We start from the raw sequence: 61,587 nt of genomic DNA, 5'->3' as shown, positions 1-61,587 counted from the left end.
GAAAAACGGGCCTACCTAAGCTCTCTAATGTCAGGGCGTGACAGTACCCCCCCCCCCCAAAGGTGCCGGACTCAGGCCGCAAAACTGAACCTATAGGGGAGGGTCTGGGTGGGCATCTTATCCACGGTGGCGGCTCAGTGCGGGACGCAGACCCACGCTCCACCTCTGGTCACCCCACTTGGTTGCACCTCTGGTGCGGGACCTCGTCGCCGACGCCGGACTGGGAGCCCTCATTGCGGGCCGCCGAACTGGGGACCCTCGGTGCGGGCCCCCGGGACTGGGGACCCTCGCTACGGGCCGCGGACTGGCACCCTCGCTGCGGGCCCCGGACTGGGCACCCTCGTTGCGGGCCCCGGATTGGGCACCCTCGTTGCGGGCCCCGGACTGGGGACCTCGCTGCGGGCCCCGGACTGGGCACCCCCCTTAGGATGCCTGTTCCCACCTGTGTTTGTTGGTGGTTGTTTCTGGTTTAGTGTTTGTTTTCACCTTTCTGGACTGTTCGTTTGTCGTGTTTGTTGTTTTTGTTTAGTGTTGCGGATTTAATTAAAGAATATGAACACTTACCACGCTGCACTTGGTCCTCTTCTTCTTCCTCCAGACGACAAGCATTACAGAACCACCACCAGAAAAGGAGCTAGAGGCAAGCGCGCCCTCTAGTCCGGAGCATCCAGCGACGCCCTCTAGTCCGGAGCCTCCAGCGACGCCCTTTAGTCCGGAGCCTCCAGCGACGCCCTATAGTCCGGAGCCTCCAGAGTCGCCCTCTAGTCCCGGAGCCTCCAGCGACGCCCTCTAGTCCCGGAGCCCCCCAGAGTCTCCCTCCTGTCCGGAGCAGCCGGAGTCTCCCTCCTGTCCGGAGCAGCCGGAGTCACCCTCCTGTCCGGAGCTGCCGGAGCTGCCAGTCAGTCAGGAGCTGCCGGAGCCGCCCGTCAGTCAGGAGCTGCCGGAGCCGCCCGTCAGTCAGGAGCTGCCGGAGCCGCCCGTCAGTCAGGAGCTGCAGGAGCCGCCCGTCACTCCGGCACTGCCGGAGCCGCCCTTCACTCCGGTGTTTCCCGAGTSTCCCTCCTGTCCGGCGCTGCCGAAGTCTCCCATCTATTCGGGGCCCGCTGCAAGGGTCCCCAGTTCGCGGTCGGCGGTAAGGGTCCCCGCTCCAGAGGCGCCACCTAAGTGGGCCAAGACTAAGGTGGAGCGGGGTCCACGTCCCGCACCAGAGCCGCCACCGCGGTGAAATGCCCACGCAGACCCTCCCCTATAGGTTCAGGTTTTGCGGCCGGAGTCCGCACCTTTTGGGGGGGGTACTGTCACGTCCTAACCTTAGAGACCCTTTTTATGTCTCTGTTTTGGTTGGTCAGGGCGTGAGTTTGGGTGGGTATTCTATGTCTGGTGTTCTATGTTGTCCTTGTGTTGTATTTCTGTGTGTTTGGCCTGATATGGTTCTCAATCAGAGGCAGCTGTCTATCATTGTCTCTGATTGAGAATCATATTTAGGTAGCCTGTTCCCACCTGTGTTTGTGGGTGGTTGTTTCCGGTTTAGTGTTTGTTTTCACCTTTCTGGACTGTTCGTTTGTCGTGTTTGTTGTTTTTGTTTAGTGTTGCGGATTTAATTAAAGAATATGAACACTTACCACGCTGCAACTTGGTCCTCTTCTTCTCCTCCAGACGACAAGCGTTACAGCGTGACAACAGTGGAATTCTTACCTCGTTAGCTCTTTTCCAATAATGCAGTGATAGTAATAATAATATAGATAATAGTAGAAAAGAGAAAAAAACTAATAATAATACAAAAAACACACAAGAAGTACCATATAGGATGAAGAAAGCAAGTATATACAGGTCAGTGCCAGTTCCTTACTCAATGTCCATTTAATAATCTTATGGCCAGGGGATAGAAGCTGTTTAGGAGACGGTTGGTCTGATCCTTGATGCACCGGTATAGTCTGTCAGTGGGAGCATGGAGAACAGTCCGTGTCTCAGGTGGCTGGAGTCTTTGTCCAATTTTGGGGCCTTTATCTCAGACGCCGCCTGGCATGTACACTTGAAGTGGGAAGTTTACATACACTTAGGTTGGAGTCATTAAAACTTGTTTTTCAACCACTCCACAAATTTCTTGTTAATAACAAACTATAGTTTTGGCAAGTCGGTTAGGACATCTACTTTGTGCATGACACAAGTAATTTTTCCAACAATTGTTTACAGACAGATTATTTCACTTATAATTCACTGTATCACAATTCCAGTTGGTCAGAAGTTTACATACACTAAGTTGACTGTGCCTTTAACCAGCTTGGAAAATTCCAGAAAATTATGTCATGGCTTTAGAAGCTTCTGATAGGCTAATTGACATCATAATTGAGTCAATTGGAGGTGTACCTGTGGATGTATTTCAAGGCCAACCTTCAAATTCAGTGCCTCTTTGCTTGACATCATGGGAAAATGAAAAGAAATCAGCCAAGACTTCAGAAAAAAAATGTTTAGACCTCCACAAGTCTGGTTCATCCTTGGGAGCAATTTCCAAATGCCTGAAGGTACCACGTTCATCTGTACAAACAGTAGAACGCAAGTATAAACACCATGGGACCACGCAGCCGCCATACCGCTCAGGAAGGAGACGCGGTCTGTCACCTAGAGATGAACGCACTTTTGGTGCGAAAAGTGCAAATCAATCCCAGAACAACAGCAAAGGACCTTGTGAAGATGCTGAGGGAATATCCACAGTAGAACGAGTCCTATATCGACATAACCTGAAAGGCCGCTCAGCAAGGAAGAAGCCACTGCTCCAAAATCGCCATAAAAAGAAATGAGAGAAATGTCCTCTGGTCTGAGGAAACAAAAATGTAACTGTTTGGCCATAATGACCATCGCTATGTTTGGAGGAAAAAGGGGGAGGCTTCCAAGCCGAAGAACACCATCCCAACCGTGAAGCACGGGGTGGCAGCATCATGTTGTGGGGGTGCTTTGCTGCAGAAGGGACTGGTGCACTTCACAAAATAGATGGCATCATGAGGGAGGAAAATTATGTGGATATATTGAAACAACATCTCAAGACATCAGTCAGGAAGTTAAAGCTTGGTCGCAAATGGGTCTTCCAAATGGACAATGACCCCAAGCATACTTCCAAAGTTGTGGCAAAATGACTTAAGGACAACAAAGTCAAGGTATTGGAGTGGCCATCACAATGCCCTGACCTCAATCCTATAGAACATTTGTGGACAGAACTGAAAAAGCGTGTGCGAGCAAGGAGGCCTACAAAACTGACTCAGCTACACCAGCTCTGTCAGGAGGAATGGGCTAAAATTCACCCAACTTATTGTGGGAAGCTTGTGGAAGGCTACCCAATATGTGTAGCCTTCCCAATACCCAAGTTAAAAAATTTAAAGGCAATGATAGGAATACTAATTGAGTGTATGTAAACGTCTGACCCACTGGGAATGTGATGAAAGAAGTATAAAAGCTGAAGAAAATATCATTCTCTCAACTATTATTCTGACATTTCACGTTCTTAAAATAAAGTGGTGATCGTAACTGACCTAAGACATGGAATATTTACTAGGATTAAAAACTGAGTTGAAATGTATTTGGCTAAGGTGTATGTAAACTTCCAACTTCAACTGTATGTCCTGGATGGATGGGAGCTTGCACCGAGTGATGTGCTGGGCCGTCCGCACCACCCTCTGTAGGGCCTTCCGGTCGAGGGCGGTGCAGTTGCCATACCAGGCGATGGTACAACCAGTCAGGGTGCTCTCGATGGTACATCTGAGGGGCCATGCCAAATCGTTTCAGCCTTCTGAGGGAGAAGAGATGCTGCCCTGCCTTGTCCATGACTGTGCTGGTGTGAGAGGACCATGTTAAAGTCCTCAGTGATGTGAACACCGAGGAACTTGACGCTCTTGACCCTCTCCACTGCGTGCGTGGCCACAGAGTCGTGGGAAAACAGGGAGTACGGGGGGTTGAGGGTCAGCATGGCAGAGTTGTTGCCTACACTCACCACCTGAAGTCCAGGAAGTCCAGTATGTCCAGGATCCAGTTGCAGAGTGTTCAGTCCCAGCGTCCAGCGCTTGGTGACGAGCTTGGAGGGCACTATGGTATAGATAGCTGAGAAGTAGTTGATGAACAGCATTCTCATGTACTGTAAGTATTCTTCTTGTCCAGGTGGGAGAGAGCAGACTGGAGTGCAAATGAGATTGCTTCGTCTGTAGATCTGTTGTGGTGGTATGCAAATTGGAGTGGGCCTAGGGTGTCGAATATGGTGTAATTGCAGACTGCAATTTGGGGGATTTCTTGATGTGGGTGTTCCCTGACAGCCATTGGTCAGATCTGAGGTTATGAGACGGATGGTTTCTCAATCAATCAATCAATCAAATGTATTTATAAAGCCCCTTTTACATCAGCCGATGTCACAAAGTGCTATACAGAAACCCAGTCTAAAACCACAAACAGCAAGCAATGCAGATGTAGAAGCACGGTGGCTAGGAAAAACTCCATAGAAAGGCAGGAACCTAGGAAGAAACCTAGAGAGGAACCAGGCTCTGAGGGGTGGCCAGGCCTCTTCTGGTTGTGCCGGGTGGAGACTAGAACAGTACATGGCCAAGATGTTCAAGCGTTCATAGATGACCAGCAGGGTCAAATAATAATAAACACAGTGGTTGTAGAGGGTGCAACAGGTCAGCACCTCAGGAGTAAATGTCAGTTGGCTTTTCATAGCTGATCATTCAGAGTTAGAGACAGCAGGTGCGGCAGAGAGATAGAGAGTCGAAAACAGCAGGTCCGGGACAAGGTAGCATGTCCGGTGAACAGGTCAGGGTTCCATAGACGCAGGCAGAACATTTGAAACTGGAGCAGCAGCAGGTGGACTGGGGTGGACTGGAGACAGCAAGGAGTCATCAGGCCAGGTAGTCCTGAGGCATGGTCCTAGGGCTCAGGTCCTCCGAGAGAAGAGAGAAAAGAAGGAAAGAGAGAGAGAGAGTTATAGAAAGCATACTTAAATTCACACAGGACACCGGATAAGACAGGAGAAGTACTCCAGATATAACAGACTGACCCTAGCCCCCCGACACATAAACTATTGCGCATAAATACTGGAGGCTGAGACAGGAGGGGTCGGGAGACACTGTGGCCCCGTCCGACGATACCCCCGGACAGGGCCAACCAGGCAGGATGTAACCCCACCCACTTTGCCAAAGCACAGCCCCCACACCACTAGAGGGATATCTTCAAACCACCAACTTACTACCCTGAGACAAGGCTGAGTATAGCCCACGGAGATGTCCCCCACGGCACAAACCCGAGGGGGGCGCCAACCCGGACAAGAAGATCACGTCAGTGACTCAGCCCACTCAAGTGACGCACCCCTACTTGGGACGGCATGGAAGAGCACCAGTAAGCCAGTGACTAAGCCCCCATAATAGGATCAGAAGCAGAGAATCCCAGTGGATAAAGGGGAGCCGGCCAGGCAGAGACAGCAAGGGTGGTTCATCTCTCAAGTGCCTTTCCGTTCACCTTCACACCCCTGGGCCAGACTAGACTCAATCATAGGACCTACTGAAGAGATGAGTCTTCAATAAAGACTTAAAGGTTGAGACCGAGTCGGCGTCTCTCACATGGATAGGCAGACCATTCCATAAAAATTGAGCTCTATAGGAGAAAGCCCTGCTGTTTGCTTAGAAATTCTAGGGACAATAAGGAGGCCTGCATCTTGTGACCGTAGCGTACATGTAGGTATGTACGGCAGTACCAAATTGGAAAGATAGGTAGGAGCAAGCCCATGTAATGCTTTGTAGGTTAGCAGTAAAACCTTGAAATCAGCCATAGCCTTAACAGGAAGCCAGTGTAGAAAGGCTAGCACTGGAGTAATATGATCACATTCTTTGGTTCTAGTCAAGATTCTAGCAGCCGTGTTTAGCACTAACTGAAGATGATTTATTGCTTTATCCGGGTAGCCAGAAAGTAGAGCATTGCAGTAGTCTAATCTAGACGTGACGGAAGCATGGATTCATTATTCGGCATCATTTTTGGACAGAAAATGTCTGATTTTTGCAATATTACGTGGATGGAAAAAAGCTGTCCTTGAAAGAGTCTTGATATGTTCGTCAAAAGAGAGATCAGGGTCCAGAGTAACGCTGAGGTCCTTCACAGTTTTATTTGAGACAACTGTACTGTACAACCATCAAGATTAATTGTCAGATCCAAAAGAAGATCTCTTTGAAGATTTCCAGTTTGGTGCAATGTCGTTTCCGTTCCAATTTTCTGGAAGCTTGCTTCAAGGCTTGGGTATTTTCTGTATACCAGGGAGCTAGTTTCTTACGACAAATGTTTTTGGTTTTTAGGGGTGCGACTGCATCTAGGGAATTACGCAAGGTTAAATTGAGTTCCTCAGTTAGGGGGTTAACTGAGTTTTGTACTTCGACGTCCTTGGGTAGGTGGAGGGAGTCTGGAAGGGCATCTAGGAATCTTTGGGTTGTCCGAGAATTTATAGCACGGCTTTTGATGATCCTTGGTTGGGGTCTGAGCAAATTACTTGTTGCGATTGCAAACGTAATAAAATGGTGGTCCGATACGGCCAAGGAGGCCTGTAAACAGTAGCTAGAAAAAGTGATTGAGTAGGCTGCATAGAGTTCATAACTAGAAGCTCAGAAGACGAAAACGTAATTTATTTTTGTAAATTGAAATTTGCTATCGTACATGTTAGCATCACCTCCGCCTTTGCGGGATGCACGGGGGATATGGTCTCTAGTGTAACCAGGAGGTGAGGCCTCATTTAACACAGTAAATTCATCAGGCTTAAGCCATGTTTCAGGAAGGCCAGTCACATCAAGATTAGGATCAGTGATTAGTTAATTGACTATAACTGCCTTGGAAGTGAGGGATATAACATTAATTAAGTAGCCCTATTTTGAGATGTGAGATATCACAATCTCTTTCAATAATGACAGGAATGGAGGAGGTCTTTATTCCAGTGAGATTGCTAGAGCGAACACCGTCATGTTTAGTTTTACCCAACCTAGATCGAGGCACAGCTGACTACACTGACTGTGCTAGTGGCAGACTCCACTAAGCTGGCAGGGTGGCTAACAGCCTGCTGCCTGGCCTGCACCCTATCTCATTGTGGAGCTAGAGGAGTTAGAGCCCTGTCTATGTTCATAGATAAGATGAGAGCACCCCTCCAGCTAGGATGGAGTCCGTCACTCCTCAGCAGGCCAGGCTTGGTCCATTTTGTGGGTGAGTCCCAGAAAGAGGGCCAATTATCTACAAATTCTATATTTTAGGAGGGGCAGAGAACAGTTTTAAACCAGCGATAGAGTTGTGAGACTGCTGTCGAGCTCATCACTCCCCCTAACTGGGAGGGGGCCAGAGACAATTACTCAATGCCGACACATCTATCTAGCTGATTTACACCCTGAAGCTATGTTGCGCTTGGTGACCTCTGACTGTTTCYTCCTAACATCGTTGGTGCCGACGTGGATAACAATATCCCTATACTCTCTACACTCGCCATTTTTAGCCTTAGCTAGCACCATCTTCAGATTAGCCTTAACGACGGTAGCCCTGCCCCCTGGTAAACAGTGTATGATCGCTGGATGATTCTTTTTAAGTCTAATACTGCGGGTAATGGAGTCGCTAATGACCAGGATTTTCAATTTGTCAGAGCTAATGGTGGGAGACTTCGACATCTCAGACCCTGTAACGGGTGGAGGAGAGACCAGAGAAGGCTCGGCCTCTGACTCCGACTCGTTGCTTAAAACTTCTTCTTAATAGGGGGCGGGCGCCCTTTTCACTTCTGGATAAAATCGTGCCCAATTTAAACGGCTCGTACTCTGTCCTAGATCATATGATATGCATATTATTATTACTATTGGATAGAAAACACTCTGAAGTTTCTTAAACTGTTTGCATTATATCTGTGAGTAAAACAGAACTCATTTGGCAGGCAAACTTCCAAACAGGAAGTGAAAATTCTGAAATGGGTCTCTGTGAAAGGCATTGCCTATTCAATTGTCTTTTATTTATGGATCTGTATGCACTTCATARGCCTTCCACTAGATGTCAACAGGCAGTAGAACGTGGAATGAAGTCTCTAGCTTTTTCTGGGACCGGATGGGACTCGTTGGAGTGAGAGGTCAGCCATATTGGTAGTACCTGGCTACGCACTTGGATTTGTCATATCGTTTTCTGCAATGCGTTAGGTAGACACGAAGAAATGCTCCGTCTGGGACMTTATTGGATTGATTTCTGAAAAACATCCTAAAGATGGATTATCAACTGAGTTTGACCAGTTTATTCYACTATTATTATGACTTTTTGAATTTTTCGTTCACGCGTAAAATCTTTATGGACACGTGAGCTCCACTATGCTAGCCAAAGTTGCTAATTCGACAGAAGAAATGGACATTCTAAAACAAAACAACGATTTATTGTGGAACTAGGATTCCTGGCACTGCATTCTGATGAAAGATCATCAAAGGTAAGGGAATATGTATGATGTTATTTCGTATTTTTGTGGACTCTTTGCACTCCAACATGGCGGAGAATGGCTGAGCGCTGTCTCAGATTATTGCATGCTGTGCTTTGTACTAAAGTTATTTTTTTTAAATCTAACACAGCGGTTGCATTAAGAACCAGTGTATCTTTAATTATATATGCAACTTGTATTTTTCAGCAAAGTTTATGATTACATGGCTGTCTAAAATTTCTCCGGACATTTTGGTGCTATTTGTGACCATGGCTGCGTTGTAAAACCCAGATTTGTAGCTATAAATATGCACATTTTCGAACAAAACATAAATGTATTGTATAACATGATGTCATAAGACTGTCATCTGATGAAGTTGTTCAAAGGTTAGTGATTAATTTTATCTCTATTTGTGGGTTTTGTGAAAGCTATCTTTACGGTGAAAAAATGGCGTTGTGTTTTGGGCTATTGTGGTGAGCTAACATAAATATATGTTGTGTTTTCGCTGTAAAACATTTTAAAAATCGGACATGTTGGCTGGATTCACAATATGTTTATCTTTCATTTGCTGTATTGGACTTGTGATTTCATGAAATTATATTATATGATATTCCCTGTGGCGCTAGGCTAGGCTATGCTAGTCAGCGTTTCTGATGAGGAGGATCCCGGATCCGGGAGGGGGGGTCGGTAGAGGTTAATGGGGAAAACCGGTTGAAAGTTTCTGTCAGCTGAATGAGCGACACCGGTTGAGTATTCCTACATCATTTCCTTCCAGAAACCATGAGAAAATTGTCCGCCTGCTGGGACTGTGCGAGTGGATTTTTACTGCTATCTGTACTTACTGGTGGCACAGACTCTGTTTCATTCTTTCCTACACTTAAATTGCCCTTGCCTAACGATTGCGATTGCGTCTGAAGCTGGGCTTGCAGTACGGCTATCCTCACCATAAAGCGATCGTTCTCCTGTAGATTATGCGTACAGCGACTGCAATTAGAAGGCATAATGTTAATGTTACTTCTTAGCTTCGGCTGGTGGAGGTCGTGTAGAACCATGTCCAGATAAAGTGTCCGGGGTGAAAAAGTTGAATGAAAAAAGTTGAGTGAGGGAAAGAATGTAAATATAAAGCGCAGATGATTTGTTTACGTTGCAGGTTAGGATAACTAACGTGGTAGATGAGGTGAATTAGCAGGTTAGGAGACTGAGATTAAGGTTAGGAAAAAGGTTAGGGTTAGGCTTTGCTACAATGCTACAGTTGGGTTAGGGTTAGCATCAATGGGTGTAACTTGATCAAGAAACGCCCAATATCAGAAAACGCCCCTAATTGAGGTCTGCAATTACACCCCTCTCAGGGTGTCTGGGATGTATTTAAATGCTTTATTTAACCTTTATTTTAACAGGGAAGACATATTGAGACCTATGTCTCTTTTACAAATGTGCCTTGTATATACAACCTAAATAAATATACACATTATACCCAAACTATATATATATACAGTACCAGTCAAAAGTTTGGACACACCTACTCATTCAAGGGTTTTTCTTATTTTTTTTTTACTATTTTCTACATTGTAGAATAATAGTGAAGACATCAAAAGTATGAAATAACATATGGAATCATGTAATAACCAAAAAGGTTTTGAACAAATCAAAATACCATTTATATTTGAGATTATATTTGACACCCTTTGACTTGATGACAGCTTTGAACACTCTTGGTATTCTCTCAACCAGCTTCATGAGGTAGTGACCTGGAATGCCTTTCAATTAACAGGTGTGCCTTGTTAAAAGTTAATTTGTGGAATTTCTTTCCTACTTAATGCATTTGAGCCAATGAGTTGTGTTGTGACAAGGTAGGGGTGGTATACAGAAGATAGCCCTATTTGGTAAAATACCAAGTCCATATTATGGCAAGAACAGCTCAAATAAGCAAAGAGAAACGACAGTCCAACATTACTTTAAGACATGAAGGTCAGTCAATGCGGAAAATGTCAAGAACTTCTTCAAGTGCAGTCGCAAAAAATCCTCAAGCGCTATGATGAAACTGGTTCTCATGAAGACCGCCACAGGAAAGAAAGACCCAGAGTTACCTCTGCTGCAGAGAATAAGTTCATTAGAGTTAAGTCCACCTCAGATTGCAGCCCAAATAAATGCTTCACAGATTTCAAGTAACAGACACATCTCAACAGCAACTGTTCAGAGGAGACTGCGTGAATCAGGATTTTATTTTTGAGTTACTGCAAATCTGTCCTTTGGTTCAAATTTGAGATTTTGGTTCCAACCGCAGTGTCTTTGTGAGACGCAGAGTAGGTGAACGGATGATCTCTGCATGTGTGGTTCCCACCGTGATGCATGGATGAGGAGGTGTGGGGGTGCTTTGCTGGTGACACGGTCAGTGATTTATTTAGAATTCAAGGCACACTTAACCAGTATGGCTACCACAGCATTCTGCAGCGATACGCCATCGCATTTGGTTTGTGCTTTGTGGGATATTATTTTGTTTTTCAACATGATAATGACCCAACACACCTCCAGGCTGTGTAAGGGCTATTTGACCAAGAAGGAGAGTGATAGAGTGCTGCATCAGATGACCTGGCCTCCACAATCACCTGACCTCAACCTATTTGAGATGTTTTGGGAGGAGTTGGACCACAGAGTGAAACAAAAGCAGCCAACAAGTGCTCAGTATATGTGGGAACTCCTTCAAGACTGTTGGAAAACCATTCCAGGTAAATCTAGTTGAGAGAATGCCAAGCATGTGCAAAGCTGTCATCAAGGCAAAGGGTGGCTACTTTGAAGAATCTAAAATATAAAATATATTTTGATTTATTAAACACTTTTTTGGTTACTACATGATTATATGTGTTATTTCACAGTTGTGATGTCTTCACTATCATTCTACATTGTAGAAAATAGTCAAAATAAAGAAAAACCTTTGAATGAGTAGGCGTGTCCAAACTTTTGACTGGTGCTGTATATACATACACACACACACAAACACAGTCATCTGAAAACATCACAAGTCACCCAGAAAAACAGTTTACATTCCTCCACAAATAAGTCCCCAATCAATACTCTAAATTGCCCAAACGGCACCAGAACTTTAAGATGAAATGTATTTTGAATTTTCTTCCAGCATTACGGTACATTCAAACTAAAAGCAGATTTACCTAGCTCGGTGGAGATTCTAGGAAACAGAAGAGTTAACCAATCCTGTGAACGGGTTAGGCAACTCAGGTGTCTACTTCAACAGCAAAGTTAGATAAGACAGAAGTTTATGAAGTAGGCCTTGTAAACAAAAAGGGAGCAATGTAGAGATCGACAGGTCTTTAGCGAAGTCCAGCCAACCTTCTGACACAGGATGCAGTGATGAGTATCAAAACTGTGAACTGTAACAAAACAAAGGTCACTATGGTAGATAGCATCCGAAGGTTTAAGAGTAGTAGCAGCTGCTCTATAATAAATAATATCACCATAATCAAGAACAGATGAAAAGGTTGACTGAATAATCTGCTTCCTACTGCTTAGAGAAATGCACAATCTGTTTCTGTAGAAAAAGGCAACTTTAAATCTAAGCTTCTTAACCAGTTCATCTATATGTTTTTTAAACGTCAAATCCATATCAATCCAAATGCCTAAGTATTTATATGTGGGAACTTGTTTGATTGGAGAACCATCTAATGAGTGAACATGTAGTTCATCTGAAACATTCTTGTGAGAGTTTAAAAACAACATATATTTCATTTTGCCTGTATTAATTGCAAGTTTTAAATCAGCAAGGGATTGCTGCATAGCTATAAAATCTATAGTTTTGACACAGCCAGATCAACAGTCGGGGCAATAGCTTACATAATACTATCATCCGCATATAGATTAAATTTAACATTTTTAACAGATTGACCAATAGTATTTATGTAAGTAGTGAAGAGAACAGGTCCCAAAATCGACCCCTGTGGTACACCTTTATGTACTTCATGATGGCCTGGATGGCCTGATGAAGTTGATGTGTTGCAATGACCAGCCTTTCAAAGCACTTCGTGATTATATATGTGAGTGCTACAGGTTGGTAGGGGAACCATTTTAGGATCTCTGAAGTACCCTAAACGGGATTTTTTTTTTAAAGATCCATACAAAAATCCAAAACCTGAAATGGCTCAGCCCTCCAGGAGGGGAATTGAATAGCCCTGCTATATGGCTTTAAGCCTTATTTGTATATTTCCCAGGGTGCCTTTTGAGTGAATTTTAGAGTTACCAGTACTACCCATGAATGTGTTTGCTATTGACAGAGATGTTGTTTGTTTTCGTTTTGTGTTCAGTCCTGTGGCTTTTATTCGGTGAGATTTTAAGTGAGTTTTATGTTGCCATTGAAATTGTGTTCTTTAAGACAATAGATACTTCATAAGGCCTTCTTTTGATGGCCTAGTTTTTAGTGATGGGGAGACTAATCTTCCTTAATCGTTGAGGCTTTCTAGCCAATTGTGTCGAAAATAGGTTGATTACTCAAGGCTTTGATCAACACAGTGTAAACTAGTGGCACCTGCCGGTCAAAAGAATGTAGAACAGACAAATTATTTTTGATGAGGTCAGGATTGCCTTTTTGTCTTCTAGTGAAACCATTGCCAAACCAATCAGGTGGTTGTTTGACAAAACAAAGCTTTGGAAGTCATTGATCACGTGCTTCTGATTAAAATGTTACAGGCATCGTTGCACTGCTTTGAAGTTAACTGCTCCGGTATGAAATTTAACATCACTACTAGTTTTACCCAAATACAGTGGCCTCAAATGCATAGTTTACAGGCCACATCAGGCTTGCAAGTCACATTATGCCTGTTTGCAAAGTGATATGTAATTCTTACTGGAATCCAGCCAGAGTAGGGATATTCAACATTTGATATTTTAATTCACCTGCAACCGGCATTCAGAATGACTGATAGGGTTATGAAGACAAAGATATAAGATTACCTAATGCATGTAATCTGGAACAACCATTTCAGTAAAGGGTGCAATAAATCCAAGTAACAGATTGGAATAGTTTATAAAAATGTATGTTATTTATATTTGAGTAGCATAAGATGAATTAGTCAATCAATGTACATGCAAATACATAGATACTGAAACAAACAATTCAAAAAATCAACCCTTAATAGAGCATGTTGGGAAATATGATAATGATTGGCGTGGTTTTGGTTCAACTCTGGTTAATAACATTAACACTAGGGTTATTTTACACCACTGAGTGTTAATTTAACTCGTTACAGTGTTAATTTAACCCCTGAGTCAACACTAGAAATATAACACTGAAAAATAAACAAAGCAGCAGACATGCAAAATGAAATCATAGATAGAATAACTTTATTTTTCCTGGGAGGGAACTTCTTGTTTGGAGTGGTTTAAAAATAACGTAGTAGGTTACACATTAGACCTACTAGACTACAATAATAGTCTCATCAAACACTTTAGTGACTATGTTGAACAAATGGGTAGATTTAATKAAATGCTTCATAACGTAGAGATTAGAATGAACCCGAAATAACATATTTAGAACAAACAGGTTACATGTGGTTACAATGTGATTTCATTAAATTAAGTACTAAAAATGTACTATAAATTCCATGAACAGAACAGTATATGGTAATGAGGAAGAGAGAACTGGTTTCTGTCCAGCAGATGTCAGTGTAGGATAGGCTCATCAGTTGAAAGTGTAGGTTGGAGATGAGTCTGTTCTGACTGTTCCACAGAGGAATTAGATTCCGTTCTGTGAAAGACAAAGGTTACATTAAGGTTACAACCTTTACGTGTGAAACTAAACACATATTTAAACGTCAACCATCGAATTCAAGTAAATATCTAGGCTACATATCTTCTCCAACATGGTTTCATCATATCAAGGCCTCAGCCAGACAGTTTATTAATTAAAATATTCTGACGAGTACACTCTTTCTATTTTCAAATTGATTCACTTAAATGGAATTGAAAGTTGGTTCCTGTTCTTTTTCTATATTGTTTTACATCAAATAGACAGATACCTCCTAAATAGACAAAATCCTCCTCTCACACACATCAAATGCATTTTCTATAACTTCAAGGTGACTTTAAGAAAGCACCCGTCCAAAGCTATGGAACACCCCTATCAACACAGAACAGATTAACTTAAAGACAGAACACGTAGCCTATCCAACACACACACACATTTGGCGTACCACACCCCCCCGCAGTTCGGGGGGTCCACAAGCTTTGCCCCCCACCCTAAAAGATAGTATATGAACACGTCGTAAGCCATAGAAAAATGTGTAGAATTGCAGGAAATGTGCTCTTTTCCTCAAATTTGCTTTTTTTCCTGTGCGTGCAGTGCAGTACGTCACTACACACCACACACGAACACATACACACTTTTCCAATTCAGCATTTAAAAAACTCAGAAAGAACAAGGTAAGGGTGATGGTGCCATGCTGTCTCCACACATTTGAGGCAATATTCACAGTATTGTGTGGGCCCAAACATAGATTGTTTGCACTATCGGAGGCTATACGCTGTATATAGCAGTGGTCTGCTGCCATCTTGATGATACTTGACATAACACATTTTATGAGAACCAAAGCAGATCTCATGCTGTACCATGAGGTGTAAGAAACAAAAACCTTACAATCCAACCTCCATAATCACACTGTTGCACAAATCTGCTACTTACACAGTATTGCTCTGCATGTGGTTACTGTACTCCACGGTAGGTGGATTGTTCTCTTCATCCTCAGGTAACTGGGGGCAGAAATCATCATCACCATCATCATAGAAACATTTTTATTTGAACTTCCAATATCATGTAAAAGAAGAGGTAAACATAGTTTCCACTGCCATTTCCTTCCTCAGCCTCTTCAAACCAAAGACTATTTAGACATAACAATAAGCAACCCTTATTGGACTGGAGACAAGTTAATAGCTAAATACTGGTATTGACCATTCCATGTAGGACGTGACAGTATGAGGGAAACCCTATTGTTTAGGTGACAGGGGTGACTAAAACATACACTTRCKTTTAACAATGACATACATCAATTAAAACAAAAGGTGTACAATTATTTTGATTTAAATTCTCCCAACTAAAAAAAGCTAAGGAATTACCTTCAGAAAGATAGTTCCAAAATGACTTTGCAGTCTTCATGATATTAATGCATTTAGTCTGGTTTAGTACAGTATCACATCCCAGTAGATCTCATCAAAGCAGATGCCATCAAGACCATTCCCTCAGATCGGAAACTAGTCGGTTCTGTAACAGTTAGTTTTGGTTGTGAATCTTTAGTTTGGGCATGCCTGTTTGTAGTTTCCTATTTGTGTACAGTATACAGTATTTGTTTCCTTCACCATATGAATGTAATAATCCGCTTGGGCTCGCGGACCCAAAGGAGTCAAGACAGAGCTGGCCCTGGACCTAAAATAAGGTTGCTGTCTCCCTGGGCACATGAACATTCAACAACTGGTTGCCTACGCTTACTTCTCACATTTATTCACAAATTCATTCAGGTTACAGAACCATTAGGCAAGCCTAGAACCCCTAGACTTAGAATGTAAAGTGTTAACAGTAGGCGGTCTAGTCAGTTKCGTAACAGTACAAATATCCATATTTGTGGTATATAACTTACATTGTTTAAAACAAATCACAGTTTTTTAAACATAAGAATCATTCAAATACACAACTGAGTGACATAGACTTGTCTTCACATTCTCAATGTAAAAGTTCTCATTGTTTTCAACAAAGCAGCAGACATGCAAAATGAAATCATAGATAGAATAACTTTATTTTTCCTGGGAGGGAACTTCTTGTTTGGAGTGGTTTAAAAATAACATAGTAGGCTACACATTAGACCTACTAGACTACAATAATAGTCTCATGAAACACTTCTAGTGATGAAGTTGTTCAAATGGGTAGATTTAATTAAATGCTTTATAACGTACATATTAGAATGAACCAGAAATAAAATGTGATTTCATTAAACAAAGATAACAAGTGTCAGTGTTTCTTAGGAAGATATTGTTGTGATTCCATCTAAAGTAGTACAAATTAACTATAAACTCCATGAACAGAACAGCATAAAGAGTGGTGAAGAGGAGAGGCCTGTTTTCTGTCCAGCAGGAGTCAGTGTAGGATAGGACCATTAGTTGAAAGTGTAGGGGGGAGATGACATCAGGCTCTAGCGTCAGTTCTGACTGTTCCACAGAGAAATTTGATTCCGTTCTGTGAAAGACAAAGGTTAGATTAAAGTTACAACTTTTATGTGTGAAACTGATACACACTGATACCTGAAACCCCTAAACACACATTTAAACGTCAACCATCGAATTCAAGTAAATATACAGGCTGCACATCTTCTCCAACGTGGTTTCATCATGTCAAGGCCTCAGCCAGACAGTTTATTCATAACTTCCCAGTACACTCTTTCTATTTTTAAAATTGCTTCACTTAAATGGAATAAAAAGTTGGTTCCTGTTCTTTTTCTATATTGTTAAACATCAAAAAGACAAATACCTCCTAAATTGACAAAATCCTCCTCTCACAAATGGCAAATGCTTTTTACCTCCCAGACACTGTCATGAAAATCCCCTATTCTAAAAGCAGTATCATAGTCATTTTCAACTTCAAGGTCACTGTCAGAAAGCACCCATCCAGAACTATGGAACACCCCTATCAACACAGGACAGATGAACTTTCCAATTCAACTTTCCAACACACGTGCCTTTCCAATTCAGCATCTCAAAAACTCTGAAAGAACAAGGTAAGAGGTGATGGTGCCATGCTATTTCCACTTATTTGAGGCAATATTCACAGTATTGTGTGGACCCAAACATGGATTGTTTGCACTAGCGGTGGGCATGCGCTGCAGTGGTTTGCTGCCATCAGAATATTTTACATCTTATGAGGACAAAGGCATTTCTTATGCTACACCAGGCCCCCCAAGACCTGATCATAACACTGGCCCTGCTTAAGCCTCATAAGACGTGTTATGTAAAATATCCTCATATGGCAGCAGACCACTGTGCTATACGCAGTGTATGCCTACCATACCTTCTTACGCTTCCAAATAAAATATTGAAATATTGATAATTTATTTGACCAAGACAGAGCGAAATAGCCCCCCTCTGTCTCAGTATGTGTAGACCATATATCTGATTCTGTCTGGGAAAAAAATAGTATAGCATGTTATAATATTTCTGTTCAGACATCATTAGATACATGGGCTACATCTAGTAAGACAGAGGGGCGCTGTTTCACTCGCTAGTTTCAGCAGAGAGGAAGAGACAAACGAGAGGGCTCACTCTCTCCAAAAATCAAATTTTTAGGGSGGAGACATGAGCATCTTGTCATGATATACAGATCCCTGGTTTCAGCCCCTCGCGAATTGGAAAGGAACGTTGGCGGGTGCACGGTGCTCTGTTCGGATGCTGCCATCCCCAAAAGTAAATTGATGTTTTTCCAAAATTATATAATTACTAAATAAAATCATGCAAAATACTTCACCAGAGAGCATGACTTAGCCACAAAGAATCATTCGCTTATTTTTCTGTTTTTTTAATAGCTGTGGATTGTTTTAAAACTCAAGTGAGTAGACCTATGCCTATTTGGTAAGTCTGCAATTTGGGCAGCCTGCATGGCAATAGGCCTAGCTGATTATTGAGTTGCGGCTGCTAGTGAAATGCATCTAAAATATGTGCGATAAATTTGTCTTGAATATCATTTAAAATGTTGAGAAGAAGGGGAGGGGTGTGTGGCGAAGGTATGGGGTGTCTCTCTCCAGTCTCATGGCAGAATTAGATGTTCATCTATGATTCTCCAATGTCAAATTTCGAAGTTACTACAAAAGTCAAATTTTGAAGTGTTTAAGGTTAAGTTGAAGTATTAACTCCAAAAATCTTAAGGTTAGGTATTAACTCTGAATGGGTAAAGTAAGGTTTAAGGTTTGAGAAAATAATTCAAACATGCAACTTTTTGTGTCAGCGGCAGATACTTATGTCCATCCACCATCCCCATCAACAATGCCCTAGCAAAACCAAAACCTACTTGATGGAAAAAGTGCCCACTGTGGCCCCTAGTGGCCAGTTTCCACATCATCTCCCGACATCCTCAGACATGGATGGCCGTCTAATACTGACTTGTATCACGGGTGACCTGGCTGGGCACTCAGCTCTCCAGAAAGCACTCAGATGTCTCTCTCCAATTCTTGCACATTCAATGTTTCATTGTGTGAATTGTTTGCCCAGGCTTTTATTTTTTTATTTGATAAATTCCCCATTATATGGCCTATGTCACCAGTATGCCTAATAAATGTATCGTTAATCCTCGTCATTTGGCTACATTAATTTCTGTTAATTCATGTATTAATTAGTCATTTAACATTCTCGGAGTGGAAAAATTGTTTGCAGAGTTCACAACCGTCTACACTTGTGAGAAACAAGCTTGGGTTCATTTCATAACCATCATTCAAATCAAATTAAATCAAATTGTATTCGTCACATGCGCGGATTACAACAAAGAAAAATACCAACAAAAAATAAAAATAATAAAAGTAACAAATAATTAAAGAGCAGCAGTAAAATAACAATAGCGAGGCAATATACAGGGGATACCGGTACAGACTCAATGTGTGGGGGCACCGGTTAGTCGAGGTAATTGAAGTAATATGTGCATGTAGGTAAAGCTATTAAGGTGATTATGCATAGGTAATAACAGAGAGTAGCAGCAGCGTAAAAGGGGGTGGGGGCAATCCAAATAGTCCGGGTAGCCATTTGATTAGATGTTCAGGAGTCTTATGGCTTGGGGGTCGAAGCTGTTTAGATGCCTCTTTGACCTAGACTTGGAGCTCCGGTACTGCATGCCTTGCGGTAGCAGAGAACAGTCTATGACTAGGGTGACTGGACTGGTCCTCAATTTTTAAGGCATTCCTCTGACACCGCCTGGTATAGAGGTTCTGGATGGCAGGAAGCTTGGCCCCAGTGATGTACTGGGCCGCACACACTACCCTCTAGTGCCTTGCGGTCGGAGGCCGAGCAGTTGCCATACCAGGCAGTGATGCAACCAGTCAGGATGCTCTCAATGGTGCAGCTGTAGAACTTTTTGAGGATCTGAGGACACATGCCAAATCTTTTCAGTCTCCTGAGGGGGAATAGGCATTGTCGTTTCCTCTTCACGACTGTCTTGGTATGTTTGGACCATGATAGTTTGTTGGTGATGTGGATACCAAGGAACTTGAAGCTCTCAGTCTGCTCCACTACAGCCCTGTCCATGAGAATGGGGGCGTGCTCGGTCATCCTTTTCCTGTAGTCCACAGTCATCTCCTTTGTCTTGATCACGTTGAGGGAGAGGTTGTTGTCCTGGCTACACACGGTCAGGTCTATGACCTCCTCCCTATAGGCTGTCTCGTCATTGTCGGTGATCAGGCCTACCACTGTTGTGTCATCGGCAAACGTGAGGATACTGAAAAATGGCGCCGATAGAGATGGCAGTTTCGCTTCTAGTACTTAGGAAACAGTGCAGTATTTTGTTTTTTAATATATTTTTTCTTACATTGTTAGCCCAGAAAACCTTAAGTGTTATTACGTACAGCCGGGAAGGACTATTCGATATCAGAGACGTCAACTTACCAGCACAACCAGCACAATGACCAGGAATACGACTTTCCCGAAGCGGATCCTTTGTCTGAACAATTCAGGGCATTTGAACTGATTCCAGAGGCTGACCCAAAAACAACTCCGCTGYAGGAGAGGGTGCCGGAGTGGTCTTCTAGTGAGGCTTCGGATGCGCGCATACCACCCACCGCTTCCGAGTATATTACTCGCTAATGTCCAGTCCCTTGTTAACAAAGTCTATGAAATCAGGGCAAGAGATTCTTTCCAAAGAGATATCCAGGATTGTAACATACTCTTTCACGGAAACATGGTTAGCTTGGGATATGCTGTCGGAGTCAGTACAGCCAATGGGATTTTCAGTGCATTGCGCCGACAGGAATAAACATCTCTCCGTTAAGAAGAAGGGCGGAAGTGTGTGTTTCATGATTAGCGACTCATGGTGTAATTATAACAACATACAGGAACTTAAGTCTTTTTGTTCACCTGAACTAGAATTCCTCACAATCCAATGCCGATCGTATTATCTCCCAAGAGAACTCTCCTTGGTTATCGTCACAGCCGTGTATATCCCCCCGCAAGCGGATACCAAGACGGCCATTTAAGGAACTTCACTAGACTTTATGCAAACTGGAAACCATATATCCTGAGGCTGCATTTATTGTAGCTGGGGATTTTAACAAAGCTAATTTGAGAACAAGGCTACCTAAGTTCTATCAGCATATCAATTGCAGTACACGAGCGAGTAACACGCTCGACCATTGCTACTCTGACTTCCGTGATGCATACAAGGCCCTTCCCCGCCCTCCTTTTGGAAAATCTGACCATGACTCCATCTTGTAGGCAGAAACTAAAACAGGAAGCACCCGTGCTTAGGTCTATCCAGCACTGGTCTGACCAATCGGATTCCACACTTCAAGATTGCTTCGATCGTGTGGAATGGGATATGTTCCGGGTAGCCTCAGAGAGCAACATTGACGTATACGCTTACTCGGTGAGCGAGTTTACAAGGAAGTGTATAGGAGATGTTGTACCTACTGTGACTATTGAAACCTTCCCAAACCAGAAACTGTGGATTGATGGCAGCATTCGCGCAAAACTGAAAGCACGTACCACCGCATTTAGTCATTGCAAGGCAACTGGGAATATGGCCGAATACAAACAGTGTAGTTATTCCCTCCGTAAGGCAATCAAACAAGCAAAGTATCAGTGTAGAGACAAAATGAAGTCGCAATTCAACGGTTCAAACACGAGACATATGTGGCAGGATCTACAGAAAATCACGGATTACAAAAAGAAAACCAGCCCTGTCGCGGACTTCGAAGTCTTGCTTCCAGACAAATTAAACAACTTCTTTGCGTGCTTTGAGGACAATACAGTACCACCAACGCGGCTTGGTACCAAAGACTGTGGGCTCGCCTTCTCCATGGACAGCGTGAGTAAAACATTTAAACGTGTTAACCCTCGCAAGGCTGCCGGCCCAGATGGTATCCCTAGCCGCATCCTCAGAGCATGTGCAGACCAGCTGGCTGCTGTGTTTACGGCCATCCTGTTCCCAAGAAAGCCAAGGTGACTGAAGTAAATTACTAGCGCCCCGTAGCACTCACTTCTGTCATCATGAAGTGCTTTGAGAGACTAGCTGAGGATCATACCACCTACACCCTACCTGTCACCCTAGACCCACTTCAATTTGCTTACTGCCCCAATAGGTTCACAGACAATGCAATCGCCATCACACTGCACACTGCCCTATCCCATCTGGACAAAAGGAATACTTATGTAAGAATGCTGTTCATTGACTACAGCTCAGCATTCAACACCATAGTACCCTCCACCCCCAGGTGGTGAAGGTAAGAAACAACATCTCCACTCCGCTGATCCTTAACACTGAGGCCCCAGTGTGTGTGTTCTCAGCCCCCTCCTGTACTCCCTGTTCACCCATGACTGCATGGCCATGCACGCCTCCAACTCAATCATCAAGTTTACAGATGACACAACAGTAGTGGGCTTGATTACCAACAACGACGAGACAGCCTACAGGGAGGAGGTGAGGGCCCTCAGAGTGTGGTGTCAGGAAAAGAACCTCTCACTCAACGTCAACAAAACAAAGGAGATGATCGTGGACTTCAGGAAACAGCAGAGGGAGCCGCCCCCTATCCACGTCGACGGGACAGTAGCGGAGAAGGTGGAAAGTTTTAAGTTCCTCAGCATACACATCACGGACAAACTGAAATGGTCCACCCACACAGAGACAATGTGGTGAAGAAGGTGCAACAGCGCCTCTTCAGGGAGGAGGTGAGGGCTTGTCACCGAAAACCCTCACTAACTTTTACAGGTGCATAATCGAGAGCATCCTGTCGGGCTGTATCAACGCCTGGTACGGCAACTGCACAACTCCGCTCTCCAGAGGGTGGTGCGTTCTGCACAACGCATCACCAGGGGAACACTACCTGCCTTCCAGGACATCTACAACACCTGATGTCACAGGAAGGCAAAAAATAAAGGACAATAACCACCCGAGCCACTACCTATTCACCCCGCTTCCATCTAGAAGGCGAGGTCAGTACAGGTGCATCAAAGCTGGGACAGAGAGATTGAAAAACAGCTTCTATCTCAAGGCCATCAGATTGTTAAACAGCCATCACTAGCACAGAGAGGCGGCTGCCTACCTACAGACTTGATATCATTGGCCACTTTAATAAATGGAACACTAGTCACTTTAATAATGCCATCTCGCATTACTTATTTAATTTGTATATACTGTATACTGTATCCTACACTATCTATTCTATACTATCTATTGCATCTTAGCCGCTCTGTCACTGCTCATCCATATATTTTATATTTATATATTCTTATCCCATTTCTTTACTAGATTGTGTGTATTAGGTTTTGTTGTGGAATTTGTGAGATATTAGGTTTTGTTGTGGAATTGTTAGATATTACCTGTTACATACTGCAGCACTGTCGGATCTAGAAGCATAACATAAGCATAAGATATTACAGTTTTTAATTTCCCGTTGGTATGATATACGTGCTTGTAGTTTGTTGTCTTTTGTTTGGATTGCTCCATGTGAGCAATAAGCATGTGTATGTTCCATTAGCACAAAAAGCTTATTTCTCTCAAATGTAGTGCACAAATTTGTTTACGTCCCTGTTAGTGAGCATTTCTCCTCTGCCAAGATAATCCATTCACCTAACAGGTGTGACATATCAAGAAGCTGATTAAACAGCATGATCATTACACAGGTGCACCTTTTGGTGGGGACAAAAAACGGCCACTCTAAAATGTGCAGTTTTGTCAAACAACACATTGCCACAGATTTGAGGAAGCGTGCAATTGGCATGCTGACTGCAGGAATGTCCACCAGAGCTGTTGCCAGACCATTGAATGTTAATTTCTCTACCATAAGTCATCGTTTTAGAGAATTTGGCAGTACGTCCAACTGGCTTCAAAACCGCAGAGCACTTGTATGGCGTCGTGTGGGCAAGCGGTTTGCTGATGTCAACGTTGTGAACAGAGTGCCCCATGGGGCCGGTGGTGTTATGGTATGGGCAGACATAAGCTACGGACAACTAACACAATTGCATCGGCGTGTACGGCAGCGTGTTCCAATTCCCAGCAATATCCAACAACTTCACACAGCCATTGAAGAGGAGTGGGACAAGATTCCACAGGCCACAATCAACAGCCTGATCAACTCTATGCAAAGGAAATGCGTTGCACTGCATGAGGCAAATGGTGGTCACAACAGATACTGACTGGTTTTCTGATCCACGTCCCTACGTCCCTTTTTAAAGGTATCTGTGCTGCATATCTGTATTCCTAGTCATGTGAAATCCATATATTCGCGCCTGATGCATTTGTTTAAATTGACTGATTTCCTTATATGAACTGTAAATCAGTAAAATATTTGAAATTGTTGCATGTTGCATTTATATTTTTGTTTAGTATAGTGTAACACTGTTAGACCATTCGCGGGCGGGCTTAGGACCATGTGGACGCCTTAGAGCAGGCTTGAAGGCTGTTGCTTGGCTGGCTGGCTTTAGGACTCTGGAGAGAGGATTGAACAGCTGTAGTGAACAGTGTGACTTCTCTCTCATGGCCGTGATCCATAATACAATGATAATTCAAATAGCCATGCTAGCTTCGCCCTCATTTGTGTGCTAGCAAACATGCTAGGTAGTGCTAGAATCAACAGCCAATCCAGTAGTGGCTGGAAACTATACTGAGCTTTGATTGGTCAAAATATATCGCAAAGTATTTGCATAAAGTTAAACTTTCCCCGACTTAAATCCCACCCTGTTCACACTCCCTTGCCCATGCATGCTCGCATTGCCCAGCGGTCCATCTGACCACTTTTTTTCCCTCCGTTGAAAATGAATGGGGCTTCCGTTGTTTCATCACACCCATCGTGGATAGTGGATCCAAGCTGTCAGTTGAATGAAGTGCAGAGTTGGAAGGTTTAGGTTTAAAAAATATATATAATTATAAAGTAATTATCAGCAAAGTCAGTGCTAGTAGAAAAAGACAAGTAAAGTTTTTTTGTGAATTATTGTTTTATTTAAATAGATTAGGGCAGACAAAAATTACCATTTGAAATAGTTATTCAATACATCATAGTTTAAGCCAATTTGCTGATTTCCCATTGCCACCCATGAACGGTTCTTGGTGTCCCCTTGGCCCCCCCTATGAAACACCCCAGCAACAGGACCTAAAAAAAACATAAACAAACAAACAAAACATGGCATACGGTATACCTGTCAAAAAGGACAGAATCTCCAAAAATTCTGATAACTGCAATAATTATTCGAGCACCAGCATCACCGGAGGTGTGGGCTGTATAAAGACATTGTGTACAGTCACATACAGTAGCCTATTTTACAGTTAATATGAATGATTAAGGGTCTGCTTGTGATTTGACATATGCCTGACTGGTGATAAAACATGCCACCATCATTTTTATCTAGCTATTTTATTATTTTCCAATGTGATTTCATTAAAGATAACAAGTATCAGTGTTTCTATAAATTCCATGAACAGAACAGTATAAAGAGTGGTGAAGAGGAGAGGACTGGTTTCTGTCCAGCAGGAGTCAGTGTAGGATAGGACCATTAGTTGAAAGTGTAGGGGGGAGATGACATCAGGCTCTAGCGTCAGTTCTGTCTCCGTTCCAAAGATATATTAGATTCTGTTCTGTAAATGACAAGGTTACATTAAGGTTACAACCTTTGTGTGAAACTGATACAGCCCCTAAACACATATTTAAACATCAACCATCAAATGAAAGTAAATATATAGGCTGCACATCTTCTCCAACGTGGTTTCATCATATCAAGGCCTCAGCCAAACAGTTTATTCATAAATTCCCAGTACACTTTTTCTATTTTTAAAATTGCTTGACTGAAATGGAATAAAAAGTTGTTTCCTGTTATTTTCTATATTGTTTTACATCAAATAGACAGATACCTTCTAAATCCCTTATTCTAAAAGCAGTATCATTGTCATTTTCAGGCCAAGCCCAACAGCTACTGTGTAACTTCAAGGTCACTTTCAGAAAGCACCCGTGCAGAGCTATGGAACACCCCTATCTGGGTAGGCCACTGGGCACACCCACAGCATTTCAAAGGAGGCGATGGTGCCATGCTGTCTCCACTTATTTGAGGCAATATTCACAGTATTGTGTGGGCCCAAACATAGATTGTTTGCACTATCGGAGGCTATACGCTGTATATAGCAGTGGTCTGCTGCCATCTTGATAGATACTTGAACAACACATCTTATGAAACCAAAGCAGTTCTCATACTGTACCATGAGGTGTAAGAAAAAAAACCTACAATCCAACCTCCATAATCACACAGTTGCACAATCTGCTACTTACACGGCCCTGTCCGCATTGGTTACTGTACTCCACGGTAGGTGGATTGTTCTCTTCATCCTCAGGTAACTGGGGGCAGAAAATCATCATCATCATCTCATCATATAACATTTTTTTTTTTTTAGAACTTCCAATTCATGTAAAGAAGAGGTAAACATAGTTTCCACTGGCCATTTCCTTCCTCAGCTCTTTCAAAACCAAAGCCATTTAGATATAACAATAAGCAACCTTATTGGACTGGAGACAAGCAAATACTGTATTGGCCTTCCATGTAGGACGTGACAGTATGAAGGAATCACTGTTTTTTAGGTACAGGGTGACTAAAACATACACTTTCTTTAACAATGACATAAATCAGTTAAAATAAAAGGTGTACAATATTACTGAAAAACTAAGAAATCCACTTCAGAAAAATAGCTCCAACATGGCTTCACGGTTCTTCGTGCTATTTAGACTAATGGTTTAGTTCAGTATCTCACCTCCCAGTAGATCTCATCATCAAAGCAGCTGTTATCAGGAGCACCCCCAGATCGGTAACCTCAGGATACAGCCTGTGGTAAACACAACATCCTCATCTCACCAACATTGAGTACACGACTGAGTACATGAGAAATTATTCAGATACACACCCCAGCCAAACAATACTACAATACCACAGTAACCATAGCAGCTATCTTGTAACATGTTCTCATGCAAACACACACACACACACACCGCACACGCACACGCACAACGCACAACGCACACGCACAGCGCCACACACGGCACACGCAACACGCACACACGACACACCACAAACACAACCTAATCGGGACACCACTCTCACCAACAATGATTCCTCCTCCGATTCCAAAGCAGAGGGCAACACAGAGCCCTGCTGCCTGGTGTCCTCCCTGCTGGGTCGGCTTCATATCTTTCCATTCCCCCTTAAAGTCAAACGTGTTTCTCAACCTATTTAAAAAACAACATTGTTACTCTATATCAGTAAGTCTAAGGAAAATATCACATTTAGAAGCGGCAACAACTGAGCAGACATTCTTTTCATTGTCGCAGTATTCTTGTTGCCCATCTTCTGTGCCACTACTGCATGTGCATAATAATTACATCAGATGAGTTCATCACCTTAAAGCTGCCAATTAGGCCTAAAACTGGGGCAGACTGAAATAATAACAGGCCATTCGTTGGGCATACAGTTGTAACCTGTGAACTCACCCCTCCTCGCCATAGACGCCTTCACTGGCGGCTGCAGCAGTGATGGCGCCCACGATGCCCCCTATGACCCCAGGCATGGCGTGGAGGTTGTGGATGCCACACGTGTCATGGATCTTCAGATATTTCTCCATGAATGGCTGAGGGGACAAAGACACATAGCTAGCTATATGACCACTAATCAAATAGGAGTAGCCTAGTCATAAGCCACTAACTAGTCCCAATTATACTAGCGAATAGCCACTATACTCCTTCACTGCATTCAGTAAGCACATTTAGTGAAATGTTGCAGACAGAAAACTCATGAATAAAACTGATGTGACTCCATATTCTACGTTACCGTGATATAAATGTAGCCCAGGGTGGAGACGATGCCACAGCAGAACCCTACAATCAGAGACCCATAAGGCATTAGCATGAACTCCGCTGCCGTTCCCACGGCAACGCCCCCGGCCAGTGTGGCGTTCTGGATGTGAACCTGGAACACAGAAACAAAAGAGTTGGCCAATAGCTTGAGTAGAGATGCAGTACATGATAAAAAGTTAGTAGGTATGATCATAGGAGTTGGCAGGACAGCACAAACAGATCTGGGACTGATCTGACACACRATGTGGGTCCATTACATTACCATGTCCAGCTTGCCGGTCTTCTGGGAGAGACTGGAGATGGCTATGGCGGTGAGGACAGTGGCGGCCAGGGACAGGTAGGTGTTGATGGCTGCTCGATGCTGCCCATCACCGTGGTCCGAGATGGCCGAGTTAAAACTAGGCCAGAACATCCACAGGAACAGGGTTCCTATGGGGCAGGAATGGATCAATTTTGATACAGTTTCACCAATACGAGTATGGCAAATGTGAAAAGTGTCAACCATTATAGTTCAGCCTCACCGATCATGGCAAAGACGTCTGAATTATAGACAGAGCCAATCCGATGCTTGCTCTGGTCCAGGTTGGGCCGGTACAGCATCCACGAGATGGACAGACCATAATAAGCCCCGAATGTGTGGATCACCATGGAGCCACCAGCATCCCTGGCCTATAACGTAGAATGATATCCAGTAAACCAGCCACCTTATTCGTATGTACTCTGAACAAAAATATAAATGCAACATGTAAAGTGTTGGTCCCAGAAAATGTTGGTCCTAGAAAATGTTAATGCGCACAAAAAGCTTATTTCTCTCAAATTTTGTCCACAAATTTGTTTGCATCCCTGTTAGTGAGCATTTGTTCTACCTTACAGGTGTGGCATATCTAAAAGTTGATTCAACAGCATGATCATTACACAGGTGTAGCATTCCTTTAGTCAGCATGACTGCAGGAATGTCCACCAGTGCTGTTGCCAGAATATTGAATACAATTGAATATACATTTCTCTACCATAAGCAGCCTCCAGCATTGTTTTAGAGAATTTTGCAGTACGTCCAACCGACCTCACAACCGCAGACCACGTGTATGGCACCATGTTGGAAAGCGGTTTGCTGATGTCAGGGTTGTGAACAGAGTTCCCCATGGTGACGGTGGGGTTATGGTATGGGCAGGCATAAGCTATGGACAACGAACACAATTGCATTTTATCGATGGCAATTTGAATGCACAGAGACACCGTGACGTCCTGAGGACAATTGTCATGCCATTCATCCGCCGCAATCACCTGATGTTTCAGCATGATAATGCACAGATCTGTACACAATTCCTGGAAGCTTTAAAGGTCCCAGTTCTTCCATGGCCTGCATACTCACCAGACATGTCACCCATTGAGCATGTTTGGGATGCTCTGGATCGACGTGTATGACAGTGTGTTCCAGTTCCCGCCAATATCCAGCAACTTCGCACAGCCATTAAAAGAGTGGGACAACATTCCACAGGCCACAATCAATAGCCTGATGAACTCTTTGCAAAGGAGATACATCACGCTGCATGATGCAAATGGTAGTCACACCAGATACTGACTGGTTTTCTGATCCACGCCCCTACTTTAATAAAAAAAGTTATCACCAACAAATGCATATCTGTATTCACAGTCATGTGAAATCCATAGATTAGGGCCTAAATAATATATTTWATTTAATTGATTTCCTTTTATGAACTGCTCACCTAAAATCTTTGAAATTGTTGCYTGTTGCATTTATAGTTTTGTTCAGTATAGATATCTGCATCTATTCCATTAAGTTTTATTGTAAAGGTAAATGCATTCAATCAATCAAACAAGCACGTACCATGACACAGCATCACTGTGTGCCATTCTTGAGAACCATGTATGCAGGTTTTATGCAGGACTTAATATTAAAGCCTTTATTATTTACTAAAGACTTACATGTATGAGGCTGAGGATGATATACTCCTCCACAGCATACAGAGTGACTCCAAACAGCGTCATCACCATCAACTGGACTGGGCTCACCTTGCCTAGCACCGCCCCGTACGCTATCAGGCAGCTGGCTACACAGAAGTCTGCATTGATCATGCTGAGAAGGACAGAACCAGGGTAAGATTAGAATGTTTACTGGGTCAGTGTCAGCCTGGTTCCAGATATGTTTGTGCTGTATTTTGTAATTTGGTCACTGACTACATTTACATGTGCACAGTGTTCCCGGAAAGTAGCTCATATCCCACTTAACGGCTTATTTGGGATAAACTGTTTACATGCACCTTTGATATCCTGCTCACGAGTATCCCTGTCTCCAGAAATAAACATAATATTCCTAATTGAAGTTCATATGGGTTAAATGGAATAGTAACTTAAATGTGGACACTGACTGTGGGCCTATAACCTCTCACATGTAAAATAATATAATATTAACTCCTGCAGAATTATGCATTTCTTGCAGTGAAATTATACAACAAATATACATTACCAGTGTTAATTATCTTGATTAATAATGCATTCATTCTGTCGATGTATGAAATTATTCTCGTGAACATTTTATTTAGTCTTCTGGGGCAACAAGTTATGATAGAAGAGAAGCTGCATGTATCTAACTATAGTTAACAAACAAATGGCCTACCAAATGCCAGAAATTATAATATGGCCTACCAAATGTTGGAAATTATAAGCAGAAACATATATAAATTTGAGGTGAAAGTAGCATTAACCGGTTGGCTATATGGTCCAGTAAGGAGTATCAGCAAAATACATTATTATGGAATTATTATGGTGGATGGAACTGTGCAGGTATAGCATACTTTTTTATGTGATTGGTTTGACAATCAGATGAAAACATCATAACACAACAACCATGACATGCTAAACTGAGCTTGCGCAGACCACGAAAAACAACAGTAAAGGGAATAAAGTGTTGACATTCCACAGTATCCCGTCTAAGATCAGCATATCCCAGGCATCTTATCCGGGTTTCTCATAACCGGGATACAAGCTTTTCATGGTTATTGTAAACGGGATATGATGTTAATATGCATCAACTCAAAAACAGAATACTAAAGTATCCCAAATAATAACGGGATATTGGTGAGTCTATGTTTTAAAAGTGTAGCATGACCATGTCATTGTCCCTTTAAAATGGTCACAGAAAATAATGACAATGACTTCATCCTCAAAGGCCAATAGTTTAAAAATAATTTAAGAACCTTGTTATTAAATTGCCAGTCCAACATTATGATACAGTATATTGACTTGGTCGATTTGTATCCTTCAGTAGTTTGTTACAAATTAAACCACACACAGAGCTGCACCCCCTCTACGCACAGTATTTCTATGATCTCACATAACCCCCCTAAACACACACACACACACACACACACACACACACACACACACACACACACACACACACACACACACACACACACACACACACACACACACACACACACACACACACACACACACACACGTTTGCTTATACGCACACACGTCACACAGACATGCACCCACACATGGAGTATTATCTGTTGATACAATACTTCAACAGTATCATATATGCGTGATTACATGTAGTACTGTGTTTTTGTTTGCCCTCACATTATTGTGTCCACAGACAGTATATCTCACAAGCCAGGAGGATCAACAGTAACAGGTGATACATAAGGGATTTTCAAATGCAGACCGGTTCCTCCACTTCTCTGGCATCACGATAGGTTCTCTCTGGCACTCCCACCATGCACGCATACAGGATTCATTTCCATCCACACATGTTATTCTATAGATTGATTTCAATGATGTAGGCATATGTTTTGCATGACTGACTCATTCACATAGGACTCATTCATAAGGTTATACATAATATGTAAAGTATCTGTCCAATTATAGTCAGTGAATGGTCAGCCAGAAGGGCTTTGTTGGATGGGTTGAGTTTGTTTATGTTAGAAGCTTTTTTATATAAATCCATACAATATTCACTTTCGTCTTTCCAGGTGACCACTGTGGTGACATCACTTTCACCTATCAAATATGACACCAGCATTCACTAATCTCATTAGTCACAAAAGACAGAAGATCCAAAGATACAAGTTTAACGCTGTTAGACCAAAACCGATGGACTCTAACCTCTCCACGCCGATCTTGATCTTGCCGTCCATTGGGTCCAGAGAGTGGAACCATCCCTGCATCAGAAGTGCCCACTGAAGGCCGAAGCCGGCGATGAGGAAGTTGAAGCCAACGGCACCGAAGCTGTAGCGCTTCAGGAAGGTCATGAGGAATCCGAAGCCCACAAAGATCATCACATGGACATCCTGGAAACCTGGGGGAAAAAGAGGGCGAGGCGTGGTGGGTGGGGGAGAGGTAGGGAAGGGTATAAGGTGCAGATCAACACTTAGGGAAATGAGAGGGTCAATTGTAATCAGTTACATATTAATCCTAGTTCTACAAAGAGAATGAATTAGACATGGAAACTAAACTCAGCAAAAAAAGAAACGTCCCTTTTTCAGGACCCTGTCTTTCAAAGATAATTCGTAAAAATCCAAATAACTTCACAGATCTTCATTGTAAAAGATTTAAACACTGTTTCCTATGCTTGTTCAATGAACCATAAACAATTATTGAACATGCACCTGTGGAACGGTCATTAAGACACTAACAGCTTACAGACGATAGGCAACAAGGGTGGCAGGTAGCCTAGTGGTTAGTGTTGGACTATCGAATCCCTGAGCTGACAAGGTAAAAATCTGTCATTCTGACCCTGAACAAGGCAGTTAACCCACTGTTCCTAGGATATCATTGAAAATAAGAATTTGTTATAAACTGACATGCCTAGTTAAAAAAAATGAAGGTCACAGTTATGAAAACTTAGGACACTAAAGAGGCCTTCCTACTGACTCTGAAAAACACCAAAAGGAAGATGCCTTGGGTCCCTGCTCATCTGTGTGAATGTGGCATTAGGACTGCAGATGTGGCCAGGGCAATAAATTGCAATGTCACTACTGTGAGATGCCTAAGACAGTGCTACAGGACAGACAGCTGATTGTCCTTGCAGTGGCCGACCACGTGTAACAACACCTGCACAGGATCGGTACATCTGAACATCACACCTGTGGGACAGGTACAAGATGGCAACAACAACTGCCTGAGTTACACCAGGAATGCACAATCACTCCATCAGTGCTCAGACTGTCTGCAATAGGCTGATCGAGGCTGGACTGAGGGCTTGTAGGCCTGTTGTAAGGCAGGTCCTCACCAGACATCACCAGCAACAATGTCGCCTATGGGCACAAACCCACTGTCGATGGACCAGACAGGACTGGCAAAAAGTCTTCTTCACTGACGAGTCGCGGTTTTGTCTCTCCAGGGGTGATGGTCGGATTCGTGTTTATCGTTGAAGGAATGAGCGTTACACCGAGGCCTGTACTCTGAAGCGGGATTGATCGGAGGTGGAGGGTCCGTCATGGTCTGGGGCGGTGTGTCACAGCATCATCAGATCTCAATCCCGGATCTCAATCCCGGATCTCAATCCCAATAAGCACTTCTGGGACCTGTTGAATCGGAGGGTGAGGGCTAGGGCTATTCCCCCTAGAAATGTCCGGGAACTTGCAGGTGCCTTGGTGGAAGAGTGGGGTAACATCTCACAGCAAGGACTGGCAAATCTGGTGCAGTCCATGAGGAGGAGATGCACTGCAGTACTTAATGCAGCTGGTGGCTTCACCAGATACTGACTGTTACTTTTGATTTTGACCCCCCCTTTGTTCAGAGACACATTATTCCATTTCTGTGGTACTTGTTCAGTTTATGTCTCAGTTGTTGAATCTTGCTATGTTCATACACATATTTACACATGTTATGTTTGCTGAAAATAAACGCAGTTGACAGTGAGATGACGTTTCTTTTTATGCTGAGTTTATATGTAGGCTATCCATCCTCTGTGGAAACTATGTAGTAAAATGTCTGATGAGTAAATTTACACTCTCATATGATTTCCCTTCTTCACCTGCTGATTAAATATAGTGCAACAAGACCACTCATGGTCTGAAAAGTTCTCTACTTCTGAGAGATTTAAACAAACATTATTGCAATCACCATGGTCACAACTGTAACCTGTCAACTCCATCTCCCTTATATAGTCAAATAGAATAAGATTTTTGGTTCAAACATGTTCATTTTAATTAGGTTTTACAGTCATAAAGCAACTGAGGAAAACAAAATTGCTATGTAGTATACCACTTGAATAAAGAAGAAAAATATGCAATTTGTCAACTTTATAAAACAATACACTCTGTCAGAGTGCTGAAAGATCCAGTAGAATAGTTATTTTTTCTTGGGGAAAGTTAAATAAACAAATGTCCATGTTTTACAAATATGTGTAATTAACTTTTATTTTTAGAGACAAGAATATGTCTGTTTTGAGTACAGTTGAAGTTAGAAGTTTACATACACTTATGTTGGAGTCATTAAAACTAGTTTTTCAACCAATCCACAAATTTCTTGTTAACACACTATACCTTTGGCAAGTCGGTTAGGACATCTACTTTGTGCATGACACAAGTCATTTTTCCAACAATTGTTTACAAATAGATTATTTCACTTATAATTCACTGTAAAAAAGAAATCAGCCAAGACCTCAGGAAAAAAATTGTGGACCTCCACAAGTCTGGTTTTCCTTGGAAGCAATTTCCAAACGCCTGAAGGTACCACGTTCATCTGTACAAACAATAGTATGCAAGTATAAACACCATGGGACCAAGCAGTCATCATACTGCTCAGGAAGGAGACGCGTTCTGTCTCCTAGAGATTATTTGTTGCGAAAAGTGCAAATCAATCCCAGAACAACAGCAAAGGACCTTGTGAAGATGCTGGAGGAAACAGGTACAAAAGTATCTATATCCACAGTGAAACGAGTCCTATATCGACATAACCTGAAAGGCCACTCAGCAAGGAAGAAGTAACTGCTCCAAAACCGCCATAAAAAAGCCAGACTACGGTTTGCAACTGCACATGGGGACAAAGATCGCAATTTTTGGAGAAATGTCCTCTGGTCTGATGAAACAAAAATAGAACTGTTTGGCCATAATGACCATCGTTATGTTTGGAGTAAAAAGGGGGAGGCTTGCAAGCCAAAGAACACCATCCCAACCGGGAAGCACGGGGGTGGCAGCATCATGTTGTGGGGGTGCTTTGCTGCAGGAGGGACTGGTGCACTTCACAATAGAAATTGCATCATGAGGGAGGACAATTATGTGGATATATTGAAGCAACATCTCAAGACATCAGTCAGGAAGTTAAAGCTTGGTCGCAAATGGGTCTTCCAAATGGACAATGACCCCAAGCATACTTCCAAAGTTGTGGCAAAATGGCTTAAGGACAACAAAGTCAAGGTATTGGAGTGGCCATCACAATGCCCTGACCTCAATCCCATAGACAGTTTGTGGGCAGCACTGAAAAAGTGTGTGCGAGCAAGGAGGCCTACAAACCTGACTCAGTTACACCAGCTCTGTCAGGAGGAATGGGCTAAAATTCACCCAACTTATTGTGGGAAGCTTATGGAAGGCCACCCGAAACGTTTGACCCAAGTTAAACAATTTAAAGGCAATGCTACCAAATACTAATTGAGTGTATCTAAACTTCTGACCCACTGGGAATGTGAGAAAAGCTGAGCCACTGGGAATGTGATAAAAATAAAAGGTGAAATAAATCATTCTCTCTACTATTATTCTGACATTTCACATTCTTAAAGTAAAGTGGTGATCCTAACTTCTCACAGGTAATTTTTACTAGGATTAAATGTCAGGAATTTTGAAACACTGAGTTTAAGTGTATTTGGCTAAGGTGTATGTAATCTTCCAACTTCAACTGTATCTATTGTCAACTCCGTCAGTGGCTTGTCAGCTTTGTCACAGATTGCTAACCCCCTTAACATCAATTTGTTTTGGTAATATTCAGAAAAATATGTTAACCATGTTAACCAATATATGTTTACACTATTGAAGTATTTGCTGTACTAGACATAAAGGATCATATTTCCTTAATACATCTTGTTTTACGTTCTGAATCTAGAAAAACATGCCAAAGTAAAACAAAACAAAAATATGTTTGGAGATTTGTATTTCATATTTGAATAATCTAATGTTAGAATGAAACAATCAAGGCCTTTAAACACTTGTTGAACAATAAATGTAAAAACGAAATTCCTCTGATGGAGTTGACATAAATCCAGTTACAGTAGGAGTATTTCATGAAGAAACATTTTTTATTAGGAGGTTGTTCCTTTACATGGTGTGATAGCTGATACTTTGGTCTATATACAGTACCAGTAAAAAGTTTGGACACACCTACTACATTGTAGAATAATGAAATACTATGAAAATAACACATATGGAATCATGTAGTAACCAAAAAAACTGTTAAACAAATCAGGAGTTCCCACATATGCTAAGTACTTGTTGGCTGCTTTTCATTAACTCTGCGGTCCAACTCATCCTTAACCATCTCAATTGGGTTGAGTTTGGGTGATTGTGGAGGCCAGGTCATCTGATGCAGCACTCCATCACTCTCCTTCTTGGTCAAATAGCCCTTACACAGGCTGGAGGTGTGTTGGGTCATTGTCCTGTTGAAAACAAATGATAGTCCCACTAAGCGCAAACCGGATGGGATGGCGTTTCGCTGCAGAATGCTGTGGTAGCCATGCTGGTTAAGTGTGCCTTGAATTCTAAATAAATCACAGACAGTGTCACCAGCAAAGCACCCCCACACCATCACACCATCATCCTCCATGCTTCACGGTGTGAACCACACATGCAGAGATAATCCATTTACCTACTCTGCGTATCACAAAGATACAGCGGTTTGGACTCATCAGACAAAAGGACAGATTTCCACCGGTCTAATGTCCATTACTCGTGTTTCTTGGCCCAAGTACGTTTCTTCTTATTGGTGTCCTTTAGTAGTGGTTTCTTTTCAGCAATGCAACCATGAAGGACTGATTCACGCAGTCTCCTCTGAACAGTTGATATTGAGATGTGTCTGTAACTTGAAATCTGTGAAGCATTTATTTGGGCTGCAATCTGAGGTGGAGTTAACTCTAATGAACTTATTCTCTGCAGCAGAGGTAACTCTGGGTCTTCCTTTCCTGTGGCGGTCCTCATGAGAGCCAGTTTCATCATAGTGCTTGATGTTTTTTTGCGACTGCACTTGAAGTTCTTGAAATGTTCAGCATTGACTGACCTTCATGTCTTAAAGTAATGATGGACTGTCGTTTCTCTTTGGTCATTTGAGCTATTCTTGCCATAATATGGACTTGGTATTTTACCAAATAAGGCTATCTTCTGTATACCACCCCTACCTTGTCACAACACAACTGATTGGCTCAAACGCATTAAGAAGGAAAGAAATTCCACAAATAAACTTTTAACAAAGCACTCCTGTTAATTGAAATGCATTCCAGGTGACTACCTCATGAAGCTGGTTGAGAGAATGCCAAGAGTGTGCAAAGCTGTCATCAAGGCAAAGGGTGGCTACTCAAATATAAAATATATTTTGATTTGTTTAACATATTTTTGGTTACTGGATGTGTTATTTCATAGTTTTGATGTCTAAACTATTATTCTACAATGTAGAAAATAGTAAAAATAAAGAAAAACCCTTGAATGAGTTGATGTGTCCAAACCTTTGACTGGTACTGTATATATTTGTAATGCTGTTATTATTAAGAAAAATAATTGTGATTGTCCGGTCTTTCAAAAAACCCTGTTTCACAACATGGCATGTGAGAGAGTGAGGGTGACATGGGGGATAATGGAAAGGTCAAGAGTGAAAATTATGCAAACATGGTTCAAGGACATCTCTGTTTTACTAACTGTGTAGATACAGTATACACAAATAACCTCATAGATACCCATAGTACGAGTAGAAAGCTGTTTACAATGAAGTTTTGGTTTCTGTCCATACTGGAAGCCCCATATTTACAATGTGTACATCCCCCATGCAAAATCATCGAGGGCTCAACTAGAACGTACCATACCGAAACTCAAGATTAAGCATCTTGGGATACTCACATTGCAGTTTTACAATGTTCAAAAGGAAAACATGACCATTCTCAAGGGCATAGACACAATATACAGACTAAAACATAGAAGGTGATGTACGGAGGCCATACATAAACATATACAGTATGTATAAATAATGTACAGGTAAAAAGGGATCCAAAACATTACTGTGAACTTGGTAGACGCAAATACTCAATTTGACATTTTTTACAAGAAAACAAATTAAAATCAAATCAAATTATATTAGTCACATGCGCCGAATACAACAGGTGTAGACCTTACAGTGAAATGCTTACTTACGAGCCCCTAACCAACAATGCAGTTTAAAAAAATACAGATAAGAATAAGAGATAAAAGTAACAAGCAATTAAAGAGCAGCAGTGAAATAACAATAGCGAGACTATACAGGGGGGTACAGATATAGAGTCAATGTGCGGGGGCACCGGTTATTTGAGGAAGTATGTATATGTAGGTAGAGTTATTAAAGTGACTATGCATAGATGACAACAGAGAGTAGCAGTGGTATAAAGAGGGGGTGAGGGGGGAAGTGCAAATAGAGCAGAGAGAACAGTCTATGACTAGGGTAGCTGGAGTCTTTGACAATTTTTAGGGCTTTCCTCTGACACCGCCTGGTATAGAGGTCCTGGATGGCAGAAAGCTTGGCCCCAGTGATGTACTGGGCCGTTCGCACTACCCTCTGTAGTGTCGGAGGCCGAGCAGTTGCCATACCAGGCAGTGATGCAACCAGTCAGGATGCTCTCGATGGTGCAGCTGTAGAACCTTTTGAGGGTCTGAGGACCCATGCCAAATCTTTTCAGTCTCCTGAGGGGGAATAGGTTTTGTCGTTCCCTCTTCACGACTGTCTTGGTGTTAGGACCATGATAGTTTGTTGGTGATGTGGACACCAAGGAACTTGAAGCTCTCAACCTGCGCAACTGCAGCCCCGTCGATGAGAATGGGAACGTGCTCTGTCCTCTTTTTCATGTAGTTCACAATCATCTCCTTTGTCTTGATCACGTTGAGGGAGAGGTTGTTGTCCTCCCTTTAGGCTGTCTCATCGTTGTCTGTTGTGTCATCGGCAAATTTAATGATGGTGTTGGAGTCGTGCCTGGCCATGCAGTCATGAGTGAACAGAGAGTACAGGAGGGGACTGAGCATGCACCAGCCTTCACTGACTTCAAAATTCAGTCATCATCCAAGTGAATGTATTTATTTTTATTTAACCTTTATTTAACTAGGCAAGTCAGTTAAGAACACATTATTATTTACAATGATGGCCTTGGAACAGTGGGTTAACTGACTTGTTCAGGGGCAGAACAACAGATTTTTACATTGTCAGCTCAGGGATTCGATCTGGCAACCTTTCGGTTACTGGCCCAACGCTCTAACCACTAGGATACATGCCGCCCGAAAATAATCATATGGCCAACAGAAATTACTCTTGGCTACATCCACAGGACACACCAGTATGAATAAATACTAGCATTAACAAGCCAGTATCATTTTCAAGATGAGCAGCCATAACTGTCTGGTGCATTCCAGAGGACTACAGGTCGCATTCGCATTGTGAAACATTAGTTACTCAAATAAAAAGTGTACACAACAGTCTAATATACTACCACAGATGTAGGATCTTAATTTGAGGTAGTTTGCTACAGCAGGAAAATAATCCTGCAGCAACAGAAAATGTGAATTATGTGGATTATAATCAAATTGACCTTTTTGTAGGGTTTGATACATTTTTTGTAAGGGAAAATCAAGTCAAAATTACAAGTGGAAATGTAGCCTAGCAGTTACCAAAAGGTTGCTGGCTCAAATACATGAGACGACAAGGAGAAAAATTGATGTGTACTTGAGCAAGGCATTTAACCCTAATTTGCTCCAGGGGCGCTGTACTACTATGGCTAACCCTGTCAACAACCATTTCACTGCACCTATCTGGTGTATGTAACAATAATTTTTTTTCTTCTTAAATACACTGCAAGTTTTAAATGTCCTGCATTTCAGGAAAGTTCCCCTGCAACAGGGTGATCAAATTAAAATCCTACATGTTACCCACTCTTATATAATATCAGGTTAACAAATACAGCATCTATTTGTACCAGACAAACAATATGGCCCTTGAAGAAAATTCCCTGCCTTGTTCAGATTGTTCCCATACTGACTTCAGAGATCAAATGACCTACTCCTCGATCTCATGCTTGATTGGTCTCTATACAACAGACTGTGACAGCAAAATCATTTATCACCTGACATCCAAAATAAGAGATGGTCCTGCGTTAGGACTGACACCCACACCTGTACTGAGCTAAATTCAACCACACCCTCATAATTCTATAACAGGTGAAATAAGATTCTATACAACGAATTGAACTGAAGCTAAACAACACACATACACCCATGCACAGACAACACACACATGTAACACACACACGCACCGCCTTGATGTTCATTATTAATCTTGTAATTCTAGCCATTTCATATGATATAAGCATCCTGGAGTCTGCAGATGCACCTGTTGTGAGAGGGTGTGGGAGATAATGAACTTTAGGAAGGAGGGACAAGCCCACTGGAAATATATTGTACACCTGTGTGTATATGTGGCAGATCATTGAAAGTTAGTATGACATTCCTGGAAAATACCAAAAAATTCTACCTATTGGGTAATAGACCTATTATAATCTATATTTTTCACAACTATTACATGACATGTTATTGCTGAACAAAAGTTTAATTTTATCATTTTATGCAATGTTCAACTATAATGTTCAAGTTCTGGTCATTGCCATGCAAGTACAAATAAGCATATGGAATTGCGAAGCATCAGCTCTCATAAGCTTATGTGTTCAATAATTTTCTTAATGTTACAATAAAAAGTGATAATTTGTGGAAAAGGACTACCCTAATAGCCTACGTTTCTAAATAAAACAACCAAATTGGCAAAGTTTTGTTGAGAATATATAGAATTATTTTATTTCAGAAATGTTTGGTTGGTGAAATAAAATCAAAATAATAAACCAATATAAAAAGAAAACATAAATCAAAATTGAAAAGCAAAAGAGCAGGTCATTTTGGGTCACTTACTTGGATATCTGAAATAGAAGTCGTTCTCAATGTTACTGGATATGTTATTAGAAGTTTTATGCTCTATCCAATGTGCATCCGATTCCTCGTTATAACGGATAAAAATGCCGAATAAGATGATCATGGCAATTTGCCATACGAAACACACTGCTGGAAGACTAATTCGGACATTGGTATTTTTCGGCCGGTCACAGCATTGCCTGAAGCTTTGTATACAACCCATTGTGTTATCGTGACAATGGTCCAGTTGCCTTTGGTGCCTAATGGAGAAAGACGGCAGATATTATATACAGTAGAGTGTAAGCGATGACAGAAGTTCTAGGTGGCCCCGTAGGGTGTTGGCGGGGGTGTGTCTGCTTCGCTTGGAATCTTCTGAGTCACCTCCTGCCCTCCCGAAGTAGCATTGAATTAACTTTTTCTCACGTGATCTTGTAGATTATTTTCAAGTCATCACAATAGACTGCATAAAATGTATACACACTAAGAGTCCTGTTCTAGTCTCCTCTCCTACATAATCAGTAAGGAAAAGATTGGACAGATTTTAATAATGTTGCTATGACAATACTCTCACCATAGGCCATAATATATCCATGACTCTCAACTACACAGTTCTTTCACATCAGTGATTCTACACAGTTTTGTCAGTTTGTCATACAGTATAAGGAAAAGCAATTGAAGATGATGTAGAATAGAATAAAATAGAATTACATTAAATAACATAGGGCCCACTGCACACATCACAATTCCCCCTTGCCCCTGGGTGACCAGGTAATATTTGTTGCTGTCATTAGAATTTGTTTGCTGTCATTAGAACAAAGTGGGGGCAATGACACCGGGGCAGTCAGGCAGGAGCCTAGCCTGCACTTCTGCAGGTCTGCACACCATACACATATGTCCTACATACACATAAAATAATCCTGAACTCCCTGACCATAATATTTTTATTTTAAGTGTTTACAATAGCATAAAACATGTGTTTATGTATTTCATACCATTCCAATTATTCCGCTCCAGCCATTACCACGAGCGTGTCCTTCCCAATTAAGCGGTCACCAACCTCCTGCGCCTTACAAACTGATGAAGTGTTGGAAGAAACTGAAATAGGAGAAACTTGAGCAAGCTGTAAGATTCCACTACACATAAAAGCCTGTCAAATAAGTGAGTCTCACATTGTATACAGTCAGGTGCAAAATGACTGGCAACCTTGATAAAGATGAGCAAAAAAGACTGTATAAAATATATAATACAAATGCTGAGCTATATTGTATGCCAAATATGCTGTAGCGACCAGCGAGGCGAAAGGCAAACACCCTACGCATCGCGCCAATAGGGATAACCCACTTGGTGGGAATTGTAATGTGGTTCATACAGCGAGGATCGCTACACTGCCTCCTCCGAATGGGAAGGCACGTCCCCATGACTCGACTACTCAGTCCGATGGCCTCACACCCGCCATCCCACTTCTGACACCAATGTAGCAAACAGTGGGGCAGGGAAGCAAACGCAGGTCGCTTGTTTGAAAGGCATCGTGCAAATAGGGTTAACCAGCTTGGTGGGAATTGTAATGTGGCTCATATAGCGAGGATCGCTACTATACTAATACATTTGCTCAGAGAAAGAGATTTTGTTTAACAAGTAATACAAATAAATTGTGGTCAAAATTATTGGCACTCCTGTTTTAAATACTCCAGCACCCTCCTCCGGAGAGGATAATGACACTGAGCCTTTTTCTAAAATCTTTTATGAGATTGAAGAACACATTGTGAGGGATCTTAAAACCATTCTTCCATAAAGAATCTTTCCAGATCCTTGTTATCTTTCATCTGCGTTTATGGACTGCTCTCTTCAATTAAAATCACGGAGACTGAGATGTCCATTGCAAAATGCTGATTTTGTGGTCCAATTTTTTGTTGTTGCTGTGGATTTTGATTTGTGCTTGGGGTTATTGTCTTGCTGGAAGAGCCACTTGCGGCCAAGTGTCAGTCTCCTGGCAAAGGCAACCAGGTTTTAGGCTAAAATGTCCTGGTACTTGAATGGTTTGATGAGCATGAAAACGATGTAAACCATATGCCATGGCCGTCTCAGTCACCAGATCTCAACACAGTTGAACACTTATGGTAGATTCTGGAGCGGCGCCTGAGACAGCGGTTTCCACCACCATCAACAAAACACCAAATAATGTTTTTTCTTGTGGAACAATGGTGTCGCATCCCTCCAATTAGGTTCCAGACACTTGTAGAATCTATGACACTTTATGTTGGTGGTTCCTTGATTTTTGAAGTTACCTGTATATTTCAGCATATGTACCATAAGCATAGAAAGATATACTCTTCTATTTGTGATAGGAGATGATGCATCTCTCTCTCCCAGGCCTTGGTCCTGTAATGCGTTAAGTGTAAATAATGTGCTTTCGGTCCCCCTGAGGTATTAGAAAGATGCAAGATAGGATTTACTTAGTTAACCGTTCTGGAGGCAGGTCACATCCTGTAACAACCTGAGTTGAACTCTTCTCAGTCAGTCAAACCGGTAGGACAAGACAAGAAAAATACAAAAATGATTCAACATCTTTTTAATCTCCTGTGTTTGATACATGTTGAACCCTAACTAAATTGTTATACTACTATCACTAAGGGGTGTGTGTGCGTATGTAGGGTGAGTCTGTTGTTCTTGCTTAACAAAGCCCCATAAGCTCCTTCCATGGCTTATGTACAGCCTAACCAGGCTTAGATAGTATTTTATATATGGATAACAAAACAGAACACACCTGTCAGCCTGTCATCTAGTTAGTGCACAATGAGTTCATTGAGGGGAGGAGGGTACCTTTTGAAGTGGCCCTCCAGTTTCGTCCAACCCTGGCCCCAGGTAAGGGAGGTTCTGTTCTGTGCTGGAGGTGGAGCTGACAGGCATTGGGCCCACCCCCACCCTGCCTTGTAGGCCCCCCAGACAGGACAGACAGTGGGTCAGAGAACAGTGCCCCTGCATCTCCAAGCTGTAATACCTGTGCATCATGCCTCACAGCCCCAGGCAGCGCAGTCCGGTTGTGCCAGCTTCCAGCACAACTAGCTGGGTGAGAAGACACAGTAAATGTGACCAAATGTAATTCCCTTCCAACTGTAGTCAATACATAGTCATTCACTTTATGTTTGATATCTTTCAAATTATTTGTCCAAAAATGACAGAGTAAAATTCACCACCCAATCCACTCCCACCAAACAATGTCTCACTGGTAGATGTCAACTGTAGGTCTCTTTGGGTAAGACAGTTTGCTAAATTACTATATACTATTATTATTATGTGAGTAATCTTACGCAGCAGTTCACGGCTGTGGCAACTTCTCTCTACATATGCAGGCTGGCCAAGTTTGATCACCCGTATAGACAGTAATCTGGCCTTGGGGATTTTGGTCCAGCATGGGCGTCTGTGGTAGGGTTTAGCATAGCCACACAGCACTGCCTCCTGCCTGGCTGAGTAGGGGAGGGAGAGCCCCCCGAACAGGGGCTGGAGGTGGCCTGATTTACCAGCTAGGCCCAGAAGAGGAGAGGCCAGTACTGCCTTTCTGATGGGATGGGACAGTTTACTGACCAGAGAGGAAAAGCACAATATGGTAATTTTGTTGATATATTATCCAATGCGACATACGGTTCACACATATATTCAATTGTATGTAGATTTGATAACTAATTCTACTAGCATTCCATGTATTGACTTCCTAAGTAGTGCAAAGATGACTTCTGATCAGGAGTCAAACCAAAACACCCAGTTCACGGTCTGCACCAACTACAGTATCTCTGGTACTTGGACTTGTCCGTACATATCCCTCTATGGCAGTGGGGGAAGGGGAACCTCTTGAACACGCTGTGGCTGCTGGTGACCCCGGACTGCAGGAAGCTGTAGACCATGTCCACCACTCCCAGGGCTATGAGCAGGCTCTCCCTCTGCTCCAGGCCCCGCTGACGCTCCAGCTCCTCATCCTCCATGATCAGCCCCGGCCGGCTCGAGTCCCATACCACAACCTGGCCCTGTGTGGACCAAGGAAAAGGTAATTACACATCATTCATTAACTGCTAACACTAACTAATGTTAACAAATGCTATTACTGATGCTAACTCAAAGGGAGTTGCTTCATTCTACTTCAGGACGCACCTCATGTTTGGCAACTGTTCTGTGGCGGCTGCCTCTCTCACCCAGCGACTCCCACTGCCGGCCTCGATCCTTGCCACGGCTCCACCGTTTCCACGGCAAACGCATGCGCCCGACCAGCTCCTCCTTCATCTATATCTCCCTCAACATCTTCCTGACAGACAGACAGACAGACTACAAATAGTCCAAGTGTCTTCTTTCTGCTTATTATAGAAGTTGGCTACAGCAGATGCATATGGAACAAATCAGGCTAAAGAACAAAACTTCACACAAAGAATAGAGGGAATAGAGTGACACACAAAGAATAGAGGGATGGTGCATATTCATCTTCTGCACATCTATCACTCCAGTGTTTAATTGGTATATTGTAATTACTTCGCCACCATGGCCTATTTATTGCCTTACCTCCCTTATCTTACCTCATTTGCACACACTATATGTAGACTTTTTCTACTGTATTATTGACTGTATGTTTGTTTATTCCATGTGTAACTCTGTGTTGTTGTATGTGTTGAACTGCTTTGCTTTATCTTGGCCAGGTCGCAGTTGTAAATGAGAACTTGTTCTCAACTAACCTACCTGGTTAAATAAAGGTGAAATTTAAAAATMTAAAAAATCGGGAGAGAGTCACTATGCTAATATATATGTCTTTATTGTCTTCGTCCACTACAAGGATACCAGTACAATGCCTACATTGTCTCATTCCTCTCTCTACATTGGTGTGTCCCTTTACTCAGAGGCCTACCTGGCACATTCTTCCCTGGCTTTGGAGCCCAAGGTCTCCTGGCAGAGTGGCCCAGACTGCTGGAGGAACTCTTGTTGGAGTCATCTCTGGGGTAGATTCTGAGGAAGGCACCACAGTGCTCCTGCTCATGCCTCTCCAGCTCAGCCATCCATGATGCCTGGCTGTTGAGCAACTCCTTCCTCCTGTGAGATTAATGATACAGTTCAGCCAGTCTTTGGTTAGGACGGTATAATGGTTTGGTCCCAGTTGAATACGTGATACAAGGCTGCCCCCTTTTGGTGAAAACACATACCAAAGATCAAATCAATTATATTATGCAGAATTCTAATCTGAGATCCAAAACCTCAACTTGTTCCACAATCTTGCATTTTCAATCATTTACACACACGTCCGAGTCACATTTACACATTAGGATTCAGAATGTTAATCAAAAACATCACTTCAGTCATACTGGTTGAATGAGGCGGTGAAATAACCGTGCCTTGGGGCAGGGCTGGTGCTTCTGCAGGAGACGTTCCTTGGTCATGCGTTTGTCATCCTCCAGAATCCTCCTGTGATCGATGGCCCCCAGGTTTAGCAAGGTCAGAGCGTCGGTCAGCAGGGCCTCTTTCACCTCCCAGTCCAGCTGGGAGTCTGTGGCGAAGCTGGGGGAGTGGTTTACCTGCAGGGAGTGGAGTGTGTTGGGGCAGCATAGAGTAGTGATTTGAACCAGTTTAGAAGAAACAGGCTTTGCTCAATTCTTACCTGAGTCAATTAATTGATTAGAAATAGAGATTGATCTTGAAAATAGTGCACAGTAATTCTCCTTAGCATAAGCACAATTTATCCTCGTGAGGACCGGCAGATGATAGTACGGCATGGCTTAACCGTACTCATGACTCTTGTGTCTTCCCTAACAAACCCACAATTGGTGTCAGAAGTGGAATAACACCACCCACCTCCAGGAGCCAGGGCTTGAGCTTGGCATCCAGCAGGACGTCAAAGCCCAGGATCTCAAAGCAGGATCTGGGCCCCAGCTGGCTGGGGAAGCCTGTGAGGTAGTTCTGCTTCAGGGTCAGGTGGGCAGCAATCAGAGCCTTAATGACCACGTCCTCCATGTCGCTCCACACCATACTGGATTGGATCAGTGTTCTGTCACTCATGGGGACACTATGTCACTGCCAAATCTAAGGGTAGAGTTTGAAAATTCAAGTCCTTTGGGTGCTGCCATAGAGTTACATTAGAAGTGCTTATCCAAGAAGGCTCAAGGTCATGGCCACCTATAAAATTACGTCAAATCAAATTATATCTACAGTAGCTTTGATTGGACTGATCATGTCAAAATCATACTTTCAAAATCGTAGCTAGCAAGCTAGCAGTCATCATCATGAATCAAGTTGACAGTCTACTGTCAAATCCTTTTTAATCCTTGTCATATGAAGATAAATAGTTAAGAYAAATTATAGATAAAACGTATCGGTGCTCTTCAGCCATTGGACATAAACATTACACAACAAGTTGGAAATCGCAAATTCAACAATGAATGGTTTGGAAGATATCAGTGGCTAAGTGCATGCATTGCAAAGCAATCACTAGCCTGCTATTCAGTGGAGTGGGTGTGTGGTCCCAAGTCTGGGTTCAAGGGTCTCTTTTCCAAGCTTAAAATGATAAACATTCAATATTGGCCATGCTGTCAATCCAGCTTGACTTCTGACGCGCTCAAAACAACTGGAAACTCAGTACTGGGAAATCTGACACCAGCGAGTTCAAGACAACTGGGAACTCTGAAAAAAACAAGCCCCAACTTGGAAAATACATTTTGAACGGTCATCCAACTCAGAATTGCAAGTCAGGAACTTAGGCCTCTTTCTAGAGCTACGAACTGAAGATCATTTACGTCATCATGATTCAACCTTGTTTTTTTCTGAGGTCCCAATTGTCTTGAAACGACCATAAATGCAGAGAATGCCAAACTTAAATGACAAAGTTTGATGACAAAATTTGCACACAAAGAAAATTTCCCGCCGCGCCACAAGGTTTTAGGTCCCTGATATAATGTAAACGTTATACATTACACTCTCTCCCGCATTGACATGAATAAGTATATTTCGTATTCTCAGAACACAACAAAGGGAAGTCCAAAAATGTCTTGTATGCTGCTGCATAAATGATGTAATATGCCAGGGAGATATGTATATTGTAGCTAAGAAAGTAATACTAAGTGTATGTTGTGTAGTAAGCTGTTAGTAGCCCATGTGCCTCACCCTAATAATTTAGTCCCCTTTCCCCTCTTAATTTCGCCTACTGTTCTGACTTGGTGGTGCACATGTAGCCTATAGCCTGTTTTAGAGTCATTTTTATTTTATTTATTTCATTTAACCTTTATTTAACTAAACAAGTCAGTTAAGAAAAAAATACTATTTACAATGATGGCCTACCAAAAGGCAAAAGGCCTCCTGCAGGGACAGGGGCTGGGATTTAAAAAACTATTAATAATAAAATATGAATGTAGGTCAAAACACATCACGACAAGAGAGACAACACAACACTACATAAAGAGAGACCTAAGACAAAAACATAGCAAGGCAGCAACACATGACAAAACAGCATGATAGCAACACAACATGACAACAACATGGTAGCAGAACAACACGGTAGCAGCACAAAACATGGTACAAACATTATTGGGCACAGACAACAGTAAAAAGGGCAAGAAGGTAAAGACACCAGTACATCACGCAAAGCAGCCACAACTGTCAGTAAGAGTGTCCATGATTGAGTCTTTGAACAAAGAGATTGAGATAAAACTATCCAGTTTGAGTGTTTGTTGCAGCCCGTTCCAGTCGCTAGCTGCAGCGAACTGAAAAGAGGAGCAACCCAGGGATGTGTGCTTTAGGGACCTTTAACAGAATGTGACTGGCAGAACGGGTGTTGTAAGGTGGGAATGAGGGCTGCAGTAATTATCTCAGATAGTGGGGAGTGAGGCCAAAGAGGGTTTTAAAAATAAGCATCAACTAGTGTGTCTTGCGACGGGTATACAGAGATGACCAGTTTACAGAGGAGTATAGAGTGCAGTGATGTGTCCTATAAGGAGCATTGGTGGAAAATCAGATGGCTGAATGCTAAGAACATCTAGCCGCTCGAGATCACCCTTACCTGCCGATCTATAAATCATGTCTCCGTAATCTAGTATGGGTAGGATGGTCATCTGAATCAGGGTTAGTTTGGCAGCTGGGTGAAAGAGGAGCGATTACGATAGAGGAAACCAAGTCTAGATTTAACTTTAGCCTGCAGCTTTGATATGTGCTGAGAGAAGGACAGTGCACCGTCTAGCCATACTCCCAAGTACTTGAATGAGGTGACTAAAAACAGTTGAAGTCGGAATTTTAGATACACTTAGGTTGGAGTCATTAAAACTCGTTTTTCAACCACTCCACAAATTTCTTGTTAACAAACTAGTTTTGGCAAGTCGGTTAGGACATCTACTTTGTACATGACACAAGTAATTTTTCCAACAATTGTTTACAGACAGATTATTTCACTTATAATTCACTGTATCACAATTCCAGTGTGTCAGAAGTTTACATACACTAGTTGACTGTGCCTTTAACCAGCTTGGAAATTCCAGAAAAGTATGTCATGGCTTTAGAAGCTTCTGATAGGCTAATTGACAATAATTGGAGTCAATTGGAGTTGTACCTGTCGATGTATTTCAAGGCCTACCTTCAAACTCAGTGCCTCTTTGCTTGACATATGGGAAAATCAAAAGAAATCAGCCAAGACCTCAGAAGAAAAAATTGTAGACCTCCACAAGTCTGGTTCATCCGTTGGAGCAATTTCAAACGTCTGAAGGTACCACAGTTCATCTGTACAAAAAATAGTACGCAAGTATAAACACCATGGGACCACGCAGCCGTCATACCACTCAGGAAGGAGACGCATTCTGTCTCCTAGAGATGAACGTACTTTGGTGCGAAAAGTGCAAATCAATCCCAGAACAACAGCAAAGGACCATGTGAAGATGCTGGAGGAAACAGGTACAAAATTATCTATATCCACAGTGAACCGAGTCCTATATCGACATAACCTTCTTCCTTTGGCCGCCTCTCCTTCCAGTTCTCTGCTGCCAATGACTGGAACGAACTACAAAAATCTCTGAAACTGGAAACACTTATCTCCCTCACTAGCTTTAACAGCCCAGCTGTCAGAGCAGCTCATAGATTACTGCACCGTACATAGCCCATCTATAATTTAGCCCAAACAACTACCTCTTTACCTACTGTATTTATTTATTTATTTTGCTCCTTTGCACCCATATTTCTGTCTCTACTTTGCGCTTTCTTCCACTGCAAACCAACCATTCCAGTGTTTTTAGTTTTATTTTACTTGCTGTGTGTATTTACTTCGCCACCATGGCCTTTTTATATTTTTATTTATTTATACATATATTTGTTTGCCTTCACCTCCCTTATCTCACTCACTTGCTCACATTGTATATAGACTTATTTTTTTTTCACTGTATCATTGACTATATGTTTGTTTTACTCCATGTGTACTATGTGTTGTTGTATGTGTCGAACTGCTTTGCTTTATCTTGGCCAGGTCGCAATTGTAAATGAGAACGTGTTCTCAATTTGCCTACCTGGTTAAATAAAGGTTAAATAAAAAAAATATTTAAAAAAACCTGAATGGCCGCTCAGCAAGGAAGAAGCAACTGCTTCATAACTTCCATAAAAAAGCCAGACTAACGTTTGCAACTGCACATGGGGACAAAGATTGTACTTTTTGGAGAAATGTCCTCTGGTCTGATGAAACAAAAATAGAACTGTTTGGCCATAATGACCATCGTTATGTTTAGAGGAAAAAGGGGGAGGCTTGCAAGCCGAAGAACACCATCCGAAACCGGGAAGCACGGGGGTGGCAGCATCATGTTGTGGGGGTTCTTTGCTGCAGGGACTGGTGCACTTCACAAAATAGATGGCATCATGAGGGAGGACAATTATGTGGATATATTGAAGCAACATCTCAAGACATCAGTCAGGAAGTTAAAGCTTGGTCGCAAATGGGTCTTCCAAATGGACAATGACCCCAAGCATACTTCCAAAGTTGTGGCAAAATGACTTAAGGACAACAAAGTCAAGGTATTGGAGTGGCCATCACAATGCCCTAACCTCAATCCTATAGAACATTTGTGGACAGAACTGAAAAAGCGTGTGCGAGCAAGGAGGCCTACATACCTGACTCAGCTACACCAGCTCTGTCAGGAGGAATGGGCCGAAATTCACCAAACTTATGGTGGGAAGCTTGTGGAAGGCTACCCGAAACGTTTGATCCAAGTTTAACAATTTAAAGGCAATATTGCCAAATACTAATTGAGTGTATGTAAACTTCTGACCCACTGGGAATGTGATAAAATAAATKAAAGCTGAAATAAATCATTCTCTCTACTATTATTCTGACATTTCACATTCTTAAAATAAAGTGGTAATCCTAACTGACCTAAGACTGGGATTTTTTACGAGGATTAAATGCCAGGAATTGTTAAAAACTGAGTTTAAATGTATTTGGCTAAGGTGAATGTAAACTTCCGACTTCAACTGTATGTAATCATTGAATTTTGTAAGAGCTTTAATATTCTGCTTATAAGCCCCTTTCATAGAATGACACCGGAGAAAATGGCTAACGATTTTCCTGCTCCCAACCAACTGAGCTATTTTGTTCGTTTTTTTGCTTTGTTTGTAACTCATTTTTTTTACTTATTTTGTACATAATGTTGCTGCTACCATCTCTTATGACCGACATAACTTCTGGACATCAGCACAGCGAATGAGCTGGAAGAAGCTTTTCCTTTAATGAGTCCGACGAGTCCGACGCAAAGGATATACTGCTTTCTCGGGAACAGGCCCAGATCCCCATCATTTGCGTGAAGAAAAGACAGAGAAAAATGGGGCGGAGGTCGGGCTGCCTTCTGAGAATTCATGGACAAGCGAGTAACTCCAACTGCCATCAGTTCTATTGGCCGACGTGCAATCATTGAAAAATAAAATCAATGACCTACGATCAAGATTATCCTACCAACGGGACATTAAAAACTGTATTATCTTTTGTTTCACTGAGTCGTGACTAAACAACAACACGTATAACATAGAGCAGGCAGGATTTTCCATGCATCGGCAGGACAGAGAAGCTACGTCTGGTAAGATGAGGGGTGGGGGTGTGTGTCTATTTGTCAATAACAGCTGGTGTGCGATGTCTAATATTAAAGAAGTCTCGACGTATTGCTCGCTTGAGGTGGAGTACATTATGATAAGCTGTAGACCACACTATCTACCAAGAGGGTTCTCATCTATATTATTCGTAGCCATCTATTTACCACCACAACCCGATGCTGGCACTAAGACCGCACTTAACCAACTCTATAAGGCCATAAGCAAACAAGAAAATTCTCATCCAGAAGTGGCGCTACTAGTGGCCGGGGACTTTCATGCAGGCGAACTTAAATCCGTTTGACCTAATTTCTACCAGCATGTCACATGTAAAACCAGAGGGAAAAAAACTCTAGAGCACCTTTACTCCACACATAGAGATTCATACATATCTCTCCCCTGCCCTGTCACGTCCTGACCTTAGAGATCCTTTTTATGTCTCTGTTTTGGTTGGTCAGGGCGTGAGTTTGGGTGGGCATTCTATGTCTGGTGTTCTATGTTGTCCTTGTGTTGTATTTCGGTGTATTTGGCCTGATATGGTTCTCAATCAGAGGCAGCTGTCATTCATTGTCTCTGATTGAGAATCATATTTAGGTAGCCTGTTCCCACCTGTGTTGGTGGGTGGTTGTTTCCGGTTTAGTGTTTGTTTTCACCTTTCTGGACTGTTCGTTTGTCGTGTTTGTTGTTTTTGTTTACTGTTGCGTATTTAATTAAAGAATATGAACATGCACCTTGGTCCTCTTCTTCTCCTCCAGACGACAAGCATTACATGCCCTCCATTTGGCAAATCTGACCATAATTCTATCCTCCTGATTCCTGCTTACAAGCTAAAACTAAAGCAGGGGGTACCAGTGACTCGCTCAGTATGGAAGTGGTCAGATGACGTGGATGCTACGCTACAGGACTGTTTGCTAGCACAGACTGGAATATGTTACGCGATTCATCCAATGACATTGAGGAGTATACCACCTCAGTCATCGGCTTCATCAATAAGTGCATCGACGACGTCATCCCCACAGTGACCGTACGTACATGTCCCAACCAGAAGCTATGGATTACAGGCAACATCCACATCAAGCTAAAGGCTAGAGGTGCCGCTTTCAAGGAGCGTGACACTAATCCGGATGCTTATAAGAAATCCTGCTGTGCCCTCAGACGAACCATCAAACAAGCAAAGCGTCAATAGAGGATTAAGATTGAATCCTACTACACCGGCTCTGACGCTCGTCGGATGTACAAAGGGAAACACAGACGCAAGCTGCCCAGTGACACGAGCCTACCAGATTAACTAAATGCCTTTTATGCTCTTTGAAGCAAGCAACACAGAAGCATGCACGAGAGCACCAGCTGTTCTGGACGACTGTGTGATAATGCTCTCGGGAGCCGATGTGAGCAAGACCTTTAAACAGGTCAACATTCACAAAGCTGCGGGACCAGATGCATTACCAGGACGTGTACTCAAAGCATGCGAGGACCAACTGGCAAGTGTCTTCACTGACATTTTCAACCTCTCCCTGTCGGAGTCTGTAATACCTACATGTTTCAAGCAGACCACCATAGTACCTGTGCCCAAGGAAGCAAAGGTAACCTGCCTAAATGATTACCACCACGTAGCACTCACGTCGGTAGCCATGAAGTGCTTTGAAAGCTCACATTCAACATCATCCTCCCAGATACCCTAAACCCACTCCAATTCGCATACCGCCAGACCAGATCCACAGATGACTCAATCGCACTCCACACTGCCCTTTCCCACCTGGACAAAAAGAACACCTATGTGAGAATGCTGTTAATTGACTACAGCTCAGCGTTCAACACCATAGTTCCCACGAAGCTCATCACTTAGCTAAGGACCCTGGGACTAAACACCACCCTCTGCAACTGGATCCTGGACTTCATGACCGGCCTCCTCCAGGTGATAAGGGTAGGCAACAACACGTCTGCCACACTGGGGCCCCTCAGGGGTGTGTACTTATACCCCTCCTGTACTCCGTGTTCACCCATGACTGTGTGGCCGAACACTACTCCAACACCATCATTAAGTTTGCTGACGACGCAACAGTGGTAGGCCTGATCACCGACAACGATGAGACAGCCTATAGGGAGGAGGTCAGAGAACTGGTAGTGTGGTGCCAGGACAACCACCTCTCCCTCAATGTGAGCAAGACAAAGGAGCTAATCGTGGACTACAGGAAAAGGCGGGCCGAATAGGCCCCCATTAATATCAATGAGGCTGTAGTGGAGCGGGTCGAGAGTTTCAAGTTCCTTGGTGTCCACATCATCAACGATCTATCATGGTAAAAACACACCAAGACCGCCGTGAAGAGGGCACGACAACACCTTTTCCCCCTCAGGAGACTGAAAAGATTTGTCATGGGTCCCCAGATCCTCAAAAAGTTATACAGCTGCACCATTGAGAGCATCCTGACCAGTTGCATCACCGCCTGGTACGGTAACTGCTCGGCATCTGACTGTAAGGCGCTACAGAGGGTACGGCCCAGTACATCACTGGGACTAAGCTTCCTGCCATCCAGGACTTATATTCTAGGCGGTGTCAGAGGAAAGCCCATAAAAGCGCCAAGTCTAGGACCAAAAGGCTCCTCAACAGCTTCTACCCCCAAGCCATAAGACTGCTGAATAATTTATAAAATGGCCACCGGACTATTTACATTGACACCTCCTCCATTTGTGTTGTACACTCCTGCTACTCGCTGTTTATTATCTATGCATAGTCACATCACCCCTACCTACATGTACAAATTACATCGACTAACATGTACCCCGCGCATTGACTCGGTACCGGTACCCCCTGTATACAGACTCGTTATTGTTATTTTATTGTGTTACTTTTTATTATTTTTTACTTTAGTTTATTTGGTAAATCTTTTCTTAACTCTTTCTTGAACTGCACTGTTGGTTAAGGGCTTGTAAGTAAGCATTTCATGGTAAGGTCTACACTTGTATTCGGTGCATGTGACAAATAAAGTTTGATTTGATTTGATTTGGTGTACAGGGAGAATACTGTAAGAATGGCCCATGTTCTGAATTCTGTCGCTGTACATTTCAAAAGTGCTGAACAATCAGTTATATTGACTTCGTCCATTCTAGCTCGCTCATTAACGTCTTAATCAAAATTACAGATTGCCTCTTATCTGCTCGTTGTCCCCTTATGCCGTAGTTTTTACATCTCAGTTGTCAGTAGAAGCCACATTTGTTTAAGCAAGTCAGCCATGTCAGCTATGTCTTTTAAAAAGGCAGTAACTGAGGCAGAATAAACTGTTTCGCTGCCAGACAAGGCTCCGCTGATAGCCAGGTGTAGCAGTGGTAAGGTGTTGGGACTGCTGTTGGGACTCTGCTGTTGGGACAGCTTTATGTAGGCCCTAACACTTTGTGGGGACCGTTTGTCACCGTTATAGTGCAATTAATATATTGTTTAGTGTTGTATTGTGTTGTGTAGTGCTGGCATGTATTTAAAAAATGTTTTGTTTTCTTTGCCCCACATGCTAAAATCGCCACTGAGTGGTGTAAAGCTCACCGCCATTGGACTCTGGAGCAGTGGAAACACTTTCTCTGGAGTGATGAATCACGCTTCACCATCTGGCAGTCCGACTGACGGATCTGGGTTTGGCAGATGTCAGGAGAACGCTACCTGTCCCAATGCACAGTGCCAACTGTAAAGTTTGGTGGAAGAGGAATAATGGTCTGTGGCTGTTTTTCATGTTTTGGACTAGGGCCCTTATTTCCAGTTAAGGGAAATCTTAATGATACAGCATACAATTACATTCCAGATTATTCTGTGCTTCCAAATTCGTGGCAACAGTTTGGGGAAGGCCCTTTCCTGTTTCAGCATTACAATGCCCCCTGTGCACAAAGCGAGGTCCATATACAGGAATGGTTTGTCGAGATCGGTGTGGAAGAACTTGACTGGCCTGCACAAAGCCCTGACCTCAAGTCCATCAAACACCTTTGGGATGAATTGGAACGCCGACTGCGATCCAGGCCTAGTCACCTAACATCAGTGCACAACCTCACTAATGCTCTTGTGGCTGAATGGAAGACAGTCCGAGCAGCAATGTTCCAACATCTAGTGGAAAGCCTTCCTAGAAGAGTGGAGGCTGTTATAGCAGCAAAGGGGGGACCAACTCCATATTAATGCCAATGATTTTGGAATGAGATGTTTGACGAGCAGGTGTCCACATACTTTTAGTCATGTAGTGTATCTCTTTGATATAGTACAGACACTTCAGAACAAACTTCCTTTAGATTTTTTTGGGCGACTATCTATTGTTCCATGTAGTGAATCTGTTATTCAATGTCATTGTATGGGCTAATAGCAGTAAGGCCGAAAATATAATTTACATTTTAAAAATGTATACTTCAAGGGGTCCAAAAATTCCAAATCAAAAAGCTAAATGATCCTTGGTATGACCTTAAAACAATTCCACATAGCTTAGTAGAACCCCCCCTCCCCCTCCCCTGGCTTGGACAGGGCTTAGACTGTTATTAGTTAATTAATCAGCTTCTTGATATGCCACACCTGTCAGGTGGATAGATTATCTTGGCAAAGGAGAAATGCTCACTTACAGGGATGTAAACAAATTTGTGCACAAAATTTGAGAGAAATAAGCTTTTTGTGCGTATGGAATATTTTTGTTATCTTTTATTTCAGCTTATGAAACATGGGATAAACACTTTACATGTTGCATTTATATTTTTGTTCCGTGTAGTAACCAGGTCGTTGAAGCATGGGGGGATGACAGCTTTCTCTCAAAACAGAGGAGGATGCAAAGGCTGCGTTGTCCAGAGGAAGGAAGGGAATGTAGCGGAGCAGCAAGCATAGCCAGTGTGGGGATGCATCAGGGGCCACTGGCGTCGGGGCAGACAGGATGCAGGCAGGGTGGGATGGACAACCTGTGGACCAAGAAACGACCGTACAGCTGTCGAGAGCGCTCCAGTATGTGCTGACATTTCACTGTAGGAGCCTGGAGACAGTGACAGACAAAAGCAGGCAATGGCATTCGTAGACTGTTGCGCCACCAAAATGAACGGCTAGATACATAACGATGGAATGGGAGTCATCCAACTTCTAGCAGCGAGAAGGGTGGGCCAGGCTGATGACGTCTCTGTAGTACGAGAAGGCCAAGGATGGGGCCGGAGGGACCTGAGGTGGGGAGAGAGGTTGTCACTGGCAGAGAGAAGGTGAGCCAGTGATACCTTTTAGGATCTACTGGTGAAGCGAGGAAGAGACAGCAGTCACGGGGCCAGCGGGACCTAAGGGAAAGAGAGGTCAACACTGGCAGAGAAAGAGGGTAAGCCACTGCCAGAGCACCGGACATGGGGCCAGTGTGACGACCCCACTCTGTCTGTGGAATTCTTCCTCTTTGCTCTTGTTTCCCTTAATAGGATGTCGGTGGGCGGAGTCGGGAGGGTCGTCACCGAAATGGGACAAACCTGGGCTCGGGTGTGTCCCAGGGATAAATACACCTTTCCCCCATACATAAGGAGACTCCCTCCACGCAGACACACTGTTATTTTTGGTTGTGGCATTTTGAGGCTTCTTTGTTTTCATTTGTTTTGGCACCTCTCAACACCCCTCATTATCACCGTCTATGAATGCATCCACTCAGTTACACTACCGACTACTGACTACTGACTACACACACCATTATTAATTGTATATAGTTTACTTTATTTAATAAATGTATTTTTGTTATTCCATAACTCCACGTTGTTTCCCTCTTTGTTACGGGCTACGAGCTGGTTCATGACACCAGTGAGACCTGAGGCGAGGAGAGGAGCCAAAGGCTGTGAAGATGGAGCAGGCAAGATAGCTGGGAGGCCAGAGCAGCCAACCAAAAAAACAGTTGCACCACCAGCGGAGGCAGAACGTGAGAGGTATATGGTAGAAGATGCGGAATGCTGAAACGAAGGCCATCACTGGCAGAGAAAGAGGGTGGGCCGCGGCCAGAGCAGCATAAAAAATTCTTTTTTTAATAATGATTTGATAAAATATTGAATTTGGCCTTTACTACTATAGCCCATAGAAATCCATTGAATAACACATTGATGAAGGAATTTGTTTCCTATATGTTCATTAACCAATTTAATTATAACAAAGCAAACACTCTGTCCGTTTCTAAGAATTTGTAAGATCCTTATTTGCATAAAATAGACAAAGACCAGCCACCAAATTAATCAATAGCGTTTATTCTCGAGAGATCTCTGACATGCATATACAAAACCGTTATTTTTATCCCTTCTATTACTAACGCACATACATACACACTAATCTGGATTATCTCCTGAAGTCTCACCACAGTTTATTACCACTTAGCTGACAGTTCCCGCCCCCCCCCCCCCCCCAGATACGGAAAACCTGGTGGAGGGCTTTTACTGTCTTCCATTATCTCCACAGAGTTATAGCTTAGTCGGTTCAAACATAGTTTAATGATCCACTTCGTTTTCTTTAGACACACACACATACATTCCTTTCTTCCCATGTCCATGCTACATAACCTCTAATCCTAATGGTTAAGTTTCTGTGTAGAATTATTTAATCATTTATCTTAAACCTTGATAAAATATCTTAACACACATTCATAAATGGCAAAAAAATTATCATAAGGAATTAGGTTTTCTACTGTTTGCCCTATATCTAGGAGACATAAGAAAGCTCAGGAACTATTTGGGGTTTTTTGGACACATATTTAACACCTTATTTTTGTTAGCACAAAACTACAGTACCTCCAAACTTCCATTAGTTTGTATGGGTTACTTTCAAACAAGTCCTGTGACACATGTGGGGGTCATAGAGCAAAACGGAGAACACTACATTTCCCTGAGAGTCTACCCTTTCCATAGAGTGGTCATAATAGTTTGTAGGCCAAACCGTTCAGACGCTACAGACATTTTTGTGAGAAGACCAATTTTCAGGATGTCTCATGGTCTGACATACACAAGTAATTACATTATTGCTGCCAGCCAGCAGTCTAAATGGCAGCCTTGCAACACTGTGTTTAGCTTTGTGAAATGTTAGGGTTAACATGAGAAAATGACGACCAAATAGGCTTACCAATAAGCATTTATTCAAGTTTTTTACTTCAGTTTATTTGAGGAAATGCTTTCTTAACACTTTTTTCTTAAAACTGCATTGTTGGTTAAGGGCTTGTAWGTAAACATTTCACTGTAAGGTCTACCTGTTGTATTCGGTGCATATGACAAATACAATTTGATTTGATATTTCATGAGCTAAAATAAAATATCCCAGAAATGTTCCATACGTACAAAAAGCTTATTTCTCTAAAATGTTGTGAACAAATGTGTTTACATCCCTGTTAGTGAGCATTTCTCTTTTGCCAAGATAATCCATCCACCTGACAGGTGTGGCATATCAAGAAGCTGATTAAACCGCATGATCATTACACAGGTGCACCTTGTGCTGGGGGGCAATAAAAGGTCACTTTAAAATGTGCAGTTTTGTCACACAGCACAATGCCACAGATGTCTTAAGTTTTTAAGGAGCGTGCAATTGGCATGCTGACTGCAGGAATGTCCACCAGAGCTGTTTACAGAGAACTGAATGTTAATTTCTCCACCATAAGCCACCTCTGACGTCATTTTAGAGAATTTGGCAATACGTCCAACCGGCCTCACAACCGCAGACCACGTGTAACCACGCCAGTCCAGGACCTCCACATTCGGCTTCTTCACCTGCGGGATCGTCTGAGGCCAGCCACCCGGACAGCTGATGAAACTATGGGTTTTCACAACCAAAGAATTTCTGCACAAATTGTCAGCTTCAGGGGGCAAATGCTCACCTCCGATGGCCACTGGCATGCTGGAGAAGTGTGCTCTTCACAGATTAATCCTGGTTTCAACTGTACCGGGCAGATGGCAGACAGTGTGTATGGCGTTGTGTGGGTAAGCGGTGTGTTGATTTCAACATTGTGAGTGCCCATGGGGGTTGTGGGGTTATGGTATGGCATAAGCTATGGACAACGAACACAATTGCATTTTATTGATTTGAATGCACAGATATACTGGGAAGAGGAATGGGACAACATTCCACAGGCCACAATCAACAGCCTGATCAACTGTATGCGAAGGCGATGTTGCGCTGCATGAGGCAAATGGTGATCATACCAGACACTGAATGTTTTTCTGATCCACGCCCCTATTTCTTTTTTTGAGGTACTGTATCTGTGAACAACAGAGGCATATCTGTATCAATAGATTAGGGCCTAATGAATATATTTCAATTGACCGATTTCCCTAAATGAACTGTAACTCAGTAAAATCTTTGAAATTGTTACATGTTGCGTTACATTTTTGTTCAGTGTAGTAGAGAGAGAGAAATACATATGCTGCGTTCATAACATCTCGTAAATTCGTAAGTACCAGCATACGACTGGAAAAAATCCACTTGAACACCCCTCCAACTGATAATTACTAGTGGGAAACTGTTCTATCATCTCTGAGCTCCAACTTCTCCCACGTGATGAAATCTGACATCACCTACTAAGGAAATTACCACTATAACATCATTTTCGGCAGTTAAATGCAACAACAAAATATTATTTATGAAAAACAATCTATTAATAATTTGTTTGTGGGCATGATAGCTGTACTTTTAGTTTATGCTTGATGCAGCTTGTTTCCCATTAGCCAATCGGTGTTCTCAACGAGTTCAAAGCCCCTGAACACACAACTCGTTGCTCCCAGTTTACAAGTAGTATTTTTTAGTTTCCCAATTGTTATGAATGCAGCGTTAGTGACTATTTTTGAAGCAGGTTAGGAGAACGTACGCAGCAGGTTAGAAGAATTAACGTAGCAAGTTAGGAGACGGCGGTTGAAAAGGGTTAGGGTTAGCAAAGTCGAAGTGGCGTAAAAAAACTGTGTCCTGACACCATATAGTGCCACCTGCTTCCTGTTTGTTTACATCAGAAATGCCCCTTAAGAAAGTATGTTATCTAGCCTAAAGTTGGAGGATAGGAAAGCCTGAGTCAAACCTGGGTGTACCAAGCAAATTAAAGTGATGCTCCAGAACTTTTGGATAATTTCAGCCAGTAGTTTTGAAAGTGGTGCACATGAGCCAAAACACTACTATGTCATCCAATTGTGTACTACGTCATCCATTTCGTATGATATGTTACGACCTGCAAAAAAAAAATGTATTTGCAATTCGTATGATATGTTACTTATTCTATTCATACAATATGTTACATATTTATTGTGCTTAAAGATCCCAGACTGCATCTTTAATAAATGTCTCATGTCAACCACTAGGCTGTAAACCTGATATTAATGATTATGGACAGAATAGGCTACATTAACACTGGCCCTGGCTACATTCACAACATACTGATGTTCTCCCCCCTAGCTCGCACAGCGCAACGTTGAAGTCACGTTTGTTTTTGGCAGCAAAGCAGTATATCCCGGGCCATACCACAATACTCACACTATGTATCGTGTACATCTATTACTAATAATAATGTATTTATTTTATATAGTGCTTTTCATTACATACAAAATCTCAAAGTACAGCCAACTGGCATGCAAGTATCACTAAGTTGTTGTGTCCCATCAATTTTACCTCTAGAGGGCACTAACACCTTAACAATCCATGCAAGGGGAGCTGGTAGGAGTTCAGACATCGGAATCCAAGTACAGTGAATAACAGACATGAGCCACTGGCGCTCCCACAACCTGCTACTCATCCTGACACCCACAGTATCATAGTACCATACAGTACATAAACAAAAACACATAGGGTGTGTGTGTGTGTGTGTGTGTGTGTGTGTGTGTGTGTGTGTGTGTGTGTGTGTGTGTGTGTGTGTGTGTGTGTGTGTGTGTGTGTGTGTGTGTG

The 61,587-nt window shown here is 42.5% G+C and overlaps 1 protein-coding gene across 1 annotated transcript; it reads right to left on the bottom strand.

The window, feature by feature from the left end:
* Positions 1-14,089: 14,089 nt before the first annotated feature.
* LOC111962478 (ammonium transporter Rh type C 1-like) lies at positions 14,090-40,928 on the bottom strand. The gene is given in 12 exon segments (XM_023985590.2): positions 14,090-14,195; positions 15,129-15,196; positions 26,412-26,454; positions 26,456-26,483; positions 26,759-26,883; positions 27,145-27,281; positions 27,482-27,619; positions 27,770-27,936; positions 28,029-28,176; positions 29,455-29,605; positions 31,645-31,837; positions 40,653-40,928. Coding segments are annotated over 12 exon segments (1,506 nt in total). The 5' UTR covers positions 40,876-40,928; the 3' UTR covers positions 14,090-14,110.
* Between the last annotated feature and the right edge of the window lie 20,659 nt (positions 40,929-61,587).

Source organism: Salvelinus sp. IW2-2015, linkage group LG4q.1:29, assembly GCF_002910315.2.
Source record: "Salvelinus sp. IW2-2015 linkage group LG4q.1:29, ASM291031v2, whole genome shotgun sequence".
In the NCBI taxonomy this organism is placed as follows: domain Eukaryota; kingdom Metazoa; phylum Chordata; class Actinopteri; order Salmoniformes; family Salmonidae; genus Salvelinus; species Salvelinus sp. IW2-2015.
The sequence above is the reverse complement of the archived record's forward strand: the minus strand, read 5'-3'. Positions and strand labels throughout refer to the sequence as shown.